We start from the raw sequence: 70,528 nt of genomic DNA on the forward strand, positions 1-70,528 counted from the left end.
CGCAGCATGCCGAGACTGCGTTTTGTTTATCCATGCATCCGTGGATGGACATTTGGGTTGTTTCCACCTTTTGCTATTGTGAATACAGCTGCCATGAATGTACAAGATTATGTGTGAACGCCTGTTTGCAATTCCACAGGCTAATTTTATATTTAACTTTTTGAGAAACTGCTAGACTATTTTTCCATCAATATTTTAAAAATTATTGGATCCTAACCACTGAATAAATGAAACCGCTGGACGTTTCCTTGGTCTAGGGATGCCATAAGATTACTGATGTACTAAAGGTGCCATGTGCAGAAAACCTCTGATTTTTAGCGGCATTTGCTTGTACTTCTCAGGAGGCACTGTAGGGGGCGCTCTGGAGGGACTCTTAGTGGGGCTCACCCTTGAGTAACCAAAATATTAACTCAAGTTAATAGTACCATGCATTTTAGGGTGAGTGTCAGTAGAGAGGTAACCCCTAAACTATTGAGTGGCTCCCAGAAGGGTGGCGGCCAGCAGGAGGGGACCAGTGCTGTCTTAGATGGGTCACCCAGGAGGGCAGCTGTGAGGAGGTGATATGAAACTGGAAGCAGTGAGGGCAGAGGGATGACACAGCCCCCCAGGAAGAGGCAGCAGCAGTGCAGAGGGCCTGGGGAGGAGGGCGCTGGGTTGAGGAAGAAAGCAAGGAGGGTCAGGGTGGCTGCAGCAGAGACAGTGAGGGTAGCAGAGGCTGGCCAGGAGAGGTGGGCAGGGGTGGGTCGTGGAGAGCCTCTGCATGGTGGGGGAAGGGGCAGAGACTGCTCCGCCCCACGAAGCCTAGAGTGGAGGAGGCAGGGCAACGTGTGTGCACGGACTGGTGAGCTTGTAACAGAGGAATGTGACCAAGCCTGGGACTGGGGGAGACACCCATGATGGGCTGAGTGGGGCAGACCAGGCAGGCATCAGGGAGTGGTGCAAGGAGAGAGATTTCCAGGCCCCAGGACAGCGTGTGCAACAGTCCTGCAGCACCAAGCTGGAGGAACTAGGAGGAGCCCAGTCAGGGCAGAGGCGGCTGGAGGGCCCGGAGCAGCAGAGGCTGCAGGCCGGAGCTGGAGGGGCCAGGCTCATTTCCACCCTGAAAGTGAGGCCAGGGGCGTGTTTTCCAGACATCCCACTGCAAGTGAAGAATGGGTCCAAGAGGGCCAGGCTTGAGATGGGAATAGCACTCGGTGGTCGTGGGAGGATGGAAAAACCCAAACCACAGCTAAAACGAGTACCAGGCAAAGGAACCTCAGGATAATAGAAAACCCAAATAAGGGAGAGAAAACAGCCAAAACCCCTGTCAGGGTGACACGTCCAGGACGCTTCCAAGCAAACACAAATCAGGGATAAAAAGGGTGGTAATCAGGAGGTCCCTGAAATCTCCTCTGTTTTCTAAAATACTTAATGATTATTCCACCCCCTAATTAAAGAGAAGCCCACGAAATCAGAAACGCAAACTTCACTGTGTGTGACTTGTTCTCCCACACAAGTCCAAGCTCTCTCCCAGTGCCCACTTTCTCTTTGCAATAAAAGCAAATGGTGCCTTTCACACCATTACCACTTGTCCCTGAATTCTCCCTCTAGACTGTGTCAAGACACCCTGGCTGGGGCTAGGGTCTCATGGGTGTCTGGAGACCCTCCTGAGCCCTCTGGAGACAGGGTGACTGCTGTCATGACCAGATGGGAGTGACCTTGACTGGGATCCAGGCACTGGCTCAGGGGACAGAATCACAGGCAGGGAGGCTCAGGATGGAAGAGCTGCCAGGCTTGGTGACCAGACCTGTGGTGATGCTTCTGGACTCAAGAGGAGGCTACAATAACCAGGCCTAGGGGCCACATGTCTGAATTGTTGAAAGTTCTCCACCAAGCGAACAATGAATTAAATGAAGTGTGTTCTGTCCTCTGACTCTCACGCCTAGAGCACAGCTGAGGATTCTCAGCTTCTGGCCCCCGAAGAGCCCCCGCTCTTGCTGCCTTCAGCTCTGTCCTAACCCACGAACGGCCTCACTGGCACATGCGCGAACATCCGGGGCTTCAGGCTGAGCTCCGCCCATGGCCCTTGCACACAGCTTTCTCTTGGCTGCACTTGGGGGCTCAGGTGCTCACACCTGTCGTGCAGTTGCCCTCAGGGGAATGAACACGTGCAGCGGCTGCAGGCAGCTGAGGAACATTTGAGCTGGGAATTTCAGCGTCCACAGAGCTTTCTTGATCTATGGGGGTGGGTGTCTCCTGGCCCCATGGACTCCAGGCACTGGGTACACAGGAAGGTCCAAGGAGCAGCAGACTGGAGCCCTTTAACATTCGGGGCCAGGGCAGGTTTGCCTCTTGTCCTGGTCAGGGTGGTGCTGGGACACAGGACTGGATTGAATGTGCAGTGGGGGCCATAAGCTACTCTGTCCTGGCCTTCAGAATGGAAAGAGCTTGTTCACAGAGACAGGAATGCTGCAAAGACCCAGTTTGGGGGTGAAAAGCAAAGGCTTATCTCAAATGGGTAGAGGTGCCTTAGGGACATCCTACTGTGCACACCATGTTAAGTTTTGGGGGTTTTCCTCAGAGGAAAGGTCTGGCCTGCAGAGAGAAGCTTAGGGATCTTCGTAGAATACATGGAAGCTTACGTGGGCTTGGATGAGCTGCCTGGGGAAAAAGGGGAGGATCAGGGAGGCTCCAGATTGGGGTTTTAAGAAGCCCCACATTTAAAGACTACGGAGTGGAGGATGAGGGTGCAAAGGAGATTACAACATAGCATTATTACAATTATAATTCATCCCCTGTCTGCTTGACGGCTTCTGCCATCAGACACAAGCCCCTAGGTGGCTGAACGGCACCCCTCATTCTGTTTTCCCAGGACACGGAGTGAATGATCCTGCAGGAAGACTTATGGAACCACTGGGTCAAAGGAGGAGCTGTCTCTGATAAGGAAGCGTTTGTGTAAACAGAAAATATTTGCTTGAGTAAAAGAGCGAGGAGTTGGGTGTCAGGTGGAGATGGGTCTCCCAGAGGTGGTCTGGGAGCCCTTGCGAATCAGGCCCTCAATGTCTCTCTTAAATCACTTTGTTAGAATTAGTGAAAGCAGAATCTCTGCAGTGAACAAGTTATATTATTTTAGAAAATAACAGAACACACAGGGAATTCTCAAAAACAACCATGCAAGTGGTGGCAGGAGCGGCTGTTGTAGGGGAGTGAGGAGCCTGCTAGACAGAGAGGAGGCTGGGTGCAGAGGCCTGGTGGGAGGGGACAGTGTTTCCAGTTGGCCAGCCCAGCTCAGCTTCGCTCCCCTGCCCCATGGTCATGCCAGCAGGTGGACCCCAGGGGCTCTGGCTTTATTCTGGGGCCTCTGAGAGCCAGGTCAGCCCATGTCGGCTCCACAATGTCACTGAGCCATATGCTTATGAGAGCTAAGTTACTCTAGGACCCTGAGAAGGACAAAGATGAAAATGACTCAGTTTAAAATCTCACTATTCATCCACAGCCTAGCATGTGCCACACACATATAATTATCATCTGCTTGGATCCCCACAGACATCTCGAAGCAGGTACCTCTATCCCACACATCAAGGACAGGCACATGCACCATGGTCGCATCCTGGGACCCCGTCTGAGGCAGGCTGGCTGCAAACCCAGAGACCTCTCTATCCTGTCTTCTCCCTGGCCGGCAACCTTCACTGTTCCCTGTGGTACGATGTTAATGGCAGCTTCCCGACACTTCCAGACCAGGGACCTTGGGCTGCCTGCTGGGTCAGTGCTAAATGGCCCCCTATGAAGAAGGGCACAGCTTGAGGACCTGGAGCTCAAGGGATCACCTATTTAGATTCGCAGTCAGGACATCCAGTATAGGCGGAAACCGGATTTGGAATTCTTCTGGGAAAGGGGCCAGGAGGCACACAGGGTAGTTGGGGAGTGGGGGCTTGCAAATATCAGCAGACAGCCCCCTTCCCCGACTCCTCCTTCCCACCTCCCATCCGCCATTGTCTCCCCTGGTCGTCCCTCCCCTCCTCACCCGCACTCCCAGGCGGGTCGACAGTCTCTCTGTGGAGCTTCATGCCCTCGGAGCTCACCACCTGAAAACCTTCAAGTCTGCACACCTACTGCGCCTCCGTGACTGCGCCCTGCTTTCCACCCAGGATCTGTGCTGATTGGTTTGTTTGTAACCACACCGGGCACATTGTCCATGTAGACATTTCATGAGGTTAATTAATATTGCCCCATTAATCCTCAGGACAGCCACCTCCCAAGTCTGAGATACACAACTTGCCCTATTATTCATTTCATCTTTTTCTTTAAATTGGTCCACTTTTCTTTGGCCCTAAAATGTATTTAAAGCGAAACTTTAAATTACTTTTATACTTGGAAATGCTAACCTTCCCAGCCTGGGACCAAGGACTGCTAACATAAACAGCAATTGCGCTCCGGGAATCCCAGCGGGTCTGGAACTCGAATTCACAATTCCTGTAAAGGTGTTTGTTTTTCTTTTATCAGTTGTCATGTGAATCGGTAAAGCACTTCAAAGTCTGCAGAGAAGCCGGATACCAAACCAGGTTCCTGCAGCCCAGCCCGTGATCTTTGGACTGGATCTGCTCACAGCTGGGAGCTGGCTATTTTGGTCTCCAGGGGCTCTGGTCTCCAGTCCCAGGCACCCGGTACTGAGCCAGCAGCAGACACTCCATAAATATTTGTCAAATGAAGGACACAGGTGATTAAATATATGAAATTGGAGCGTTTTATTACTTGATGGTGTGGGCTGTTAGTCAGCCCCAGCAGCGGAGCTGTGTGCCTTGGAGACTGTAGAGGCAGAAAGGTACTTTGCTAGAGCTGAGCCCCGGAAACAGTGCAGATGATTCACTTTCCAGTCCATACATTTTTTTTTCCCACCAAAATAATAACTATGTTTACTTCCAAGTTATCTTCACAGATTCAAAACTCCAATTATTTTTTAAAACATTAGTTCAAATGTAAGTTACATTTGTGACAAGCTTAAAACAACTATTTGCCACTCCAGCCTTAAGGAGACCAGTTTTAATTTCCAGAGTATGTGGGAAAGGAAGTGGCTCCCTGGTGCCCCCACGAGGCCCCTGAGCAAGCATCGTCATGTTGGGATGTGTGAGTTCGCTCCAAAGAGCGGCCGTATGGGAGCGGGGAGGCAGTGGGGAGACGCGGCTCCCCGCTACAGGCTGTGAAAGAAGGTCCGTGCCCGATTGGAAGGGGGAGCCTGGAGAGGCTAGGTCTGCAGCTTCCAATGCGCTGACTTGGGGCAGCCTCTCTCTTTCCGAGTGACTAACACAAAAACACAGTTAATGTCGTTAAAATACCCTCTCCTTTAGCTCCTCCCTCCTGTCTTCATTATTCATCTCCTGTGGCCAAAAATAAGCCTTCACTCACTGTTGCGTCTCAGGAATGTGTGAGTGTTTTCTGAGGTGTGGACGTGTGCGTGATCTGTGATGCACTTCGGCCTCTAACCCAAACATCCTTCCAAGGCTGGAAATTTTTTTTTTCCCATATGTGAAAAAAAAATCTTTCCTTTTCAAACCATCTGTAAAAAGAGGCTGTTATTTAGGAAAGGATGAGGGAACTCTTGCATTTGAAATGTACTTTAGATTTGCTGTTGGGTAATTTTTTTAAAAAAGTTACTTTCTAAGAGGAAACTCGTGTAAAAAAGCAAAACATGAACCTGCAGGGTATTAGGCTGACGAGTGAAGAAAGCCAATTTCAAAAAACTAGGCGCTGCATGATTCCTGTATCTAAACATAATATTTCTGAAATAAAACAATTTTAGAAATAGAGGAAAGATTAGTGATGCCAGGGCTCCGGCTGCGGCTGTAAAATCGCCACAGGAGGGGCCAGGTGGGGGTGGGTACGAGAAGCTACACAGATGATTACATTGTGTAAACCTAATACATGCAAAGGAAGACGAGTAAAACAGGGCAAAACTAATAAGATCGGTGACTGTATCAAAGTCAATATCCTGGCTGTGAGACTGTACTTTTTCTTGATAAAGTTTTGCAAAGTGATAGCACTGGGGGAAACTGGGCAAAGTGAATGATTTCTTCCAACGGCATGTGACTCCGCAATTAAGGGGAAAAAAAGCAAAGAAAAGCAGGGCAGCTGATGAGCACGTCGAGGCCCTTCTCACGCCCTGAACACCCAGGGGAGAGCGCAGTGACCCCGCGCGTCTATTCGTCGGTCCGCAGTCACCCGGCGCTGGCAGGGAAGTGGGCGGGGCAGAGGGGCGGGGCGATCGACGGAAGTGACGTAACGGGGCGGGGCGCGCACCTGGGCACCTGGGAGGCCGCGGCGGCGCTGGCTAGACGCGCGCGATGGAGGGCGACGGCGGGACCCCGTGGGCCTTGGGGCTGCTGCGCACCTTCGACGCGGGCGAGTTCACAGGCTGGGAGAAGGTGGGCTCGGGTGGCTTCGGGCAGGTGTACAAGGTGCGCCATGTCCACTGGAAGACCTGGCTCGCCATCAAGTGCTCGCCCAGCCTGCACGTCGACGACAGGTGAGCGGCCCGGGCGGGGCGCTTGGGCGGGCGAGGCCGGAGCCGGGGTCGGGGTGTCGGGTCCCGGGGTCCTGCCTCTCTCTCCCGAACTCACCCCCGGAGCAGCTTAGTGGGGTAAACCAATTGCCGGCGAGGCCGCGGGACTCCGGCAGTGACCACTCGGCCTGTCCCGGCCGGAGGGGCGCGGGGGCTTTGGCGAGCCCGGGCGCGATCGCGCACATCGGGGCCGGGTCAGGCGGCTCCTCTGGGGCTCCTCGAGGGCCGCGTCTGCCCGGACGTCCGAAGGCGCCCAGTCGTGCTTCCTGACACTCCCCAAATGGCCCCGGTTTTTTGGGGTCTCCAGCTAGCCTTGCGCCTCGGACTCGTGCCCTTGGGAGGCGCGTCCGGCCCGCCCGGGACCCACCAGGGAGTTGCGGTCTGCGCAGGGCTTAGAAAAATTGCTGTGTGGGCCTCTGGGCTTTGTGAGTGGAGTTAGCCTTCGTTCGACTTACTTAGTAATTTACGTTGGAACACAAATTGGTGTAAGACAGTAATTATTTCGGTCGGAAGCTTCAGCTTGGCTCGGGCGAGGTTTCCCGGCGGCCGACGCTTGCTCGTTGGAACTCCAGGGCTCGGACCTGGCAGTGGGGTCCGGCGTGGGGTCCGGCATGGGGTCTGGGGTGTTGATCCGTCCACCCAGCCCCTTCTCGCCGCACACTCTCGTTTTAGCTGACTTAATTTCGAGACCGAACCGCTGGGGAAGGGCCTTGCGTTAATGCTCTGTGGCCGTGCCATGGGGCCCTCCTGCAACCCATTTTCTCTGTCCAAAAGTCAGAATGAAACCTGTCTGTACCTAGTACCTAGCAGGAGTGTTCAAGGTAACAAAGACGAATGGGAAGGACGCAGAGCCGCCCCTCTTAAATTCGGTGGATCGATTGTCGTCTGTGCATAATTTGAGAGGTAGGGAGAATGTTCTTGAACAGCACCTCTTTGTTGTTGTAGATTTCACTGTTTACAGTTGATTTTGATGGTTTATATGTAAGGCTTAATTTAGCACATTTTAATTACTTATCCTTTAATGAAGCTTACATTCTACATGGAAGCTATGCTTGTATTTTACCTAGAGATTCCCTGGACACATACACTCAGAGGCGGCTACTTTTAAAAATACCATTTAGCCTTTGCTGCCTGGCAGACCTGGTTTTGAATGTTTGGCTGATTGAGTGATGGGGCCGCTAAGCCCCAGCTTTTCTGCAGAATCGTTGTGATGCTTGTGTCTGGGGTGGGAGCGCGCTGCAGCCCCATGTCGTGACTATGACGCCTCTGTGGATGAGAGACCCGGCCTCTCCCTTTGCATTTTCGTCCTTGGCTAGGAGACTACACAGCAGAGCTATTGGTGGCTTTTTGCCGTAACCTTCAAATGCAGTGTTTCTTGGAAACATCAATAGAGTATCATCCAGTCACCACTAGTTCAAAGGTGAGATGCTGGCCCAGGCTGTGCACTTTTTCTCCCCTGCCCCAGATCCTGGGAACTTCTCAGGCCAGGAGGGGTGCTGTGGTTATTTTGATGAAATCCAAAGCACTTTGAGTACCAGCCAGTGGTTAGGTTCTGAAAGGGAACCCTCTCCATAGGGGCATTCGTTTTCTCTCTTGGGGATGTGTGTCTGACAGTCTTGTAGTTGCAGTGAGCTTTAATCATCAGCGAAAATTTTAACAGCACTTTCTTGTATTGGAAGAGCAAAGTAAACAAGCACCTCCCCAGACTGACTCACCAGCTCACATCCTTAGGATCTTCTGTTATTTCTAGCGACCAGTCCCTATATCTTGGGTGGCCTAGTTGGAGGGAGGCTTTCTACACTTGAGGCGGATCACTTAGGATATTGCATAGCTTGGTTGAAAAGTGTTTTGTACTTTAACTGGAAGCCTTTCCTGCCCTGCCCAAAGCAGACAGGTGGTGGCATGTCAGGTGGCTAGGTCGAGGTCAGCATCGCCTAGCAGGAAGCATTTCACCTGCTGTGCTCTCCTGGGCCTGGTAGAGCAGGTTGGGGCTTTGCCGTGTGCAGCAGTGGCTGATCTTTCTGAGAAGATGGTCAAACCCCGGCTGTTTGCGAAGTTGATTCCTTTAGGTTAATTATTAACTGTATTCGGCTTGAGGTTCTTGTTAGGAATGTACATCAGTCCTGCTGTGCCTTAAGGTAGTTGCTGTGTCATGTGCCCTGCCAAATTTCTCAGTGTTTTTCTGACGAGCTGCCTCCCACCCCAGCCCCTTATATTTGCAAGATGTTCCCTGAATTGGGAGATAGGATTTTCCTGGGGTCTTTGTGTGCAGCCCCCAGCCTTTACCCCTTCTGCCTAAGTCTTGCTTCTCTTCTTGGAGGGACAGCCCCTCTCACCCCTGCCACATGGGTCTGAGCCTTTTCCAGGCTGCCTGGGGTCAATTGTGGTCCTCTCCACTTGTTGCATAGGAGCCACCACAGGTACAGGTGCAGGTGAGGCTGATTTTCACTGGTCAAGGCTGCTTGCCTCTCAAGGTGGTCTGGGGTCTCCTGGCTCCCTGCAGCTCCCCTGGGCCCAGCCTTTAGCCACCCCTTGGCCACAGCACCTGCCCAAGACTTCTTTGATTAGCAGGCTGTGCCAGGCCATGTGAGCATGCTTTTCTATGCAAGAAAGGTCGGGGGCTGCCTAGCCCCTAGACACTTGGCAGGGCTCCCAGGAGCTCCCAGGGCTCCTGGTAGTTCACAGGTGATACCCCATTGATCTGAGGTTCCCTTCGTCATGGGGCTTGGTGCCTCGGAGGGTCCTATGGGGTGGCTTTGGAGAGACAGTCCTGTGGGGGGTCACAGGGCCTAGGGTGGGGTGTAGGGATGGGTGCTGTGACCAGTTTGGAGAGAATAAAGTGATCCCAAAGGCCTCGTTCTTCCCCTGCCAGCCCCCAGCGAAGGGGATGCTCAGAAGAAGCCAGTGCCTGCGGGGCGCCGGCTGGGAGCCACTCCTGCTCCTGCCGCATTCAGCCCTGGCTGGTCGGGGCGAGCCTGAGCAAACCCCAGGTTTGTAACAACAGAGCTGACAATTGGACAAGCCCATTTCTTGTCAGTTTTAAAAATAGCCGTGTGGGAACCCCTCCGAGGCTCCCTGAGAACATAATTGGATTCGTGTGCAGAAGGCCTCACTGCGAGGCATCAGCTAACAGATGATGAAACACTTTTCTGGCTACATTTTCCCGAAGGTAGTTCCTAGGTTTCTCCTTAGGAGCTCTTTGTTACCTGAGCGGTCTCACCGCCTCCCCCACCTCCCTGCTTCTCACTTTTCCCTTCGTTTACTGCTTCTCCACTTGCACAAGACCACGTCCAGGGGTTGTTCTTTCCCCCTTTCCAGGTTGCGTGCTTCCAGGGGAAACCGCAGCTGGCCTGTTCCACAGGTCTTTGGGGTTTCTGAGCCTGGAGAAGAACCCTGGGACTTTAGGAAGTTCCTTTTAGAAATGGTTGGTGTGATGATATTTCTCGTATTTCTTGCTACTCCAGTGCCCTCCCTAGGAGGGGGAAATACACTTTGGCTAAAGTGTATTTAGCCCTAAATGAGGAGAAACCCGAATTCATGTAAGTGCTACTCATCATATCTTTAAAAAGTTGAACCACAAGTTAATCCTAATTAATGTCCAGAGATTTTTCATGTGGAACCCAAAACAGGGCCCAGGGGACTGTGGGGTGGGGGCTTTCCCTGTTCCTGCACGGAAGCAGAATTAGCAGCGCTTTCCTCAGCAGCGAAGGAGAGGGGAACAGGGCGCCACCCCCACTGAACTATGCCTAAACCTATCAGCGCTTGGAGCGAGGCACAGTTTTTAAGTTGTGTTTTAATTAACACCGGCGAGAGGGGGTTCTGGTCAACCCAGAAACGCTGACCTCACTGTCAACAGTAAGAAATGCGATTTGGAGACAGTGCGAACGTGACTATGTGATGTTCCGTGCTCCCTGGCCACCACCCCAGCACCTAGGCTGGATTCGGCATCTTTCCATGTCTTAAAATAATGATAATAATAAATCTACAGTTCCTTTTGTGTGGTCATCAAAACAAGCCAGAAACACTGCTTAGAAGAAAAAATGTATTTAAAAAAATAGTGCCATTGCTGAAAAGCAATTGGTGGGTTCTTTCTGTGCTCAGAGTACCTGAGCACTTCGTAACCTCCCTCCATCGGAGAAGCCTCTTCCTGCAGCTTGCCCGGAGGCCCTTTCAGGCTTATTGAATTGCAGATGCCGCCGGGCGACACCTGACCCCAGAAGGGCTGGAGCTTCCTAAAGCCACTGGAGTTTCCCAGATGTCGCCTAGCGAGCACCTGAAGAGAGGCTGGAAGGAGGGGTCGTGTGGGTTTTGGCCAGTGGTTACTGGATGGTAAACAGTATGGGAAGTTTCTGAGGATATGCCGGTGCTTCTGAACGAAATCCATGCTGGTAGGCAAGAGAGCCGCTCCACCTCCACTCCTGGGCCTCAGATCTTCCACGGGGCGGTCCCGGGACCCCCTTCCTCAGCTGGAATCCTGTCTACCCCAAGCCTGTTTGGATCGTGCTGTCACAGAGAAGACACTTTTGTCCACGGAAACAATGACTTTTTTTTTCCAGGACAGCTGATTTTCCTCAAGGAAAATGTGTGGCCCGTGGAAGGGGGAAGTCGTGCTCGGCTCCCTTCAGGCAGTTGTGCAAAGATGGGGTGGACTCCGTTAGGAGATTCTAGCAGGGATCCGCTTTTGGTAGCCAACCGGCAGCAGTGGCCCTTTTTTGTTTGTTGTTTCTTTTAAAGTAAGGTAAATGGGGTCTCTGTTCGGCAGATAGGGCCCGGGGCAGGGAGAGTAAAGTACTTGCTGAACTCGGTGCGCTGGGGAGGGGTGTGCTCTGCCGCCAGCCCGTAGCTGTTAGAGTTGCTAATGAGCTCGTTCTGCAATCAGAAGTCACCTGAGTTTTATGTATTAAGCCCTTGGGCAAAAAGAAGAAAACACTATTTGCAGAGTGGCTCAGAGCTTCCACTTAATAAGCTACTCAGCCTTCCTTTGATTGACTTTGTTCTCAGAATACGTGTTTGTTATCAGTCAGCTTTGGCTTAGAGAGTTCACACACAGAATGTCTACTAAATGTAGAAAAATGACCCTTGTGAATGGCCAGCCTCTAAACACCTGAATTGTCATTTCCTCAAAACCCTCCGGCGAGGAGGGTGTGCCTCACAGGGTTGCACAGTGGATGTGGGTCTGAGTCCTGTGTAAGGACTTTGGCCCGCTCCCCCAGGCAGAGTGTCTGGAGGAGGGAGGCCGCACTGGTAGGGGAGGGGCGGCAAGCTGGCCACATTTGAGCAATCGGAAACAGGCAAATCATAACTCTGATTCTTAACAAGACAGAAGACAGAAGCAGCAGCTGGTACCACGTCCCAGTCCGACAGTTTGGAAGTTAGCGGCTGTTGCTGGGGTGGAAGTTGTGCTTGTATTCCTTTAAATAACAAATGAGGGCCTCGGCCAACCGGTGTTCCCAGAGGAGGAGAAAGGCCGGGAGCTGAGAGGTGTCATTTTCCTTCTTTGGTGACCGGCTGCGTTTTAGCTGATGCTTGACATTGGCATCAGGCCCTCTTCCTTTTTTCCCAATGCTCATTGAGACTGGGAACTGGCTTGAGAGTCCCCCCATCCCTTGATGGGTCCCAGAGCCTGGCCCACGCCGGTGGCTGCGGGGAGAGAGATTTCCCCTGGAGGGAGGGAGCAGCCGACGGTATGCTGGTGATGGGGCAGCTTTCAGCTACGCCCAGGGACCCCCACAGGCCAGCACTGCACACTGGTGGGCATCTTGTTTTCCATTAATTGGTCATTTAACCAGAGTGCTAGGAAAAGCAGGCCATGCTACCCTCCGTTTTGTCTCATAATACTTGCACATTCATTCCTGATACCTGCCTCACTTGTTCCCAAGGCCAGTGGGATTCTTTGCTCCTTGAGTGTATTCAGACACACTCTTGACCTGCCCACCCCCCACACCCCCCCAGCTGCTTCTCCTGGGGTGCTCCCACGTCCACCATGGGGGGCTGCGTAGCGACCCCTTGTACAGCTCCAGAGAGGTCCTGTAAGCCTTTCTCCTCCACATGCAGTCAGTGGATCCGTCCGGCAGATTCTTCCTACGGAGTGTGTGTGCTCTGCTGGCTTCCCCTCTCCGCTCTGCCAAGCCCAAGGGGGTCCACAGTGACCGCTCTGCTTTGCTGGCCTCCCGGGTGCCCCTGGACTCTGTGCAGGTCTCAGCCTTCCCGACTCTCTCAGGGGCCCTTTCTGACGCTGACTTCTGACTTTGGGTCTCTCTTGATTCTCCATAGTTCCCTGGACCTTCCTTTCAAGAGGCTTAGATTTTTCAACCACACTTCTCTTTTGGGGGTAATTCTCCATCTTCTCCCTTAGAGGGTACACGTAAACCCCGTGAAGACAGGAAAGGGACCTCCTGTCCTTAGTTCTGACATATAGTGGATTCCAGCGAGCGCTTGCCAGTACACAGAACTGCTTAAAATAAAGGTCAGGTGAGTGCTGGGAGTACTGAAGTGGTGATTCTGGACGGTAGTAGTTTGTTGGCTGAAAATGCACTCACTTGGTTTACATCGGGGTTATTAAACTTGGCACCACTGGCATTTGGGGCTGAGTAATTCTTAGCCTTGGGGCTGTCTTATGCATTGTAGCATGTTTGGTAGATCCTTCAGTTGTGACAACCAGAATCTTTCCAGACATTGCCCAGTGTTTCTTGGGGGGTGAAGTTGCCTGTAATTGAGAACCAGTGGGGCTATGCCCTGAGACGCAGAGCCCTAGCTGCAGGGCTCGCATTGTGGGGGGCAGACAGACTGAGATCTCCAAGCCTTTGGTACCTGTCCCATGTATGGGAATTTCCACAGCAGGAGCTAAACAGTAGGATCCCTGGGTTCCTGCTGGCCTTTTCTGCGGGGAAAGTGTTTTCACTACCGTAAGGGAAGCCTGGGAGGGGCTGAATCTCACAGGGGAGGTCAGATCATCAAGAAATGGATGCGTTCTGTTGGCACTGTTTTGTTTTGGATTCTCCAGCAGGCCAGGAAATGGGAGCCACTGAGTGATTTCCCAGCACCTGCTCCAGGGTTTGTCACTGGGAGGAGCAGGCCTGTGTCTAGGCTGCAGAAGAGCCCCCTGCTGTGGCAGCAGAGACTGGGTTATAGGCAGGGACTTGGGCTGGACTCTGGATTCTGGGGGAATTACCTGAGGGCCACCCCAGCCAGCTGCCTTGCGTGGCCTGTGTGTGGACATGGAGCTGCTGGGTTTCCTGCTCTAGGAGGTCAGATCTCTCCAAGTGTGGTTCTGAACGTTTCCTTTAGGGAGCTTATTATTATATTATTAGAAAGCAGATTGGCTGGGGACAGTGACTCATGCCTGTAATCCCAACACTTTGGGAGCTGAGGCAGGCGAATCACTTGAGTCCAGGAGTTCAAGACCAGCCTGGCCAAGATAGCAAAATCCCATTTCTACTAAAAATACAGAAAATTAGCTGAATGTGGCACACCTGTAATCCTAGCTACTCTGGAGGCTGAGGCATGAGAATCACTTGAACCCGGGAGGTGGAGGTTGCAGTGAGCCAGGATGATGCCACTGCACTCCAGTCTGGGCAACAGAGCGAGACTCTGTTTCAAAAAAGAAAAAAAAAAAAAGCAGATTTTCCAGCCCCAACCTGGAACACATTCTCAAGGAGTGAGGCCTGGGAACCAGCATTCCAGCCAGCTTCCTAGGTGCTTTCTACCATGTCTGTATTTGGGACTGCTGACCTAGATCCTCCATGGCCAGCATGCATCCTCGGATTCAGCCTCTTACCCTGAACGCATTCTGAGACTTTTGACCCATGACACTAATACAGACCATTGCACTGGGATTCCAGTCTGTGAAAACATAGGCTGCACCAGGGAAGTGACCTTAGACCAGAGGTTGGCAGACTTTCTCCACAACGGGCTACAGAGGCAACATTTTAGGCTTCACAGGCCGCAGGGCCTCTGTTGCAAGGACTCCTCTCCCCTTTGAAGTGCAAAAGCAGCCACAGCCAGTATTTAAATGAATGGGTGAGACTTTCTTCCAGTAAAAGTTTATACAAACAAGGTGGCAGGCTGTGGGCAACCATTTGGCAGTTTCTCAAAATGTTACACATAGAATGTGACCAAGCGATTCTGCTCCTAGGTATATATCCAAAATAATTGAAAGCCAGGTCTCCAGGCATTTGTCCCCCAATGTGTGCAGCTGTACGGCATTATCCACAAGAGCCAAAAGGTGGAAATGGCCTGCACCCACGAACAGATGAACAAAACGCAGTACATTTCATGCAGCGGAATATTATTCAGCCATGAAAAGCAAGTTTTCATATATGTTACAGCGTGAATAAACCCTGAAAACATGCTTAATAAGGCAAGCCAGACACAGAAGGGCAAATTTTATATGCTTGCACATATATGAATTTGCCTAGAATGTAGAAAAGAGGTTACTGAGGATGGGGGTGAGGGAAGGAGTTACTGGTTAATGGGTGCAGACTTTTTGTTGAGGTTGATGGAAAAGTTTTGGGTATAGATAGTAGTGATGGTTGTACCATATTGTGAATGTGTGTAATGCCAGGGAATTGTACACCTGTGAATGGCTAAAATAATACTATGTTATGTCTATTTTACTACATTTTATCTCTCTCTGTCTCTCTATATGTGTGTGTGTGTATATATATATGTGTGTGTGTGTGTGTATATAAAATTAGAATTTCCCTCCTTCTCACTTCTGATAACTCTGTGTTGCACAGGTACATTTCAGCAGCCTCAGGACAGAGATTCTGGAAAGCCCTGCGTTAGTGATGTGACAGTAAAGTGTGCCCCGTGTGTGTGCACTTGAGGCATTTGCTCAGCCCTCTGGAGCCAGTCGTCTTCTGGCCAGGTTACTGTTCTGTGTTTGTGGCTGAGTGACCACTGCGTGTTCTTCATGCCTTTGAACTTTTTCAGGGAGCGCATGGAGCTTTTGGAAGAAGCCAAGAAGATGGAGATGGCCAAGTTTCGCTACATCCTGCCCGTGTACGGCATCTGCCGCGAACCTGTCGGCCTGGTCATGGAGTACATGGAGACGGGCTCCCTGGAAAAGCTGCTGGCCTCAGAGCCATTGCCGTGGGATCTCCGGTTCCGCATCATCCACGAGACAGCGGTGGGCATGAACTTCCTGCACTGCATGGCCCCGCCACTCCTGCACCTGGACCTCAAGCCCGCAAACATCCTGCTGGATGCCCACTACCACGTCAAGGTGGGGAGCCGCACGGTGCCCGAGGGAGCTGGGCAGGGGGGGCCTGTGTCTTGGGGAGCAGGGCATCAAGGGGTGAAGCCCTGAGGTCAGGACACAGTCGGAAGAGGAGGTGGTTCTTCTTGGAGGAAAGAACTTGAAACCAGGGACTTTTGCAGCATGAGGACTCCAAGAGTCTAAGCTTGTCCTGGTCGGTATGAAAACCACACGCTGTGTAGCTGGAGGGTGGGCTTGGTGAACACGGGGGCTGTTCCCCCAAATCCTGGCATATGACTCATTCCGGAAAAAGATTGCGGGTTTGTGGGTTTTGGTCTTACGAAATCAGGTTAGAAATCAGCCCGTGGGCCAGGTATGTCCTTGCGAGACCTCAGGCTCTGCAACGAAGGGACGCGTTTCCCTCAGTGTTTTCAGGAGCTCAGGGTGGTGGGAATGTGGGGGTTCTCTGCAGTGGGGTCCTCACAGTGCTGTGGAAACAGGCTGTGAGGAGGGTCTCGTTGCCTGTCTGCCCCTGCGTAGAGTGCGGAGGAGCAGCGTGCTGTATTAGTGCAAGGCCTGGGAGCTGGAGCTTGCTTTTGCTTTGCTGATTGGTTTTTGAAACACAGAAAAGTAAGAGGGATAATATAACTGAGAACCAGCATTGCTGCTGGGCCTTGGCAGGTGTTAGCATCATCACCTTTGCATCAGGGCTGTATTTCCTTGTATCTCCTGTGATGGCCTCATGGCTAGGGTTGTACTGTTGTTGACATGTGGTGGTTACACCTGGCACACTGTAGTTTTTCCCACGTGGTGACATTCACATGCTCTTGGGAGGCCCAGGGTGATATGCTGGTCTACACGACACTGGTGTCTGCCCTGGGAGTGAGAAGGAGCCGAGAGCCATGTAATTCATGCAGGGGACAAGCAGAGGAGTCCCCGCCTGGCTTGGCTGTGCTACTATTCCTGGTGGCACAGCACTTCCAGGCCTCTCTGATGGCCTGACCATTAATTAGGATAGACCTGAATTCAGGGCCTGGCCCTGCCCCTGAGCTCTTGGTGGGGATGGGAGTGGTGGCCCGTGTGGCATGTGCACAGCCGCTCCCTGTGCCCAGACTCTGCGGCCGAGTGCATCTGGCGTGCCTTGCTCAGCCAGGGCGGCGGTGAGGAGGTCAATTTTTCACTTTGGGCAGTAATTATAAGTTGTCTCTTAGGTGGATGTTGCCCAGTAATAAGATTTCAGCTAGAAGATGAAGCACTGTCCTGCTAAGTGAAGTAGGAAGTTGAGATAATGGAGACAAAAAATCAAGTGACTGGGCTTGAATGGGCTCTAGGGTGGCTTCCCGCATCTGCTCATGTTCTGGGACCCCTGGGATTCCTGTTTCCTGTGACGGGCAGGGCTGGGCTTCACGTGCGGACCCTCCATTCCCGCCAACATTTATGGGCTCGTTTCTAGGTAGCTCCGGCCCTGGGGCCCTAATGACTGGTAAGGTCTGCTGTGCAACATGCACTAAATACCAGAAAGGGCATGCCAGAGGCTTCACCTGCGGGAGCTGCCCTCATCCTCAGAGCAGAGGTGCAGAGTGGACGGTGGCCTCTGGTTCTCGCTGAGTCTTGGCTCAGAGTGAGTAAATTAGCAGCCGGGATCGTCCAGCTGTAAGTCATGGAGCAGAGACCTTGATTTCCACCTGGCCTGCCACTGTGCTTGACATGAAAGAAACCAAATGACCACTGCACGTAGCGGTCACTTGGGGGCAGAGTATGTGACTTGCAGGCAGGGCTCGGAGGCAGCCCTGTGGGAGGGGGTGGGAGTGCTACTGGGGCTGGGCCTTCACACAAGGTCCGGCTTTTCTGCACTCAGGAGTCGGGGGCAGGCAGCAGCAGAGCGTTTAGGTGAAGGAAACAGCCCAAGAGACCCAGGGAGAGCTCTGGGCTTTCTTGCAGGGGTAGCAGGCAGCAGGGCTTCCCTGTCTTTCAGGATGGCTGCCGCAGACAGATACTGCCTGGAACTGCTTTCTCAGGGAGGCTGCTGTCGAAGGCACACCGGGTGCTGGCCAGGAAGTGACGGACATCTCTGCCTGGCGCCCCGGGACATCTTAAGGCTCTGTGTACCCTGACAGGCCGCAGGAAAGATTGCTTTTGTGTGACATCCTTCTTAATCAGGCATGTTAGTCACCATCAAGAAGCCCAAAAACAAACAGAAAAATGTATTTACATGACATACTTATTTTTTCTTAGAAATAGCTACTGGTATGTAGAGGGCAGCAGGGAGAGTGTTGGGGTTCTAAGAGTCAGCACCGTTGATCCTGAAGACAAAGTGTGGAAGCTCTGCATGGACTGGCCACTGGGCTTCTGGGCAGTCCTCAGTAGACAGTTATTCAATGCAGGAAAACTTTAATCTAGAATTCTGAAATTAGATCTTAAGTCGCCATTCCAGTCCTGCCGTTTGCCTCTGAGATATGGGCTACCTCGGTGCCCAGGGCTTGATTCAAACTGAAAATATCACAGCAACTGTTTGCTTCACAAAGTACATAAATATAAATAGTATATAAAGTAATAGTATCAAATTACTACTTGATATTATTCGACATTAAATATACTAAATACCAATATTAAGATATTAGTTGGAATCAATTTCAAGTTAAAAATGAAATACTTGGTTTAAAATCTCAGGCTGCATTTATATGTCCAGTTAGCCCAGAACAGACGCTTTTCAAAGGGTCACACGTGGGTCACGTTCTGCCGTGTCTTTCTTTTAAAGGCAGCAAAGCCCCGGCAGGCCACTTTCTTAGTCTTGACAGCTGGACCTTGAAGTTGAAGGGCCGTGTGCTTGGGGGCAGCTGTGAGCCCTCAGCTCTTAGAGATGCAGAGTCGGGTGCTGATGATAGTGTTTTAAGTGTGGAGGCATTTGCTGGTCAGAGTGGATGCCACAGTGGCTCGCTGTTAAGGACACGGGGCAAGGGGCAGCTTGGGTGGGAACATGAGGAAGGGCGGAGGGCAAATGCAGCTGGCCTGGGGTCTGAGATGTGGAGGGAGGAGAACACAGAGAGCCAGAGCCCTTCCAGAATGCTCAATTCCGAGCTTGCATTTTGTTGCCAGAGGTTTTGCAGAGAATTGCTGCTTATTTTCTTTTCACCAAGTATAGTCTGAGTGGCTGGCTCTATCTGACACAGAGAGGAGGAGAAAAGGCTACAGGGCTGGGGAAGCACCAGGCTGGGATCTCTGTGCCCCAGTCCCTCTCATTTTTTCTTTTCTTTCTTTCTTTTTTTTTTTTCCTAATGATCCCAGATGTCGAGGAGCGGTACTGTTGTTGCCTCCTTTTATGAAAAAAGGAAACAGGCACAGAGAGGCTACTCGCCCAGGACCACAGAGCTACTAACTTGTACAGGCAAGATTAGAACAGTGAGTCTGATCCTTAACTAACCGCGAGAGGGTGATTCTTTTTTCCTACATTCAGCCATACAGGGGGATGAAGGAATTGCCTAGAAAGAGTGTGTTGCTTTCTTCATTATTGTATTTTATTTTACTTTTCTTTTATTTTACTTTTCGTTCCGGGATACATGTGCATGACGTGCCGGTTTGTTACATAGGTATATATGCGCCATGGTGGTTTGCTGCACCCATCAGCCATCTAGGTTATCATCTAGGTTTTAAGCCCCACATGTATTAGGTGTTTGTCCTAATGCTCTCCCTCCCCTCTTCCCCTACGCACCGACAGGGCCCGGCATGTGATGTTCCCCTCCCTCTGTCCATGTGTTCTCATTGTTCAACCCATTTCTGAATTTGAAGGCTTTCAAGCCACCGATCACCATTGAACTGAAACTTCCTGTACTCGAGCTTATTTGGAGAGTTAGGACACGTTGTGTCCCAGTGTCCAGCTGCCGCCGGGGTTTGCACAATCGGGTGATGGCGTTCCTCTGGGGAGCTGACGCTTTCCCTGGGGTGCAGAGTGTGGCTATCAAGGCGGTGCAGGCCTGAAGGCCCTGGGAGAAACGGAAGTGGGAGGACATGAGAGCTGCTGGGGTCAGGGCCTTATCCTGGTGCTCCTAGCTGCAGACGAGGAGGGCTGGTCCCTGCTCACAGGCCTTCCCCCCACCTCCCTGCAGATGTGCTCAGGATCCCTGGAAGCCCGAGTCATGGGTCATAAATTCTCCCTGCTGTTTGGTGCTGATGACAGCAGCCCTATTGGCTCACCACATGGGCACGGCCAGCCCAGAATTAAGGCCTGACTCAGCCTCATTTCCTGTCACTCCATGGGTGTGTTCGAGAGGAGCTCAAGAGTTAATGAAAAGGATTTTTTAAAAAATCCATATGCCTTGAAGGAGAGTTGAGGGCGGCACTCCCCCTGGATCAAGAGTCCTACTAATGCTAATGACTTGTGGCTTCATCCCACACACGGTTTTCAGCAGCTTCAGAGGGGACTGAGTTACAATGGAGAGGGGAGGACAGTGGCAGGAAAGGGGATGCCCCTGAGAGAGGTCAGGCCGGGGGTCTGTGAAGTCTTCCCAGTGAGCTCCAAGGTCACCTTTGCCCAAAGGAGACCAGAGACCTGCCTCCCCTGAATGCGGACGCTAAGGGCATTCCTGGAGGAGCTGGTGGCTGGTGCTCCTTGGGGCCTGGGCCCTGCCAGCAGAGGTGTTTATCAGACCTTTGCTTGAACACATGTGTTTGAAGCAGCCAGCCAGTGTCTGATCACAAAACACTCCAGATGGACGGGGCTGCGAGGCGTGTGTGTTGTTTGCTTTAAAGTTTAAGCTTCTGAAGGTATGTTCCCCTTTAAAGGACTTGCAGCCACTTGCCCGCCAGCTTCCCCAGCTGGCAGGTTGCATAACCAGCTCCCCGGCTTCCCGAGGAGCAGACCTGATCTTCACATGTGTCTCTCTTTACCTGAACCCTCTAAGGCTTGCTTTTTTCCCTTTATGCCGGCTCAGCTGGCTGTCAACCACAATGGCAAACATGACGCCTTACAGAAGGTGGATTCTAATTCTTCTTGAGTTCTGTCTCAGAGAACTCCTTCCTTACAGTACAGTTCTTTAACCTGCCCGTCAAATGTGCTGCTCCTATGCCTCCAGGCTTGCTTCTGCCCCAGAATCTGTCTCCCTCCCTGCCTGGGGCAGGGCTACCTGGAGAGGCACAGACATGGCTCTCAGGGGCTCTTGGAAAGCTCTCACCCACCCTCAGATTGCAGAGGGCAGCTTTTGATAAAGCATCATAAAATGTCACTGTTGAAGGCTAATGAGCCCTGCTCTGATGGCTGTGTTGCAGATTTCTGATTTTGGGCTGGCCAAGTGCAACGGGCTATCCCACTCGCATGACCTCAGCATGGATGGCCTGTTTGGCACGATTGCCTACCTCCCTCCGGAGCGCATCAGGGAGAAGAGCCGGCTCTTTGACACCAAGCACGATGTATACAGGTGTGTGACATGCCACCCCCATCCCCTATGGGTGCCAGGGGCTCTGAACCTCAATGCTTCATGCCCTGAGCTGCAGCTTTCAGAGGGGCCTCTTACTGCCAGTGAGAAATGGGGTTCAGGCCAGGTGCGGTGACTCACGCCTGTAATCCCAGCACTGCGGGAGGCCAAGGCGGGAGGATCGCTTGAGTCCAGGAGTTTGAGACCAGCCTGGCCAACATGGTGAAACCTCATCTCTACAAAAAATACAAAAATTAACCCAGCATGGTGGTGTGCACCTGTAGTCCCTGCTACTGGGGACTGAGGTGGGAGGATTGCTTGAGCCCGGGAGGTAGAGATTGCAGTGAGCATGATTGCACCACTGCATTCCAGCCTGGGCAACAGAGCGAGACCCTATCTAAAAAAAATAAATAAATAAAAACAGAAAGGGGGCTAAGTCCACATGAAACGGGTGGGTGCTTGTAGAGTTCAGGGATTTCTTTGCTGTGAGTGTTGCTGGCCAAGGAGGAAGAATGTTCCTGGGTCCATGTTCAAGCCAGGCTGACAGCTCTGCCCTGTCAGAGCCTTGGCGATTTTATGACCCATGGGCTTTATGGCTTGTCTGTTGGAAGAACCTGCTGCTTTCAGTGGTCTGGGTGTCTGTACGCATGTTTGTACTTCCCGAAGTTCACTCTTGATTTTGTGAGGTGAGCAGCTCATCTTCTTCATGGCACTTCACCTTTGTTGGTCAGAGATCACTCCCCAAGTCACCTGGTCCCTTCCTTTTTCAAATTGTAAAGGTCTTAATCACACAAACTTCTTGGAGAAGAAAAGTGGGCGGGAGCATGTGAGCCAGCACTAAGCGTCCCGTTGTGTCTCTTATCCTGCAGCACTGTGACTCTGATCCAGCATTTGAGCTCTGCCTTTTGGTCATTGCCACCAGCAGCAGCCCAGGCTGACTGGTTTGACAGTAGCCATTGTGCATGTGCTTAGCTGGGGCTTTAAGCTGAGAGTTGCCTGGAAGTGTCACTTTGGAGACTAGTCACAGCTTGTAGAGTTAGGGGAGAGTTAAGATCCTCTCCATTTATTTTAGAGTTTGGAGTTTCAGCTTTTGAACCTGCCGTTTGAACTAATTTTTGATAGTAAATTCGGTGTCTATAAACAGCCACTCTCACCAACTCAGTGCTCCCTGGAGGCTCAGTTTTCGGACTTCTGTTTTTCTTTTCTTCTTTTTTTTTTTAATCAATTTGGGCACTTTTTTTTGGTGTATCCAGAGTAATGTACATGAACATATCCTTCATATATCTATATATTTCTAAGCAGCCCCCAAAAAAGGCTTTGGGGCGTTTGGCTGTATTGCCTCCTGTGTTTTCTGTGTGGTTTCTTTAACAACCCTCTGACAATGAAATGTCAGCAAGCCTCAGTTAGGAACGCTGAAATCTCAGCAAGCCTAAGTTAGGAACCAGAATCCGTGTTTTCAGAGAATGAAATCATTGTTAGGGGAGGGGGACATGGGATTTGCCCATCATTCATTCACCCATTTCTTCAGTAAATGCCTGCACAGGTGCTCTGTGCCTGGTGCTTGCGAGGAGATGACAGTGAGGCACACAGGTGCTGTTCCCCAGGAGCTCATGCCCCATGTAGGGTGGCACCCTCTCTGGGAGTCCCTCAAACTGCCTGAAGATTTGTAGCCCAGTTGACGAAGTTACTTGAGTCTGTCTGACATCTGAGCTGTCAACATGCTGGGCTTCACTATAGAGAGTTTTCTCTTTTTAAAAACAGGAGAAATATCTCAGTGTCATGGCTCTGTCTTTGGAAGGCTTCAGAACAGGTTTCTTCATGCCTCTTGCTGTGCATGAGCGCTTTCAGCTTTGAGTCTCTGGCTGTCAGATGCTAACGTGCCTGGTTTCTCTTCCAGCTTTGCCATCGTCATCTGGGGCGTGCTCACACAGAAGAAGCCGTTTGCAGGTGAGTGGAAGTGTAATGTGCTTGTCTTTCCTGTAATAATGGGGGGACACCTTGTTGTCCTTTCTCTATCCTAAAACACAGCCCGTGATCCACGCCGCCGTAGGTGATGCTCTGTGGTGTAATTTGCACGCGGGAAAAGGCACAGATCTGAAGGGGCCTGTTCAATGGAATTTTTGTAGGTGCCAGCTAGTTTTCTTTGGTTTTTTTGGTAGTAAAATATATATAACATAAAATTGGTCATGTTAGCCGCTTAAAGTGTTTAACTGAGTGACATTAACTACATCGGCAGTGTTGAAGAAGCGTCACCACTGTCTAATTCCAGAACATTTTCATCATGCCAGAAGGCAAAGCCCATGGCCATTCCGCAGTCCCTCTCCCTTCCTCCTGCTCAAGCCCCAGCAACCACTCATCTGCTTTCTGTCTCCATGAGTTTGCCTGTGCTGGTATTTCCAACTAATTCTTTTTTGTTTACTTAAAAAAAAAGTAATAAAATACACATAACAAAACTTAGCATGTTGACTGCGTGAAGCGTACAGTTCAGGAGTGTTATGTCTGCCCACGTGCTTGCACAGCCAACGTCCACAGCCGTTCAGTGTCATGGATTCGCATGCGGAAGCAGCGCCCCTGCCTAGCCTGAGAGCTGTGCTGTTTCCTTCCCCAGCCAGGCAGCGACCGTTCCGAACATCATCCTCAAAGTTGTCACACCTTGACTTACTTATCATAAAAATCTAGGACTTTTTAGCTTTGTTGGACAGATTCCCTTTTCCTCTAAAGGCATTTCTGGGCTACTTATGATATTTTGTGGTGTGACCGAAAATGTCTCAAAATGAAGATGAGAGTCAAGGCCTACCCCCTTGTTAGTTGGGGCTCAGACTAGGAGCTGATGTATGGGAAAGGTGATGGGGCGAGAAGAGATCTTCCCAGCATCGCAAGGTCAAGTATCTTGGCAGCTTTGAAAGAATGCCAATAGAAAGCACGGAACACGTTCTGCCAGGCCTCTGCCGGCCGGTGTCTCTCTGTGTTGCCTGACCACGTGTTGCCTTTCTTGCCTTCTGTACGTTCTCCCACACAGTGCCTACGGCCCGAATGCTTGTGAAATGTGACGGTGTCTGATAGATGAGGGGGTCTGATAGATGTGACACTCGAAGCTAGGCACAGGGGACAGATCAAGGCTCAAGTCCCTGTGCTTTATTGCTGAATATGCCTAGTGTTCCATTATTGGAACGCTAAGCATGTGGGAATTATTCATATCCTACTGCTCAAGGTCATCACCAAGGTCTGATTTTTCAAATTCAAAAAGTTGCAGCCTCAGGCATAGACGGGTTAATAGATAGGAGGGGGTTCCAGGTGCAGGAGAACAAGGCCTCTCCCCAGCTTTTCCAGTCTGCGTTTGGCAGCAGGACATATTCCAGGTGTTTACGTCAGTTCACTTTCGTTTTATTTAGAAGAGCTGTTGGTTTTGGAAGTCTGAATAATCATGGAAATAGCCTGTTAAATACTTAAGGTATTTATTGCACAAGATTTAATGGGAAAGTGGAGCAAAACATCGTATGGAATCCTGGCAGCTGTGGGTGATTCTCAGCGGATTTTCCACACCTGCTGGGGCACACGGCCTCTCCAAAGAGCTGCCGTTCCATGGGCTGACGTGTTTGTATCTGGAGCGCAGAGAGGGCTGTTGGGAACAAGAAGCTTGGAGTCCACCTTGAGGGTTCCAGGCTATGCAGAAAAAAGAACTTGGCCCACTGGAGGTCACCCTGAACCCTTCCCAGTCAGGGTGGAAGTTGTGGCCATAATAATAATAATAGTATGCCAGAGCCCATGCATACAAGTGAAGGCAGTCAGAAAGGACAGGTGCGGCCCCACATGGTGAATTGAAGGGAAAGAGCCTTCCCACACACCCCAGCCCTGGTGCAGCTGCAGGGGAGGCCAGCTGGGGACCTGAGCTTGGGATTGGAGTTGGAACTGAGGAAGACTTCTTCGCCATTGTAGAGAGAGTTGGGTCTCTGTGGATGCAGGACGCTGTGGCTCCTCCATGGTGCGTGAACCTCATTCCCTTTGCTGGCTTGGGCTGTTGATGGAATGTGCCTCATAAGATATTGTTCTTCTTTGAACCTCATCTTCCTTTGGGTGGGATGCCGAGAAAGATCTCTGTGACCAAACACACTGACTCCATCTGGTAGATCAGAACCCAAGGAAAGAGGTCGATTTCAAAACTAGTAAACTAGAGAGCACGGTGCCCCGTGAGGATGAGGGTTACAGGAATCTCTGGCTATGGAATGGGAGGGGAAGCCGTCTCCCTGGGATGGTGTGGGGATGGTCCCACCGTGGTCCCCGGCAAATGTGTCATTTCCTCCCAAGAGTGAGACGCTGCCACCCAGCCCTGCAGAGCCCCTGACTCGCATCCTTCCCTTGGCAGATGAGAAGAACATCCTGCACATCATGGTGAAGGTGGTGAAGGGCCACCGCCCTGAGCTGCCGCCCGTGTGCAGAGCCCGGCCGCGCGCCTGCAGCCACCTGATACGCCTCATGCAGCGGTGCTGGCAGGGGGATCCGCGAGTTCGGCCCACCTTCCAAGGTGAGTTCCCCAGGGTCTCCCCAGCACGGTCTGTGGGTGTCACAGGAGATAGTGGTGACGGACAGGACAGGGTCAGGGACCAGGCCTGGGTGAGAAACGAGGCATGTAACAGGTGGGCCAAAATGAGCCCTGCACAGATAGGTTGGCCCCAGCACCTGCCTGTGGCCTCTGGTACTCAAGGCTCGGCCACAGCAGCTGGAACTGAGTCGCCTCCAACCATCCATCCCCTGCTCCCCGCCAGGGCTGGGCTTGCTGCCCAGAGGAGTCTGTATGGGAGTCTGAAGTTCAGGTGCAGCCATGCTCTTCCCGGGGACTCACCTGGCTGGTGGCTGGAGGTGTTGCCCTTGGGGAGTTGACTTCCTGGGACAGATGTGTCTCTGGCATAGGAAAGTGACCCTGATGAGATGGAAACTGCTGCATGTAAAGCTTACGGCAGGAAACGGGATGAATGGGGAGCTCCTCCGCCAGGTGCTGGCAGCTCTGCTCCCTGCAACTGGCAGGTGGGGCTTTCCCGGGGAAGGCTTCTGCTTTGAGTCTGGTGAGGCCTGCAAATGATTACCAACGGGGGGCCTGGGTTTGGCCAGCAAATCGCCCATGTAGGGCCCCTGGGCTTGCCTGGCGAGCTCAGCCTGGGCCGAGGCATGTGAGAAATCCCCCAGCTTGTGGAGGCCCCGCCCGTGTTTAAATGGAAGGCTTGTGTACGTAGAAGTTATCATCCGAGTGACATGTCCCCTTTCTTCCCCACAAGAAATTACTTCTGAAACCGAGGACCTGTGTGAAAAGCCTGATGATGAAGTGAAAGAAACCACTCACGACCTGGACGTGAAAAGCCCCCCAGAGCCCAGGAGCGAGGTAATGGGCCCTTCCCACAGGGGTCTTTTGTCTCCTCGGCTTCCAGGCAGGGTTTCCAAACCCCTCCTCCTCTCTGCAGACTCCTCCGCGCCCGGACCACTCTCCCTCTCTTCTGAGCCCATCCCGCACCCAACTCCGTTAGAAGTGTAGGTCCCACGGGGGCTCAGGTCCACCTGCCCGACTGCATCCCCGCCCCACCTCCTGTCTGTGATTCTGCATGAGTAATGTAAGGGCTTCCCTGACACTAAATAGCCACTCATTGGATGTGCGTGGAACCACGGGGATCAGAAGGCCCAGCCCCAGATGGGGAGGGAGAGCTGGTGTCTGGGTGTTTTTGCACCTCTGGTTCGGGGATCCAGTCCCTTTATAGCTGCTCATAAATGGTCTGTACTCTGATGAGTGCCACCTAGGTGATTTCAGATGTGATAAGAAGTTCCAAGTGCCAGGGCTGGCTAAATACCCTTTCAGGTGATGAGACTGGAACAGACCTGTGAGGCAGAGCTAAGTGAGCTTTATAACGTGTTATCTGGTGTTGGGCAATTGATCCCAGCCTGTCGGTGTGAGCTCAGGAGAGCCGGAAACATGTATGGCGTGCCCACTGTCTCAACATAAAGTGCATGCGTGCCAGTGAGTCTGGGAGCAAAGGTGCCTGGGGGTTGCTGGTGAAGAGGCAGACCTGGGCCCTGATAAGGGAAAGAAGGCAACCAACATGTGGGGGTGGCTTGGTGCACCCAGCAAGAGTGCGGGACATTGAGCCGTCCCACAGAGGGTGGGGATTTGGGGCAAATAGGTGTGCCTAAGGGAAGAAATGTGAAATCCTGTCAGATTCCACTTACCCACCAGAAACCTGCTGCCCCTGCAGTCCGTGAAGCGAGACCCTTTCAAAGGTGTCATTGGTGTGCGTCGGACTGGATTATCCCTCATCCTTGTAGCTGGGCCCTTCCCCCTTCCCTTGTCCCCACACAGCCCCCAGGCCAGCCCCACGTGGTTCCGCGGGGAGGTCGCAGTTGTAGCCACCTGTGGGGGTCCTGCCCAGTTCTTGTCTGTCCTCTTGTTTCCTGCCAATGCTGGCCTGTGCTGGGCAGCTGTGTCCTGCCACGCATGCTTCACCACACTCTGCAGCTTGACATTGCCTGCCTTTTGTCTGGGTGACGCTGTGCATGGTGCTACTGAGCAGATGGCATCCAGAGCTGCATGAGGCTGGATTTTGCACTTTTATGAAGTCGATCTTTCCTTAAAATGTTTCTGGGCTGGGTGGAGCCAGCGCAAGTCTTTGTAGCTCCAAGTCTTTGAGCTCCCTGGCGCTGTGCGGCTGCGTCGTCTGAGCTCCACGGCACTGTGCGGCTGTGGAGTCCGAGCTCCCTGGTGCTGTGCGGACCGACGTGGTGTCTGAGCACCCGGGTGCTGTGCAGACTCGGCGTCTGAGCTCTCTAATGCTGTGCGGAGGCGGGGTCTGAGCTGGGGGACTGATAGGTTATCTGTGTTGCTTCCAGGTTCCGTCCTTTCTTCCCCCACCTCCCTCCCATGGCCCACCTTGCTCTTCCGTGTTTGTGTCATGGGCGGGCCATGCGGGGTATGGCAGGGTCTTCACCCACCCCTTCTTCTGCATCTTCGCAGGTGGTGCCTGTGTCTGCCAGGCTCAAGCGGGCCTCCGCCCCCACCTTCGATAACGACTACAGCCTCTCCGAGCTGCTCTCACAGCTGGACTCTGGAGTTTCCCAGGCTGTCGAGGGCCCGGAGGAGCTCAGCCGCAGCTCCTCTGAGTCCAAGCTGCCATCGTCCGGCAGTGGGAAGAGGCTCTCGGGGGTGTCCTCGGTGGACTCCGCCTTCTCTTCCAGAGGATCACTGTCGCTGTCCTTTGAGCGGGAGCCTTCGACCAGCGGTAAGTGGGGACGCCTCTTTGTGTCCCGGGAGATGCTGGGCTCGGCGGGAAAGTTGACTGGACTCAGTGAGCAGCTAAACGGAATCAAGGGGAAGTTTCTCGACCCAACAATAATTCTTCTTTGTGTTCTCTCTGTCTGAAGTAATTAATTTTGGGTGTTGGGCATTTGGCTCCATCCTATGTCGCTTAGCATACGTGGGGAACAGGCCACATCACCAGTCCATGCAACAGTCTTGCCTGTGCCAGTGCCATGGGTAGAGGCTGACCTCTGGTCTACAGATTGGAAACCCCATCCAGTGCGGTGAGACCGGCGAGGAGCTGAGTCCCACTCCCTGGCGGGCCTCCTGTCTCCAGGATGGCAGTCCCACACCCTCTGCTCAGATGCTGCTGGGTACACACCCATGCCTTCGCATATGTGGGCTCCCCATTCACGGTAGTCCAGGCCTTGTAATGTGTTGGTTATCCTTGGAGGTTTTAACACCAGGCCACCTTTGCAAATCTCCTGTTAGGGAGGAGCACTTCTCACTTAGCGAATCTTATCTTTTTATGTTAATTTTGATGGCTTTTGTTTTTGGAAGGTGCTTTTTTTCCTATCCCTGCCCCAGGGTGCTGGGCCTAGTGGTCATTCTGGCTTCCTTTTTGCCAGCTGCAGTGGTAAGATGTGGTCCTGCCCTATTCCTGAAGGGGCTGCAGCTCTGATGGAAAATACAGGGATTTACACTCAGGGCTACAGCCACGGGGGCTGAGGGCCAAGGCTGTGATCTTGGGGGGAAGGATGTACCAATCCATCCTGTCTTTTCCTGGTGGATTGGTACATCCTCTTGGAGGCAAAGACTTTTCCTGGATCTTACAGACCTCCTGGGATTTTTAGATTAGAATACTGGGGGCAAAAGAGGGTGTCTTGGGTTAAGGAAATGCTACATAGACACAGTGGGGAAGACCTGGTGTGACGGCAGATAAGCAGTAGGTGATGGGGTTGAGGAAGAGAGTCAGGGCCAAGTCTAAGACTGGGCAGAAAGAAATACCACCATCTCCCATGGAGAAGTACGTTCTAGAAAATTCTCTTTGGGTCTAATACTCTGAAATGGCATATCGTCTTCATGCTCGAGAGAGGATTATTTTACTGGCTCTACTCAGAATACCAGTGTTCAAACACCAAGCCCGACTGGGAGGGTTCCGTTTTCTTAACACCTTAACACCGCCACCTTCCAAGTCCCCATGTGTTTCACATGAGGGTGGAGGAGAGTCTTATTTCAGGAACTCAGAATTCCAGGCACTACAGTAGGATTTTTGTGGTAAATGCAACTTTTCATCTTGAGTGCTGGACTAACGTCTTCCTGAAACAAGAGGCTCGGTCCCTTCAGGATTATCATAGCAAACTTCCCTCTTGACCTCCCCAGGTCAGGAGGTGCCACTTCGAGGTGGGGCAGGAGCTGCAGCAGCCCCTTCCAGCTCTGGGCACCAGCTCTGCAGGCTGCTAGGCCTGGGGTGTCCGTGGATGGCAAGTGCCAAGGCTTCCAGGCGAAGGGGTCTCCGGCCTGGTCTTTTAGTCTGTGCCCTTTTTCCTTCTTTGTTTAATGAAGGAATGTTTGCAGTCACTGCCATCTCTAGGCACCAAGGGGGTTCAGCACCCCGCAGGACAGCGAGAGTGGGTTTTATTCTGCAGACCAACTAACGAGCACCTGAAAGACATTCGCCGGTCTGCCCCGGGGCTCCCACTAGGACTGACCTTAATCAGGAGGCACAGATAATGCTCAAACATGGTCAGGTGTCCAGTGAACAGCCTGGAGGCCTTGGCACTCCTCCACCTGAGTGCCACAGCCAGGCTCCCAGAGACGCTGCGTCCCTGGATGTGCAGCCGCGCTCTGACGCTTGCCTCTCCTCTCCCTGCAGATCTGGGCACCACAGACGTCCAGAAGAAGAAGCTCATGGATGCCATCGTGTCTGGGGACACCAGCAAGCTGATGAAGATCCTGCAGCCACAGGACGTGGACCTGGCGCTGGACGGTGGCGCCAGCCTGCTGCACCTGGCGGTGGAGGCCGGGCAAGAGGAGTGTGTCAAGTGGCTGCTGCTCAACAATGCCAACCCCAACCTGACTAACCGGAGGGGCTCCACCCCGCTGCACATGGCCGTGGAGAGGAAGGTGCGGGGCGTCGTGGAGCTCCTGCTGGCACGGAAGATCAGTGTCAACGCCAAGGACGAGGACCAGTGGACGGCCCTCCACTTTGCAGCCCAGAACGGGGACGAGTCTAGCACGCGGCTGCTGCTGGAGAAGAATGCCTCGGTCAACGAGGTGGACTTTGAGGGCCGGACGCCCATGCACGTGGCCTGCCAGCATGGCCAGGAGAATATCGTGCGCATCCTGCTGCGCCGAGGCGTGGACGTGAGCCTGCAGGGCAAGGATGCCTGGCTGCCGCTGCACTATGCCGCCTGGCAGGGCCACCTCCCCATCGTCAAGCTGCTGGCCAAGCAGCCGGGGGTGAGTGTGAACGCCCAGACACTGGATGGGAGGACGCCCCTGCACCTGGCTGCACAGCGCGGGCACTACCGCGTGGCCCGCATCCTCATCGACCTGTGCTCCGACGTCAATGTCTGCAGCCTGCTGGCACAGACACCCCTGCACGTGGCCGCAGAGACAGGGCACACGAGCACTGCCAGGCTGCTTCTGCATCGGGGCGCCGGCAAGGAGGCCGTGACCTCCGACGGCTACACTGCTCTGCACCTGGCTGCCCGCAACGGACACCTGGCCACTGTCAAGCTGCTCATCGAGGAGAAGGCCGATGTGCTGGCCCGGGGACCCCTGAACCAGACGGCGCTGCACCTGGCTGCTGCCCACGGGCACTCGGAGGTGGTGGAGGAGTTGGTCAGCACCGACGTCATTGACCTGTTTGATGAGCAGGGGCTCAGCGCATTGCACCTGGCCGCCCAGGGCCGGCATGCGCAGACAGTGGAGACTCTGCTCAGGCATGGGGCCCACATCAACCTGCAGAGCCTCAAGTTCCAGGGCGGCCATGGCCCCACCGCCACCCTCCTGCAGCGAAGCAAGACCTAACTGGCTGCCTGTGGAGACCAGGGGTCCATGTGGGGCTCTTGGTCCTGTCCTGTCTTCCTCATGGGGATGGAACGATCCTGCGTGGGGCCCTGTTGTGGCTTGCCTAAACATTGACCAAGCGGAGGTGACATGGTGCCATCGGGAGGTGGCTGCTGCTGACCGGAGTGTCCCCTCCAGGCGAAGCTGGCTCAGGTGCATGTGCCTGCTCCATCACCGATCTAGGCACCTGCTGTCTGAAAGGACCGTGGGTCAGAGTCATTTCGTTGTGCTCCTAATGGGCTGCTGAGGCTGGTCTCTCAGTGATGAAGCCCCAGGCGAGGAAGCATCCACTCTCTCCTGAGGCGAGCCATCTTGGGCCGCTGGAGCTCACCAGTCTTGAGGGAAGAGGTGCAGGAGAAACTGTTTTTTATCTTCATACACAGCAGTGGGCAGAGAGGCCTGTCTTAAAGTTTCCATGGAATTGTTTTATAAAATATCTTAAGAGATGAATGCCTTATCAGCTGCTGCTTGAAACCTGTTAAAAATGTTCATAACATTGGATAGTCTAGTCTGTAAATGATGACTAAGTAGTGGGGTTGGCTTTGAAAACAAGTTTTATGCAACAAGGAGTGAATGGTAGCAGCCAGCATTGCGGGACGTGTGTGTGGCCAGCTCTTAACCATTCCAGTCTGTTACTTTGGTGAGTCCTTGTGGACAACCACACACACGTGCTCACATGGTACTAGCTGCTGTTCATTTCTCATTGTCTAAGGTGTTTTGGGAACTCTAGAGCCACAGGCATAAGAGTCATTAAAAAAATTCTCCGTTTGTAACCTCAGTCCTGGGGACTGAGGCGAGCCCCCTCAGGTCGCTGGAGTGCAGCAGTCTTGGGGGAAGAGGTGCAGGAGAAACTGTTTTTTATCTTCATAGACAGTATGAAGATAGAACTATGTAGTATTACCTAGACATGGACAGTATTACCTAGGTAGATGCACTGCTCATCTGCGTCCTTTCCAGCTCTCATTTTTGGTAGGTGATTTGGGATAAGGATAGTGTTTTGGGGTTATAGGGGGAGGGTTTCTGACCTGCTTTGCAGACGTGCATCCGCACCTCAGCAGTTTGGGGTGTGGCCCCAGGGCGGTTATTGGATGTAAAAGATGCGGCCCATCTAGTCTCGCAACTTAACTATCACCTGTGTCCCATAGGGTGCCTTCCTAATACTGTTATTAGCATAAGTTTGTTGCAGAACGTGACCCTGTGTGCAAACATGTACCGTGGCCTGGTATATGATAGAGATTGATATTAATGTACCATGTATGTTAATGTGAATCTGTGGGCAGGATACTTTTCCATGACAGGAAATATCCAAGCTGTTAAAACTGGCTATGTTTTAATATGCCTCATTTTGCCTTTACTGTGTTATGCTACTATTGTGTGGACTGCATGAGGGACGAAAAGTTCCATTTGGTGTCAATAAAGCAAAGTACTTGCCTGCTTTTTTGAAGCTGGTTGAGACTGCTTTTTCTTATCAACAAGCTCATGTAATCTGATTTCTGAAAACCAAAGGCTTGAGGCAGTGACAGAAGCTTGCAGATGGCCTTCTGGAAGGGCCCCTGTGTCCTGAATTAACCCAGGCCGTGGGGCCGTGAGAAAGCAGAGGGTGGAGCTGGGCGTCGTCCTCTGCCTGGGTCCCTCCACACACGGGTGATCCAGTCGGGGAGAGAAATGTGTCTGGATGAAAGCTCCCAACACTAAAGTTTTTATTGAAATGTTATAGTTCTTATGTTCTGTATTTTGAAATATTTTCATATTGCAGAAAAGTGACAGGAATAGTACATAGAACTCTGGTAACCCTTCAGCCAGATTCCCTGTTTGCTTATATTTGATTGCATTTGACTTTCTCATCCACCCACCTACCTGTTTGAGAGTAGGTTGCAGACAGTGTGCCCTGTTACTCCTAAATACTTATGTGTACATTTCCTAAAAGCAAGAGTTTCTCCTACATCACCCACAGTTTACTCATCACATTCAGGAAATTAACATTGGTACAATATTACCATCGAATCCACAAATTCTCTTCAAATTTTCCTAATTTTATCTCAAAACTGTCCTTTATAGAAGAAGAAAGTTGAAAAACACAGCAGCACCTCTTTTTTTTCACTCTGGCCTGGGACCCCATGGTGTTTCAATTGCCATGTGGCTTCCGTTTTCATCAATCCTCAGTTCTGTCTTCTCTTTTCTGACTTTGAATTAACTTGTGACATGAGGCTCATTCATGGGTTCATTTAGACCTTTTGGGAAGTAAGGCCAGTTATTTGGTGGGATGTCCTCAGTTTAGGTTTATGTAATTTTCCTCAAGATATGGTTTAGGTTACACATTTTTGGCAGAAATACCACAGACGTGATACTATGTACCAAGGAGGGCTTTTTCCTCTCCCACTTTTGTTTATTTACATCAGTATGCAGTCTCGGATCCCTGTTTAATTGATGGGTTATACTCAATTATTCTGATGGTCAGGTTAGCCCTGATTTGGCTGGTTTGGGCACCTCTACGCAGGCTCCTGTGCCCCCTCACCTCCCATCTTTCTCTGAGTGCTTTCTTGCTTTCTGACACAGTTCCAGGCCCACCTTGTACTTACTTCCCCAGCCTTGGAAGCAGGCATTTCTCCAAGGAAACCGTTTCTCTTGAGTGGAGAATGGTTCTTAGATGCCAAGATCTGGGTGCTAGAGGTGCTCATTGTTCCTGGGCTGTCATTGCTTCTAGGCCCTCAGCAGACAGACCTAGAAAGCTGTGTGTGACTTAATGCGAATATCACATATACATTTCTGTGTCTTATTAGAAACAGATTTCACATCCATGCCTTCGGTCACAGCCCAGCACCCCAGCAGTCACTCTTGCTGGTCTGTATTTGTATCTCTTTTCTCTGGCTATGAGAGCCATTCCCATCATCCTCAAAACACACACATGAGGTCAACCAAGGTGTGTGATGATCTCCCTGACACACTGGTGGCCTTCTTGGCTGCGCCGTGCCTAGTGACCCTGTCAGCCGGGCTCCCTGGCCCTGCAGAATGGTGACTCACCCTTAAAGATTTTTATGCCAGGTAGCGATGCCTAGGAACTGTTTCTTACTAAGACTGTCATTTGGCTTAATTTCCCTTTTGTTTTTTCATTTGGGAACCTACATTATTTCCTTGCCTGTCTTGAAATAGTGATAATTTAACAAGCCTCCCATTTTTCTTCTTCTTTTCCCAGAAAATTCAGGCATTTTTCTTCCCCTCTGATTCCTATTCTGTGTTTTTTCGTTCAGGAGCATCTTCTGGTTTGAGGATTGAATGCATTTTTATATCTTCCACTTTAGGAAAAGTCTGCCCCTTTGTTCCTGGGAGGAAACAAAAGTGGGTCTTATGCTTCACATGCTCTACAGTTGTTCTGGGGCCAAGGGTCTTTTAGTACACCCCTGGCTATTCCCTCCAGAACCCCAGCCCTGAGCAATGTCAGAGAGATGATGACAGCCTGCGTTCATCAGCTCTGACATGTGGAGATGGTAGGTTCTAGGAGAAAAGTGGTTCTCCCTGGCTGGGGCAAGCTAAGGTGCAAGACAGGTCTACATGCGCTGACATCCAGGCCCCCAGACCATTTAGCTCACTGCAGCCCTCCCAGTGGCCGGGGGATGAGGTCAGGACCAGGGGGATGTGGTGCCAAACTCCCCCTCATTATTGACTGGGATATCCAGTTCAGGTACCAGCCAAAGAGTAGTAGTGGAGGATTCCACCCAGGCTTCCCACTCTGCCCTGCTTCATTCACACCTCTATGACACCAGCTCAGAAAACTCCTGTCCTTGCGATGCTTTCTTCCTATGCTCCTCCATCCTCAGCTCCAGCCAAGTCAGAAACAGCCTGCTGGGCTCAGATGCACCAAGATTTCATCGTCAGCACCCCACCTAGACCCACACCTGAAGCCACGCTCTTGGAGAGCAGAGGGGAACACCTGACCCATGATTGGCGTGTCACTTCTGGTTCCATGGTTTCAGTACCCTGTCCTATAAATCTTAGGACTTTTTGGGCCCCACTTCAGAATCCTTCTGAAGTCCCTCTTGAGCAGAGGGCAGTGTCCAGTCAACCTCTTGGTGCTTCACCAAGACGGCTGACAGCACCGGGACCTGTATACCTGAGGGCTTCCTTGGCAAACAACTGGTTTACCCAGACTGTTCCACTCCCAGGCTGTTGAACCAAGAGTTGCCATCTTCTCCCAGGCCCTTGAACCTGACTGACCCCAGTACTTAGGGGACTTTGTTTACCAGGACCATCCACAGTGCCAAGGTTAGTTGCTCATTTCAAAAGAGTGGGTGTGGTGTGTGAAGGCCTCCTACTGGCACTGCAGAGGGAGGGGCAGGCACTGGCACAAGGTGGTATTTGGAAGACAGATTCCCTGACCCAAAGGTGACACTTTGGATGCCAGGTTCTTGACATCTTGGACTATCAACCCTGAACAAATTTTCCTTCCTCCCTCATTTTGTCCTTCTTTCTTCCCTCTCTTCCTCTCCCTCTCCCTGCTTCTCCCTTCTTTTATAACTAATTGTCGCATAAGGTCAGGAGTTCAGAACTCCACTGCATGAGGCAACGGGCCCCTGTTCTCAGGTGCCTGGGCTCTGACCTTCTCTGCACTGCACACCTGTCCACGGACATTGATGTTCAGGAGGGCAGCGGTACCAATGTTTACTGCACAGTGAGAAGGCACTAAGTGGCCAGTCTGTTCCAGGAATGGTGCTAGTCACTGCTTTAGGCCCTGCAGGCAAATAATAATGATGATAATAATAATAATAAGTACTGCTTCATGAAATCCAATGTCAGAAATGGCTGGATCCAGATGTTCAGTGTCTCCTTTCCCTGTGTCACTTTTAGTAATGGGTGAGCCCTTTGCAAAATATATCCCTGTCTTCTGGTCTCCAAGGTTAAATGGCCTGAGGATCTCAGCAGAAAGAGAACTTCTTTCTCCCAATAGTTCCCCTTTCCCAAACTCCAAATTAAACATCGTTCATAGTTTCTTAGATGTTATTTTTTCTGCATTCTAACAGCTATGAGGGAGTCAGTGGCCTCTTACAAGAGTCATTGGCAGCATTTTTTCCTATTTTGGAGGTGATGAGGACAACAGTACATTTAGAATTCATGGCACCTCAGAATGGATGCAGTGTGGTGACCCCGCAGCAGGTTGCGCCCATCCCCAAAAGCCAGCATTTCAGCCCGGGGATGGAGGGTTCCAATGGCCCGGGCTGGGCCAGGCTGGCAGATGCCACCCTGAACGTAGAGGGAGGTGGTGGTTTCCCAAGGGAGAATCAGGAATGCCGTTCCTGGAAAAGGTGGCCCAGAGGCCAGTTGTCACGGCCACAGAAGTCCCCACCCAGGATCCCTCACAGGGGCCCTATGGAGGGCTCAGGTACCACTGGAGAATGACCTGGAATTGGGTGTAGAACACATACATTTGCTCAGAAAAATGGAGGACTCCCTCATCCAGGGTGTCTTCCTTCTGAATCATGGGATGTTCTGGAAGGTTCTGGAAGGTCTGCCCAGCAGTGAAAACTGTGCACAGCAGCTTTGAAGTCATAGTGGGTGGGTCAGAGTGAGAATCTGGGACCACCCACTGGATCCGTCAGAGGTGAGGGAAGAGCTCCTGGCCACAATCCTTGGTGAAGTTCCCAAATTGCATCCAGAGTGAGGAAGAAAGTCATCTCCACATGCTGAACTCCAAGAGAGTCGGGGTAACCCAGGGTGGGACCTAAGAGAGTGCACGCTTACTAGAAAAGGTCATGGCCCTGAATGAGGGTGAGCCCTGGGATGAACAACCTCCTTGCTCAGCTGGGCACCTCAGCTGGCTTCAGGAGTCAAAAAACCTTCCGGAGCCTTCCAGGTAACTGCAGTGGCCACGATGAAGGTGCTCAATAAAGGGTCTGTTTCCTAAAGAAACACGCTAGGATCTACACGTAAAATGTTAGCACACAAAGGAAGGAAGTTTAAATTAAAAAAAAAATGCGTTGGATGCTGAATTAAGAAGAAAATGCTGGATTAAGAAGAGAAAGTGAGGAAACCGGGGGGTGAGGGGGTGGGCACGATGAATTATTGGCTTCTCATTTCTCCACACAGCATGATGTAAACCCAACAGTATGAATGTACAGCTGCATGGAGCTCTTCAGAAAGGCATTCCCCAAAGCATGAGCAGGGCTGGCCCCAGAAAGTGGGACTCAAGGGTCAGGGGAGGACCTCCCTTTACATTGTCATGTTTGGATGGACCTCACCCCTTGGAATAGAGCCTGGAGGTTTCAGCAACCTCAGCCCCTCTGAGGCAACCCAGAGGAACCTGGTCTCTCTGCGGTGTCTTCCTTCCTCCTTACATCACTGCCTGGTCCCAGTGGTGCTACTGGAAAAACTAGACTCAGGGAGTTGGCACCTGGCAGCTCTGCAGGTGGGGCTGGTGGGGAGGCTGCCCTTCTTCCAGGAGAAAGGATGGGGTGGCCTCCTCCTGGACTTTGGAACTCAGGCAGAGTCTTGCCTTATCCTTTGCATCTTTCCTGGTGGCTGTGGGGAAGAACTTGTTCTTCGAGGGCTGCCTTGGTTGGCATGGGGAAGGACACTGGGCGATGTGGGACCCCATCTTTGCCTTCAGGGAATGACCCTTTATACATGGGATGATGCTGGAGCCCAGGGGAGGGCATGGCCGCATGCTGGCACACAGCCAAACCCATCATCTTTGTGCGCTCAGTGAGGCCAGGCCAGACCCCCTGAGGAGGGGTCTACTGAGGAGCCAGCCCAGCTGGTCTCTCCAGGGTGCATGGGAAGGGGTGCATGGAGGAGGAGGAAGGGAGGGAGGGTGCAGAGGGATGTGTGCCCGAAGAAGAGCTGGAAAGTACCCTCTCACGATAATAGTGGAAATAGATTTGCTGGCGTTTCCCTTCATTTGTTGATCAGCCAAGGTGTGTGACTGACAAGCCCACCTGGTGCCCTAATGAGGCTGTGGCTGGATATTGTTGCCTATAGGCCAGCCACGGGCCCGGTGGAGACCACACTGGGAGGTGGTGCGAGTCTGTGGGCCATGTGGCTCTGAAAACCATTTGTTCCTAGACCACAATGAGCTGAACAAGCATTTAGAAAATGTATGCTCATTAGACAGAATAACGTTGTCTGTTGAATCTACCACCAATAATGTCAATCTTTAGGGGTGGAGGCACCAGACTCTGGAGGACAGAGAGAAGAGTGGGACAGGAGAGGACTACCTGAGCACCCTCACCAGGAGCAAGTAGACACCCAGATGGCTTCCCACTCTCCACTCCATCAGCAGACAGGACAAGTTTGAACCAGGCGTGCCTGAACCCCATGACTCCAGGCATATCCAGAGAGGGGCTGGGGGAAGCAACTCAACAGGAGGAAATTGAGTAGACTCTGTGTACTCAAGGTGTCACCTGCACCCCACCTCCACCCCTGCAGCCTCTCTCCCTTCTCTCAGCACCTCCAAGCAGGAAAAGATCTGCAGACCTGACATTTAGAGGTTCCCTCCATCATGCTGCAGTGACAGTCACCCAGTGATAAGCTCTCCTACACACATAGAACTTCCAGATGTCTGTGGCTAACTCATCTGAAAAATGAACAGAGAGCCCACTAGAACAAAGAAAGCCCTAACATGAAAGACAAAGACATGACCATCCTAACCAATCCAACAAGCAGATTAAAAAATCAGAGAAAACAAAGTATGGATCAGAAGAAGATTTTTTCAAAATCTATAATATCTCAGAGAGAACATACATTTTAATGAACACCAGCTCAGGAATGTGTGTGTGTGTGTGTGTGTGTATTTAGAGAACAGAAATGGAATTTTTTTAATGTGATGAGAAAAATAAAACTCTCGAAAGTAGAAAATAAGTCTAAGAAATCAAAGATAATAATTTATCACAGAAAAAAGAACAAACAGACAAAGAAGTGGAACATAGGAGAGGAAAGGAAAGAAAATCAGAGAATTATTCCAGGAGGCCCATCATCCCAATAATAGGAGTTTCAAAAAAAGAAAAAGAAGAAAATGTTTCCAAACTGAAGGACAGGAATTTCACATAAAGAGGACACAGCAAATCCATAGATTAGTGGCTAGAAGAATGGCCATCACAAGCCTAGCATGGAAGGATGCCAGGTTGGGGATGGGGTGGTGATGCCAGGACAGGGATGGGGAGGTGATGCTAGGATGGGGCTGGAGAGGTGATCCTAAATGCTTCCGGGTGGAGTGCAAGGAGATACTAAATCAGATATCAGATGCATCAGACTTCTAGACAACAAAAAGAGAAGCTTGAAGGCAAGAGAACAATGCTGTCAACATTTGAAGAAAAGTGATTTTCAATTTAGAACTCCTTTTAATTTTGTCCTTCAAATATCAACTTCCTGTTCTTATTTCCATTTTTCTATCTCTTTGTGCTACATTCTGCATAAGTTACCTTTAAATGGGAACTGTCCCTTCTAGTTGCTGAGTTGAGCTAACTTTGTTATAATGAGGCTGTATCTATTCTGCAGTTAAGATATCCACTGAGATTTTTATTTCACTCACTATACTTTCCATTTCTCAAAGTTCTACTCCATTCTTTCTGAATCTGCCTTGTTTTCTTGGTAGTGTCTTGTGCTCATTTCCTTGTTTTACAACTATAATCATTTTAAACATACCCGTTTACAGCATTCATCTGATAATCCTATTGCCTACAGTTCTTAGGGATCTAATTCCTCTGCTTGTTGGGTCTGCTGGTGGATTGTTTCCTTATGTGTTTCATAATTTTGGATTGTGAGTTCATTTTCAGTGGGGCTCTAGCTGTGAGAATCTTTTGTGCTTGGGCTGAAGCTGTCTTTACTGAGAGATTTTTGTGTTTGCAAGATTCTCAGTTGTCTTGCCAGCCTGTGATCATTTTTTGTGCTAATTCTGTGGCTCTGTGAGTCCTGAACTGTGCAGGGAATATAAATTCAAATCCCAAACCTGAACAAGACAGGCCCATCATTACACATTCTCAAGGGGCATTCCCTTCTCTTCCCTTCCCTTCTTCCTTTCCCTTCTTCCCTTCCCTTCTCTTCCCTTCTTCCCTTCCTTTCTTCCCTTCGCTTCTTCCCTTCCCTTCTCCTCTCCTCTCTTCTCTTCTTTTTTTTTTTTTTTTTTTTGCTCCTGGCATGGTCTGAGATAGATAGGCTTTCAGGTCATCTTCCTTTGCTGGTGGGTGGCCAGCATTTTCTCTCAGGGTGGCTCTTCAAGGATTTTGCTTATAATATCCTACCTCCTTTGGGGTCCCTGGCCTTATCTTCTGTCTCTGGGCTGTTCAACTCAAGATCCCTGGGTGCCAATATTAGTGCAATCCCCATGTCAGTCTCAGCCCAGCTGGTGTTCACTACTCAGGCTTTCTTTCCCTCTTCTTTTGGTCCCTGGATATTTTGTCTCTTTTCTTCTTGTATGTTTAGCTAGTTATTTAAAAGGAGTCTCACATTTTATCCAACACTTGTAGCTGTGCAGTAGGAATGTTTTCATGTTTAGTCCATGCAATTGGCAGCAAAGAATGCCTCCTCCAAGCTAGAACTCAACATCCAGCCAAATGAGCAGGCCTGGGTTGGGTGGAATCACATTGAATCACAATGATGTACAAACAGTGGATTTTGATTTCATTGTAAATGATGACATAACTCTATAGGGTGGCTGTGGGTGTGGGTGGGGCTGTCAGGAAAGCCCTAAATCTTCATCTTCCCTAGTTGGGAATAAATACATAAAATCTTAAACAAAAAAGCAAACAAACATCAGTGTAAGCATGTGATAGGGGGATACTAGAAGAAAGTGCTGCAAGATTGGAGCGTGACTGCCTATGGTGTGAGACCTGGATTTCGGGTATGAGCAGGTGGGAGAGCAGGGCTGCATGCATTGTGTTTTCTTGCCCTGAGTTTTTCAGTTTTTGCACTGTGTGCATTTACTGATTTGGTAAGACACAGACAATAAAAAGGGAAGCTTGAAGGCAAGAGAACAATGCTGTCAACATTCTAAGGAAAGTGATTTTCAATCTAGAACTCCAATTTGTCCTTCAAATCTCAACTTCCTGTTCATAACATCTTCTATCTCTTTGTGGTATATTCTGCATAAGTTACCTTTAAATGGGAACTGTCCCTTCCAGTTGCTGAGTTGAGCTAACTTTGTTATAATGAGGTTATGTCTATTCTGTAGTTAAGATATCCACTGAGATATTAACATGAGAGAGGTGAAAATGCTGCCTAGACTTGTTTTTGTCGGCAGGAGGGTCCAAGAGGGCTCAGAACAGGAGTGAGCCGGGGGCAGGCAGAGGCGTGGGGAAGTGGTGGGTGTGCCTTCTCTCCGAGGGATCCCAGAATGACAGGCATCAAGGGCATCTGCTTTTACTTTCTATGAGGGCTACCTTGGGTTTCAGCATTAGTTCCTACAACAAGCATTTTTTTCCACACCCCCTACATGCCAGCTACTGGACTAGGTGTTGAGAATTTCACAGCTTTCGTGGAGGAGAACAGGTGACGTCCCAGGTGCATGAGTGACCTCCTAGTTGATGACATAAGGGATACCATAAAACCTGCTCCATTGATTTAGAGCTGATTCATTGACGTACAATCATCCACACCAGATTTCTCTTTCCATGCAAACAAACCCTCAAAGGCTCACAGTAGCTCCTTGGGGAGGTAGCATTCCCAGGGAATTTTCCTTCCCTTTCCTTTAGCCTGGAGTGGGAATAATCGATGTTTACCAGGTGCTGAGTAACCGGGTGGGGCTTCTCTAATGAGCCTGTTCCTCCTGCTCGCCTCCATGCACCCAGATTCTGAATTTGCCGCTGAAGGAAGCAGAGGGCCCTTTGCCTCCTGCCTCTGACCCCTCGGGTGGCTCCAACCTTGACCCCTCTCTGAAGCCCTAACCAGGTTTCCTCTAGCTGCCCCCATGTGTGGGCAAGCCTGGCTGCCTCCTGTGACCTTAGTGGGTGGTGGGAGGCGATGGGGCCCCGACTTTAACAGCACTGCCCGCGGCCTGGCCTGGTGGGTGTTGCCCAACCTGCTAAGGTGAGTGGGTCACACCCTCCGTTTCCTTCCATGGGGACCTTCATCCTCATGGCAGTGGAGGGTATGATCAGGAGACCAGGTCCCAGGTCTGGCCCTGCCGTTCCTGACCCTCTGTGCCCTTGGTCAAGTCATGCCTGGAAACGGAGGGAGGTTGAGGTAGACATTCTACAGATCTAATGTTTTATAAACTATGAAAAACTGTTGGTGGCACAAAGAATTGGGACTCCAATGACTACATGTACACCTGTGTATTTGCATAGCAGCACTATTCACAGGACTGAAAGAGGAAATAGCCCTCATGCCCATCCACAGATCAATGGACTCACAAAATGTGGTCTACCCATACAATGGGATATTATTCAGCCATGAAAAAGAATGAAGTTCTGATACGGGCTACCATGTGGATACACCCTTCAAACACGATGCTGAGTGAAAGATGGCAGGTGGAAAGGCCACATGTGGTACCACCCATTTTATATCAGAACAGGTGAATCCACAGAGACAGACTGGTGGCTGCAGGGGCTGGGGAGACACTGTTTCACAGGGCCAGGGTTTTACTTGGGTGAGAAGGGATGTTTTGGAGCTAGAGGGTGAGGCTGGTTGTACAACATTGTGAATGCACTAAGTGCCAGGGATTGCTCACTTTAGAATGCTCGGTTTTATGCTATATGAATTCTCCCTGAATAAATTCAACACCAATGTGGCTGCGAAACAGAGGCAAGTCCTATATGGCCAGGACATGAGCTAAAGCCAGCAAATGGGCGTGTGTTCACGTGACTCTTCCGGTCCCATTGGAGGGTTGCTGTGAGGCCAGGCATGCTCATGACAGTTTTTTTTTTCCAACCTTCCTTTTTTTGTTTCGTAATTTGCCCGATTGCTTTTTAGCTGTGCTAACATCCTGAAACCTACCTATGTGGTATGAAGTCAGACTAAAGCATTCATTCATTCATTTCTGCGGTCGTTTGATAGATGTGTACTGCACGGGACCACACGCCAAGGGAGTTGGCTGCCAACAGGACAGTCAAGGCACCAGGGAGCCCAAAATCTCCCAGAGACACCCAGCTCAGCGCACTGGTGGTCACTTCCTGTCCTTGGGTTTACAAGGGTCAGGACCACCAAGTCCACTGCCTTCTTCCCTCTACCCACCTACTGTGTGATGGTGGCTCACCAAGGGAGCCACATGAGGAGGTGCCCAGGCTGGAGGGCCCGCCCTCACACACCTGACTGTCCTGCAGGAAGAAGCAGCAGGAAGGACCCTCTGCCAAGGAGAAGGAGGGCACGCTGGGGAGTGCCCAGGGGCAGGTGCTGCTCGTTGGAATTGGGGAGGACGTGGGGATGCTGGGAGCAGCCCCAGGGTCACCCTCAAAGTGATTTCTGGACCCTTTTTGGAGCCAGCTGGGCAGTGGCTTAGAGCTTTCTCCCTGGGGCCCCAGCACAGGAAGGAGGTGCTGATGAGGAGAGCGTCTGGCCGGGTCTGGCTGGGAGACAGGTGCCAGGTGGGAACACTCAGCCAAGTCTCCCTGGTCAGAATTCCCTGCGTGGCCCAATCCTTAGCTCCCATGAAACACGTTTGTGGGAAGGGGTGGCTCAGGGGGGCGCCCTGAAGACCACACCTTCCTGGGAGCGCTTCTAAAAGAGCAGATCAGAAAGACTCCCAAAGGGCCCGGGGAGGTGCCGGGCACAGAAGCACTCTGTGGGGCGAGGCCCTGTGGGTTTTCCTGGAGGGCACTGTGGAGGCGGCTGTAATGAGCAGCTCCAGACGCCCGGGTGGAGCAGCGGGGTCGGCCCAGGAAGGAGGAGCCACAGTGGGCGCTGTAGGGTCTTCCGGGTGATGTTTAGGCCACAATCTGACCCTCCTGAAGGTCCCCTCCACCCTCACTGTGCCTGGGGAGCTGTGAGCCCCCAAGGAGCCTGCCTGTGCCCTTCCTGTCTGCACTGGCCTCAGGGCTGTGCACGCCATCCCAGCTCCTATTGGCTTCCACTACTGGGGGACAGGCAACATCATTTCCATTCTGCATGGGGCGAACTCAGGGGAGGGGGACCCAGTGTGCCTGGCTTCCCAGGGGTGCAGGGTGACCTGGAAGTCCCACATGTGTGCTGGGCCACGCTTCAGGAGGGAAGGGGTTAACCAGACAGCCGGGCAGCCTCTGAGGCTGCCAAGACACCAGGAACCGCTTCTACCTATCCGGGCACATTTTTCCTTCATTTCTCAGAGCCAGCGCAGCCTGTTGCGACCTGCCACCGGAAATCATCACCGTGATCTACCTGAGCAGGCCTCCCTGGGGCGGTGGTGGCCTCCCCAGTGGGCGACCTACCTGCAGGCCTCCCCTCTCCTTACAGCTCAGGGCCAGGGGGCGTGCTGTCCCGCCACCCACTGGGAGGGTTAGGACGTGACAGCCAGGGGACAACTGATCTAGTCTGTGTTTGTTAAAACGGAGGCCATGGTCATCTTTTCCTAGGACATGGACTAGCTCAGGCCCCAAGACAGGCCGAGAGTCCAGCCTTGTGTGCATCCCTGCGAGGGGAGACATTAGCAGTGGGAGCCAGGCCTGAGCAGCCCGTGGGTACCAGGTGAGGGGCCTGGGGTTCCACTTCTCCCAGTGCAGGGACAGGAGGCTGGTGCCCAGAGGTGCAAGGCCTCGGTGTCAGTGAGACCTGGGCCTGAGTCCCGGTCTGCCACTAGGGGGTCGGGGTGAGTCATGCCTCTGCAGTGTTCAGCACACAGGACCCTCCATCAATCCACGCCAGCCCCCATTTCCCCAGACCTGCCGGTCCTTTCCTGCATTTCCTGGAGGTGCCAGGCCCCCGCCTGCCCCGCCCCCTTGGTGGGAACCCTGGAGTCTCCCATGGCTCCTCTCTTGGCCCACTTAGCCCAGCCTTGCCACCTCCTAACCTCTTCTACTCTTGCACTCTGTCCTTGCTGCCGGCCTCATCCTGCCACCGGCCTCTTCTCCAGAGAATTTCTTGGGACCCACAACACTGTCCTGAAGTGTCCCATCCTCCAGCTGACCTTCAGGTTCCATGACACCCTGGCAGGGGAGGGTGCAGGTTCCATGACACCCCCGCAGGGGAGGGGGCACCCTGGCTGCCATGGCTCTTTCCCACCTCTGCGCGTACAAGTCCCTCTTGCCGTTCGCCAGCCCTGCAGGCCACCTGCTCTCTCCTCTAAAAATTGCTCCAGCCCTGCCATCCAGGCAGAAGCAGTCCCCATTTCTTCAGGTCTGGCAGCATTTTGCTGGGACTTCTCTATGGCATGAATTTCATTCTGCTTTGTGTTGTGGTGTCGAGGAAGAAGAAAGAAGAAGAAGGAGGAGGGGGGAGGAGGAGGGGGAGGAAGAAGAAGAGGAAGAAGAGAGGAGGAGGAGGAAGGAGGAGAAGGAGGAAGAAGAGGAAGAAGAACAAGAGGAGGAAGAGGAGAAGGAGAGAGGGAGGAGGAAGGAAGGGAAAGGAAGGAGGAAAGCCAGAGGGAGGGAGGGAGGACATGTAGAGAACCCAGACTCCCTGTGGGCCCCGCACCGAGCATTTCACAGACCTGATTTTGTTTGGTCCCTGCAGCCTCTGCAGCGGCCTGCCTGGCTCTGAAAGCAGGGCTCTAAGGCACTCGCCCATCAGCTCCTGGGAAAGGGAGTCTGTTAGGGTTGCCTCTGCTGAGGAGAAGAGGGCCTTGACCTGGCTGGAGGCAGAGCTTTCTGTGGGGAGGCCAGGCTGGCCTTGCTGCTCTGCAGCCTGCCTGCTTTGTGCCGTGGTGGCAGGAGGTATGGGGGAGGCCAGGAGAAGCCCTGGACATGGCCAGTTTTATGTGGGTTCTTAGGGAACTGACAAAGGCAACTTTAAGCTTTGGGTCTCTTCTAAAGGACACCAGTGTTCATCATGAGGAAGGTGCTTGGTTAGAAAACAGATTCAGACTGGCTGTGAATCAATTCCAGGGTGCTGGACGTGTGCAGAAGGGAAGTGCTCCAAAGAGACGGACCCGCTGCTCTGGGCACAGCCCCGCATGCCTCCTGACCACAGGCTCCGGCCGTCCTGAGTCGGACTGGGTCAGGCCAGCACAGGCTGAGCTCAACCCTCACCCCAGAGCTTGGGGTCTTTCATCCCTTTTGGGGCTTCCACCCTGTCCCCTGAAGAGTGAGCAGTGGGCACTACTGCAGGGAGGGATCTCAGGGAGTCAGCTGTGGTTCCCGGGCTGCAGGAGTGCTAAGGCTGAACTGAGGGGGGTGGGGCTGACACCGGAGGTAAGAACAGGCTCCCAGCAGAGTTAAAAGGGGCAGGAGTAATGCTCAGGCAGGGGCTCTCACCGTTACACTCAGAGGGCGTCTGGCAGCTGGTTTGCCTCATGCACCCTGTGTGTACCTGCGAGCAGCAGGGGAAGACACAGACAACCTTGTGGCAGAGGGCTGCAGCAACTGTTAAGCTTCATCAGGCCGGGAAAGCTGCCTGCCAGATTCACCAAATAAAAGTACAGGACGAAAATGACTCCAGGACACCCAGTTACCTGTGAATTTCACGTAAACAACAAATCATTGTTACTGTATGTCCCACTTATTGCATGAGATGTACTTATACTAAAAAGTCGTTCATTATGTATTTAATTCAATGTTTAACAGTTCAAGTTTACTAAAATTTTATTTAAAATTTTTACTAAACATATTCATTATATTTTAGCATAGGTATATTTCAAATATTGCATGGGATGTACTGATACCATTAATAAAAGTTTATGAATAATCTATGAATACTTGTAACTTATACATTATTATTTATGAATGTTTATACTAAAAGTTATTTGTTTTAGCTGGAATTTTATATATATACATATATAGACATATATATACACACATATATAGACATATATATATATACACACATACACATACATATATATTATTATTTTTTTTTCTTCTAGAGACAAAGTCTCACTATGTTGCCCAGGATGGTCTCAACCTCCTGGACTCAAGTGATCCTCCCACCTTGGCCTCCCGAAGTGCTGGGATTATAGACATGAGCCATCATACTCAGCCTTTAAATTTTTTTTTTTATAATTAGCTGAAGTTCAGATTTAGCTGGGAGCCTTATATTTTATCTGGCATCTGTACTTATGTCACATCTTCCTAGTGATGCTTGGTTATTAGAAAATAATTAAATTTATTTTTAAATTCTCTGGAATTTGGATTTTCCCTCAATAAGTGTATTCCCCAGGTTGAACTATACCCCACTAGCAGAGAGGTTCCTTCCCTGCCTGACAGAGGCAGCATGCTCTGTCGCCTGCAAAGCTGCACACGGTGGCAGGGGTCCAGGGAGGGATGCTCCTCACAGTGGCAAGTCTCCTGTTGCACACCAATGGCCAGGACTTAGGGGAGCGCTATGAGGGTCACAGAACCGCAGGAGACCCAGACCTGCATGCAGGGGCTGTAGGCTCCACCCTGAGTGCTGGGCCAGGGGCCAGGGGCCAGCGACAGGGGCACGGAGCTGGACCTGGGCAAAACTACCCCACAGTAGCCGGCCTCAGGAACCTGGCAGTGCCAAGCCTCTTCCAGCCTCAGTCTTTTCCACAGGACGGAGTGAGGACAGTGCTGGATGCAGAAGAGTGCTGGGAGGATTGGGTGAACTTTCACGTGGACAGTGTGGCACACATCTGGCTGGCAGGACCAGCTCAAGTCCTGTTAACCGTTGGTCAAAGGTGTCGTCAGCATTTTCCTATTAATTTCCTATTAATGTGATTAGTCAGCCAGGACGGTCCCACAAGGTGAGGGAAGGATGGGGATTCTCACTGAAGGTGGAGGAAACACTGGGGGAGAAGGGCAGGCATCAACCAGCTCTTTCCTCCTAAGGCCCCTGATAGGGTCTGGCTGTGTCCCCACCCAAATCTCATCTTGAATTGTAGTTCCCATAATTCCCTTGTGTTGTGGGAGGGACCTGGTGGGAGATAATTGAATCATGGGGGCGGTTTCCCCCATACTGTTCTCGTGGTAGTGAATAAGGCTCATGAGGGCTGATGGTTTGATGAAGTCTCATGGTCTGATGGTTTTGCTTGGCTCTCATTCTCTCTTGTCACCATGTAAGAAGTGCCTTTCACCTTCTGCCATGATTGTGAGGCCTCCGCAGCCATGTAGAACCGTGAGTCCATTAAACCTCTTTTTCTTTTTCTTTTTTTTCTTTTTGGAGATGGAGTCTTGATCTGTTGCCGAGGCTGGAGTGCCATGGCACAATCTCAACTCACTGCAACCTCCACCTCCTGGGCTCAAGCAATTCTCCTGCTTCAGCCTCTAGAGTAGCTGGGATTACAAGGGTGTCCACCACCATGCCTAGCTAATTTATTATTATTATTAGTAGTAGTAGTAGAGACAGGGTTTCCCCATGTTGGCCAGGCTAGTCTCGAACTCCTGACCTCAAATGATCTTCCCGCCTTCGCCTCCCAAAGTGCTGGGATTACAGGCATGAGCCACCGCGTCCAGCAAAACCTCGTTTTCTTTATAAATTACCCAGGCTCGGGTATGTCTTTATCAGCAGTGTGAAAATGGACTAATACAGACCCCAGCCTGCCTGCAGCACTGAGAAGGCCACATGGAGGAGCGAGTATGCGCAGGGTCTGGAGCCGTGAGCCGTCTCCCACTCATCCTACCGAGCCTCTTTGAGCAAGGCTTTCAGCTGAGCCTGGTCCTCAGGCTTCGACCTGCGTCTTCACCCTTTCCTACAAAGCAAGGCCCGGATGTCGGAATTCTCACCCCTGCACTCCAATGAGGAGGCTAAGGGTCGGGGAGGCTGCACACCTTCCTCAGAGCAGAGGTTTCACAGCGGAGGCTAGGTTCCCACCTGGGTGGTCAGACCCAGAGCCCAGGCTCCGAACCTCCATGCTTGCAGTTAAGCTGAGGGCAGATCCTATCTTACAGACTTTGGGGTCTTAATGTGAATTCACCCTATTAGAGCAGCTGGGGGCGGGCGGAGTTGTTTTTCTCTTTCCTAAAATCTCAGCGAGCTGCTGATTGCGTGCCTGCTACTTCAGGCCCCCCACACCGTGCCGAAATCCAGAGCTGTGCGTCCATCCATCCTTCCTCCAGGCCAGGCCTGCCCCTCGGATGCCCAGAGTGGGAGTGTGTGGGGGGGGGGGTGTGGGTGCAGGGTGGGTGTCAAAGCAACAGGCAGCATGAGGAGGACGCATCATCTGTCCTTCAACCGTGCCATGGGCTCTGCTGTCCCTGCCCCTTTGGGAGTCCCTGGTGTCCCCCTGAGTCTGGGGTAGCCTTCCTTCTCTTCATGCTCCTCCCCATATCCAACCAAGCATTGGGTTCTGCCCTGAATCTCCCTTGAATCTGAGCCCTGACGCCTGCTTTCCTTCTCTCTGGGGAGGGCTCTAAGAGGCTCGAGGTCTCTAGGCCTCCCTCCGTCCGGCCTCTCTCAGCCCCTTTCCCTGAAGCAACCCTGTCTCCAGCCCCATCTCTGATCCCCCTCCAGACCCTCGTCCCAGGCCCCGCGTCTCCCGTGGTCCGACTTGCACACTCAACCCCTCCTCCTGGGGCATCCTGCCTGGCCTGAAGCCCTGCCCTCCTCTGCCCGGCCGCTGCCTTTCTCCAGGAAGCCTCCTGGCCCCACGTCCAGGTGTGATGTCCTTGCCTTAAACCCCATAGGAGAAGGCACTTTATCTCAAGGTGGTACTTCCCTGTGTATCTGTGTCAAGGCAACCAGGGAGGGTGTGTCCCCAGACACCTCTTCTCTAGCGCCCAAGAGATTTCCAACAGAGGGCACCTCCCAACAAGAGAAAGGTCTTTTTCTTCACAGCAGGTTCCGGGCAGATCGATGTAACGAATGGTGGTAGAGAACTGGGAATGTTGAGGACGAAAAGGAGGAGGGAAGAAGGGTGGGGGACAAGGGCCAGCACTGGGGCAGGGTGAGGGCCAGTAGCTCTGGCAAGGGACTTCTGTAAGACAGGAGAGGGGCTGGGTGTGGTGGCTCACACCTGTAATCCCAGCACTTTGGGAGGCTGAGGCGGGCAGATCATGAGGTCAGGAGTTTGAGACCAGCCTGGCCAACATGGAGAAACCCCATCTGTACTAAAAATACAAAAATTAGCTGGGCATGGTGGCATCCCCCTGTAGTCCCAGCTACTAGGGAGGCTGAGGCAGGAGAATCGCTTGAAACCGGGAGACAGAGTGAGACTCTGTCTCAAAAAAAAAAAAAAAAAAAAAAAGCCTTAATTGACTCCCAGTTCCACATGGCTGAGGAGGCCTCAGGAAACTTATAATCATGGAAGGGGAAGCAAAAGGCAGCAGGAGAGAGAGGAGTGTGTAAAGGAGAAACTGTCAAACATTTATACAACCCTCAGACCTTATGAGAGCTCACTGTCACAAGAATAGCATGGGGGAACCGCCCCCATGATCCAGTCACCTCCCACGAGCTCCCTCCCTCCCTCCACACATGGAGATTATGGGGATTACAATTCAAGATGAGATTTGGGTGGGGACACAGGCCCAAACTGTATCTTGGACTCTCTGTAGAGCCTCTCAACAGGAATGCACCTGGGCCGACATCCAAATTCTATCCTCAAAGAACCTGAGTGAAGAGTCCAGCCCTGCTGGGCTACAGAACTGTGAGTCAATCAATGGGCGTTGCAAGCGGCAGCGTTTGGGAGTAACTTGTTATGCAGCAACAGAAGGTATGTACAGGTGTCTGTGATTTGGGATCTTTCTGAAGCAACCTGAGCAGTTGCTGAAAACTGGGACATAAGCCTCGTCACTGCCAGCGCTGCTAAACCTCATTTGCTTCACAATAAACAGCAATAGCTATTTAGATTCCAACTTTTTGGCGCCAGGTACTAGACCCACATTATGAGTAAGTGGAAAAGTTCACCTCGCCACTCGGGGGGGTTTGGTGTTATTTTTCTGGCTTTCCTCACCAGGAAGCTCAGAAAGTCATTATTGGCTCAGATCACCCACCGGCGAAGTGCTGGAACAAACACGGAAAGCCAGGCCTCCTGCTCCAGGGTTTCAGCTGTTACTCCACACCCTGTTGCCTCCAGGTTTACCTGTTTTCAAAATCATTGCAGCTTTCTCCAAATAAGATATAAAAATGGCCAAACAAGCTCATTAAAAGATGCTCACAGTTGTTAGTTGTTAGGGAAATGCAAATCAAAACCACAATGAGATGCCATCTCACACCCACTGGGATGTCTATAATCAAAAAGTCAGACAATATTAAGAACTGGAGAAGATGTGGAGAAATTGGAGCCCTTGGATGCTATACATGAAAATGTAAAATGGTTGCAGTGCCTGTTCCTCAAATAAGTTAAGCACAGAATAGCCACACGACCCAGCTATGCCACTCCTGGCATATACCCAAGAGAAATGGAAACATATGTCCACACAAAAACTTGCATGTGAATGTTCATAGCAGTCCTATTCCTAATAGCCAAAAGGTGGAAATAACCTGTGTCCATCAACTGAGGGAGGGATACATAAATGCAGCCCATCCATACAGTGGAATATTACTCAGCCAGGAACAAAGCACTGACACACACTACAATGTAGATGAACCTTGAAAACACTGTGCTCATTGACAGAAGCCAGACACAAAGATCACCAATGATATGATTCCTTGTATAGAAAATGGCCAGGATAGGCAAATCTGCAGAGACTGAAAGAAGACTGATGGTTGCCAGAGGCTGGCAGGACATGGAGGAACTGTGGGGTGCTAGCCGAAGTCTACGGGCTTTCTTTTGAGGTGATAAAAATGTAGTAAAATTGACCGTGTTGATAGTTGCACTACTGAATATTGTAAAAGCCATTGAATTGGAGACTTTACCTGGTGACTATGGTGGATGAATTATATCTCAATAAAGCTGTTACCAAAAAATAAAAAAAAAATCATTGCTGCTGAACCGTAGCCCCCACACTGTCCTGTTTCCGGCTGTTTGGTTGTGGATGTAGCAGCTCCCTGGACAGATGCCACGCGTCGAGGTAGGGAGGCTTTGAGGAGCCCCCTCACCCGCATCCTGCAGCAAGACTCCCTCCAGCATCCCCTCCGAGTGTCCCTGGGAGCCTGTGCTCCTCCTCAGCGTCCAGGTCTGCAAGTGGGCAGCCTGCAGCCTCCAGGATCTGACGTTCTTGACCTTGTCTTCACAGGGAAGGTCGCCCTGAGGACTTACAGGCCTGGATGAAATGTGTTTTTTGTTTGTTTGTTTGTTTGAGGCGGAGTTTGGCTCTGTTGCCCAGACTGGAGTGCAGTGAGATGATCTCAGCTCATTGCAACCTCTGCCTCCTAGGTTCGAGCAATTCTCTTGCCTCAGCTTCCTGAGTAGCTGAGATTACAGACACACGCCACTGTGCCTGGCTAATTTTTTTTTTTTTTTTTTTTTTTGTATTTTTACTAGAGATGGGGTTTTGCCATATTGGCCAGGCTGGTCTCAAACTCCTGACCTCAAGTGATCCGCCCACCTCAGCCTCCCAAAGTGCCAGGATTACAGGTGTGAGCCACCGCACTGGCCTTCTGGATGAAATGTTAACTGCTATTTTCTGAGGGTTAATCTCATGCAGGGCAAATGACATTATCTCTGTGAACTGTGGTTGTGGCCATGCACAGGAGATGTTCTGTGCACATTACGCAGGCAGAGCCTTTGGAGACCCTGCGGCAAAGAGGTTGAATGACACCCAAGGGGGCAGAGCCAGGGTAGAGACCCTGGTCTCTGACGCTGAGGTTCTTGCCCCTCTGCCCCCTGGCTTCCTGATGGATTGGAAGCGACCAACAGAAGCTGAAGGGGGGCGCAGAAGAGACGTGACTTCGGAGCCTCCAGGAGGAACTCACCCTACCCACACCTTGATTCCTGACTTCTGGGTTTGTGATACTTTGTTATGGCACCCACAGGACACGAATCCTCCTGCAGAGTTAAAGGAAAGATGCTCCTGCACACTGTAAATGCTGAATAAAGCTACGTTTGCTTATAGCTCTTCTAGAGTTATAAAAGCAAAGCAAATAGTCAGCTTCAGATAGTGCTTTGGAACAGGCCGGGCGAGGGGTGAGAGCAGGTGCCTCATGGTCCAAGCTTGGGGGAGCTGCTGTGGCTGAGCACTGGCCTGCATGTGGTGGCAGCACCGTGAGGCTGGGGCCAGATGGCTCCCTTCTCAGGTCTTTTTCTCTTCTGTAAAATGAGGGGTTGGTCTTGATCATAATTTCTCGAATTTAGTGTATTAGAGTGAGTAGTGGCCCCTCAAAAGATGTGTCCCTACCCCCTGGTACCTGCGAAGGTGACCTATTTGGAAATAGGGTCTTTGCAGACGTAATTAAGAATCTCGGCCAGGGGTGGTGGCTCTTGCCTGTAATCCCGATGAGGGAAGGGGCTGCTGGGCCCGTGTCAGCAGGGCCAGATTCTTCTGGAGGCTCTAGGGAGAAGTTGCCTTCCTGCCTTTTCAGCTTCCAGAGGCCACCTGCATGCCTCACGGTCCCTACAGCAGACCACATCACTCCGACCTCTGCTTCGTCCTTGCATCTCCTCCTCTGCCTCCCCTCCTCCCTCTCATAAGGACGCTGGGAGGACACCGGACCCCCCCAGCTGACCCAGCAGAATCTCCCCTCTCAAGATCCTCACTTGCATCACATCTGCAAGATCTCTGCCAAAGCTCTGGGGATTCGATTTGGCATCTTTGCAGCGGCCGTTATTCTGCCCACCGCAGGGGCCCCCACCTGATGATAGAGAAAACGCACATAGAAGATGCTCAGAAACACGTATGGAGTGAAATTGTGAGTGGCTGTGTGGAGCCAAAACTAGGCTGGTCTGTGCAGGAGGTGTAACAAGAGCTGCGTCCTGTACTTCTGCCTGCCTTCTTTCCTCTGCCATTGACTGGAGGTCAGCAGGTCTGACAGTTCCAGAAATAGAACTTCTGCTCTGATCTGATCCACACGAAGGTGAAGGTCAGGTGCAGGATCCCCCACCCCCACCTTGTGAGTTCTGGGGGTGCTGAGCCAGGGCCCCACCTCTGCCCTGGGGGACACCCCCTGCCAAGTTTGCTTGGAGGCTCCTTTGAGCTCAGGCACACCCAGGAGTCAGAAGGAGAGGACTTGTAAAGACAGGGCCTGTGACCTGGGGCAGGCCTGTGTCCCGGCCCTTAGGGAAGGAATAATGAGCAGACTATTGTGTAAGAAAGATGAGAATCAGGCAGATAAAGGGCCCAGTGAAGCTGCCTGCCCCACTCCCTACCCCCAGGACTGAACCTTGGACCCCACCTAACATTCCAGCTCCACTGCGGTGCCCTGGTCTCCGTGACAACTGGGAATCATTTTACAAATAGAAGATTGTGGATACATGGGAATGCAGAGGTGAGGAAGTCTCAGGAGTAAAGGTTTCATTTAGCGCACCTTGGTACAAAGGTGTCAGGCCAAGCCTTGGAGCCAAATTCTGTGCAGAACGACCAGGTACAGAGAGCAGAAAACATGAGCTATGTTCCTGGCCCTTTGCCTGTTAGCTGTGTGGCTCTGGTTATGGAGTGAAGGGAGCAGCAGGGTGCTCTGGGCCTTAAGTGACAGAATTCCTAACTCTCTGAGGCCAGAGCAAGGCTTTGGAAAGGCTGGAGGGAAGCCATTAAGTCGGCGAGATTTTCCTGGCTTGCCCCATGGAGGCAAGATGGCTGCAGGGCTCCAAGCATCATGTCCATTGAGGACAACATCCAATGCAGAAAGGAGGGCAGGTGGCAAAGGGGCTTCTCCTCTCACAACTGTTTTATCACAAACTCCTTCCTCATCCAGAAGCCCTCAAAGACTTTGCTTTGTTTCCCATCAGCAGGAATGTGTGGCAGGAAGGGATCTCACAGGGATTCACAGTTTAAACCAATCCCTGGGGCCCGAGGGGCAAAGTGTCTGAGTGACCCAGCCCTCAGTCACGTGTCCATTCCTGAGACGGAGGTCAGTCTTGCACCTCTGGAACTGCATGTACCAAATGTGAGTGCGTTTATACCTAAGTGTGCCTGTTCACCTCGGCGAGTGGACATGTGTGAAAGCGGATGTTTGCGTGGGCGCAGGTGTGTGCTGTGTGCGTACAAAGTGGGGTCAGGGCTTGTGGGGAGGTGGAGTGATTGTGCAAAGCAGAGTGAGGTGGTGTTGCTGGAAGACATGGACGGAGGCATGACACAGACTGTCCACTGCAAAAACCATGGACACAGGCTGCCTGCCGCAGGGACCACAGATGGAGGCGTGACACAGACTGTCCACTGCAGGGACCACAGATGGAGGTGTGACACAGACTGTCCACTGCAGGGACCACAGATGGAGGCGTGACACAGACTGTCCACTGCAGGGACCACAGATGGAGGTGTGACACAGACTGTCCACTGCAGGGACCACAGATGGAGGCGTGACACAGTGTCCACACCACAGATGGAGGTGTGACACAGACTGTCCACTGCAGGGACCAGGGACCACAGATGGAGGCGTGACACAGTGAGGTGTGACACAGACTGTCCACTGCAGGGACCACAGATCCACAGACTGTCCACTGCAGGGACCACAGATGCAAAAACCATGGATAGAGGCGTGACACAGGCTTCCCACTGCACCGTGACACAGGCTTCCCACTGATGGAGGTGTGACACAGACTGTCCACTGCAGGGACCACAGATGGAGGTGTGACACAGACTGTCCACTGCAAAAACCATGGATAGAGGCGTGACACATGGGGATAGAGGCGTGACACAGGGTTGACTGCCTGCCGCAGGGGGAAGACTGCCCACTGCAGGGACCACAGACGGAGGCGTGACACAGACTGTCCACTGCAAAAACCATGCCACAGACTGCCTGCAGGGACCACAGATGGAGGCGTGACACAGACTGTCCACTGCAGGGACCACAGATGGAGGTGTGACACAGACTGTCCACTGCAGGGACCACAGATGGAGGTGTGACACAGACTGTCCACTGCAAAAACCATGGATAGAGGCGTGACACAGGCTGCCCACTGCAGGGACCACAGATGGAGGCGTGACACAGGCTGCCCACTGCAGGGACCACAGATGGAGGCGTGACACAGGCTGCCCACTGCAGGGACCACAGATGGAGGCGTGACACAGACTGTCCACTGCAGGGACCACAGATGGAGGTGTGACACAGATGGCAGGGACCACAGATGGAGGTGTGACACAGACTGTCCACTGCAGAGACCACGGACGGAGGCATGACACAGGCTGCCAGCTGTAGAGACCACAGATGCCCTGTCCACTGAACCTGACACAGGCTGCCCCCTTCCAGAACCTTCTTGGTGATGGTCCCGTTTTAAAGGGCCTGGTCCAGGAGTGGATGTGCCACTCACTCCTGCTCTCCCTGAGGTCTGGACTTGCTGCTAAACAGTGGTTAGGAAACTTGCAACAGGCCCTGATTAGATGTGAGATTTCTTCCAAGGCGTTCAACACAGGCCACCTGAATTCACTTTCAGACGTGTTCTCAGTCCTTTCTACACGGGTGATCTCCGCTCTTCCATTAAAAAAGTGTCATTTTAATGATATAAAAAAAGCAGTGTTTGCTCATTGTAGAAAAATTGGAAAATACATGGAAAAAACTCCTCTCTTTCTACAAATTAACATTTTGCAGATTCTTGTCTATGCAGCTGAATTCCTATTCTTTTCCTTTTAGATAAATGGGCGTCATAATCCATGTCCCACCTCGCAATCTCCGTGTTTGCTTCCGTAATAGGTACTTAAAGCTTTCTTATATCAGTGCAGGTTCTTCTGCAGCATGACTTTCGGTAGTATTCCATCGTATAGACACAACAGAGCTTATTTAGCAGCTGTTTTGGCTCCTGTGAATTTTGGGTTTCCCTGAGTTCCTTGTCATCTGCCTGAGTTTTGTGGGCACCGGACAGGCAGCCCCACCTGCCAACCACACAATCCACTCACGTAAGATGTCCCAACTGGCACCCAAAACTTTCCAATCACTGATCCCATCACAGCCACTCTTTGGAAGCTGTGGGGCCCGGTGAAAGGGCACTCCTGAATGGACTCGTGAGCTCCTGGCGCTGGAAGGCACCTCCCCCATGCCCTGCACCCCCTCTCTTCCTCTCCTGCCCCCTCCTCCTCTCAGCACAGGAGACACGTGGAACCTGCCTGCTCCAGGACACGGGAGGGGTGGAAAGAGGAGAGAAGGGTAGAGGGGAGGAGGAGCGAGGAGCCGCTCCGGGTGGGAGGGAAACAGGAGCTGGGAGATCCCACAAAGGCTTGTTTTTACAGTGCCACTCTGTGACCCTGGGAAGTCACCCAGCTTTTCTGTGCCTCAGTTTCCTTACCTATAAACAGAGATCCTGGGAGGAGAGGCCTCCAAGGTGGCCTTGGGGCTGACATCCTTAGAAGAAGGCAACAGTAAGGGCCTTCCTCTCCCAAGGTTTCTTTTAAGTGGGGGTGCAACTTGCCAAAGATGTGGAGGCCGCTCTGCAGGGCACCGCGCCTCACTCCTGAGGAAAGCTCACCCTGCGCCTGTGGGGTCTGGTGGGAGCCTCGGAGCCGGCCCAGCAGCTCTCCTGTGAGCGGTCCCCAGCGTTTGTACCACTGGTGCTGTAGAAGGGCGGGGAGACAGCACATGGGGACTTGCCATTCCCGTTCTGTTCCGCAGCACTGGAAGGGCGGACAGGACAGGACCGGCTGCTCATTCCGCGCTGAAGGTGAGGCCGGGCTCCAGGAGTCTTGGCTGGATGCAATCACCTGACCTGGGGGTTCAAAGTGCCTAACACAGGTGCTTACCCCTCTTCCCCTCACCCCTGGCTGCACCTGGGGCGTGGAGCTTTCCTCTAAGCCTGATCTCCCCGCTCCCCCAAGAAGGTCCTGGGGGGATGGCCTGGGATCAGCCAGGACTCAGTTCCCACCTCAGGAGGCCTCTGGTCATGGAAGTGCTAAGGTGCCTGGTGTCCATCTGTCTGGGTGACTCTGACTTGGGGGTTGGGCGGCCCTGCCTGTGTCCAGTGACATGGGGTGGTGTGTGCGGAAAACCAGATGCTCACATGGCAGTGGGCAGGGGAGTGGCTGGGGGTTGGGGGTGAGGGCTACTGGTTCCTCCCCCATCTGGGGACCATTTCTGGGGACCCTGGCACCCACAAGCCTGGATCCTCCCATGGTCTGCTGCTTTCCTTCAAGCCCTGGCCTCATCAGACCCCCAAGGCTCCCTACACAAGGTTAATTATTCATGTGGCCCGGGACCCAGGTACAAAGTCTTCTCCTTCCCACATCTGCAGAAGCTGCTCTTGTGGACCCGGCTCCAAGGAGGAGAGGGCAATTGTTTTATTTTAATCATTAAAACATTTTCTGGGATATATGTGTTGGTTGAAAAAAATTAAAAGATATAGAAAAGTATAAACAAAAAATTAAAGACAGGCCCTGTGACTCATGCCTATAATCCTAGCACTTTGGGTGCCCAAAGCAGGCAGCTATCCTGAGGTCAGGAGTTCAAGACCAGCCCGACCAACATGGCAAAACCCTGTCTCTACCAAAAACACAAAAATTAGCCGGGCATGATGGCGCACGTCTGTAATCCCAGTCCTTGGGAGGCTGAGGTGGGGGAATCACTTGAACCTGGGAGGTGGAGGTTGCAGTGAGCTGAGATCACGCCACTGCATTCCAGCCTGGGCAACAGAGTGAGACTCACTCTCAAATAAATAAATAAATAAATAAATAAATAAAAGAAAACCACCCATAAGCCCACCAACCAGACAGGCACTGCTAACAACTCACAGCGTTTCCTTCTGGGGTTCATTTGTTTGTTTTTCCCTGACACAGTAGGGTCCACGAGGAAGTCAGGATCCACTGGCAATGTTTGCAGTGTTGTGTTTAATGTGGCAACTGGTTGCGTGATGATAGAGAAGTAAACAGCATGTCTGGTGGCAGTCGGGTTACCACATAGAATTTAGGACGCCCAGTGAAATGTGAATGCTAGGTCAGTGACATAACTTTTTGATATAAGTATATCCCAGGCAACATTTATTTATTGGAAATTGAGACAAAGGGAGGTGGGGGTGCTGCCAGGGAGGGAGAGCCAAGGTCCACTTCCACGCCCCTCCCAGAACTGGAGCCAGAGGCCCGCTTGTTGGGGGCCTGGGGCTCAGAGGGGAGCGAGCGGCTGCTGTCATGCTGTCTGCAAATGCTGTCCAGCTTCCCCCACTTTCTCTCGCTTGGCAGGTCACCTGGTCCACACTCTCCTCCCCTGATCCCCTGGGTGCTCCCCTCCCCCTACAGGTCCCCCTCCCTTCTGGGTGAGCCTGGATGCCAGCACCCTGTTTCGCCTGCCCAGCATGCAGAACCAAAGCGCAATGCTCAGAAACACCGCCAGTGTGCACAGGGCAGCAGGCTGGCTTCTCCCTCCCTCCTGCCGAGGTCTCCGCCCCCTGCCCCCTGCCCTCCTTCCTTCCCCTCTCCTCTTCTATTAGAAACTGTGAGTGTTAGGGTTCAATTGTGTCCCCCCAAAACAGGTATATTGGGGTCCTCATCCCCAGTCCCCTAGAATGTGACTGTGCTTAGAGATTAGACCTTTACAGAGTTATCTGATTAAAATGAGGTCATCAGCAGGGACCCTAGTGCAGTATGACTGGTGCCCTTTCAAAAAGGAGAAACTTGGATACAGACACAGACACACACGGAGGGAAGGTGGAGTAAAGGGGCAGGGAGAAGATGGCTTGCGATGGGAGTGACGCCGTTACAGGCCGAAGGATGCCTGGCAGTGCCAGCAGACACCAGGAGCGGGGAGAGGCCAGGAACAATTCTCCCTGGAGACATCCGGGAGACACCTTGGTTTCAGGATTCCATGATAGCTTCCATAACTGCCAAAGAACACATTTCTGTGTTTTCAGCCACCCAGTCTGTGGTGTCTTAAGACTGCCACCCTAGGAAAGTAAAACAAGGAGTTAATTCATGAACGGTGGGGGAAATACGTATCCTTTGAAATACCACCTAGAGGAAGGGGTAATAGTATACCCGATCACGGCTCCAGTTTATGAAATAGTCACTCGGAACTTTGAAAAACAATATATTTTCAGGAATCAAAAGATTTGCTCGCTATGGACTTGTCTTGCAAAATAAAGAATCTCTTTGTAGACCACATTCATAGATGTATTTCATGTATGTTGACATTAATTTGGCTTGCTCAGAAATAGGAAACATGAGAACTTGAATATCATGGTGTTTACAAAGCCAGTGAGGTCAGTTCCTCTCCTGGGCCTCAGGGGCAACCATTGGCCACCTGGCCCACCTCTGGAAAGCGTTTGGAGAGGGTGTGAGTTCTTGCACCCACCCTCTGGTTTTGCAAGCTCCCTCTGCCATGGTGGGTGGAAGGCTGTGTTGGGGAGGTAGTGGAGCCACAGTGGCCTCCACTCTCTACTGCACAGATGCCTGGTGTGGAAGGTATGATGTGCTGGATTCTGAATGCAGGTTGGGGCTATTTTTAGCATCTGGACTGGGCAGCAGGAGGCTGGGGGTGAGGCAGAGGGAGGGCCAAGGCCAACACCATTTGCTGCTAGTGGAGCTGGAGGAGAAGGCACCCACACGCTGGCTGGCTGCCCTCCTTTCCTGCTGGAGTTCCTGGTGAGTGCTTCCCCAGGGGCTGAGTTGTAGCTGTCTCCCTAAACACCTGGAAGGATGTGGAAATGGGAAATGGGAAGTGACTTGAGGGTTTGGGCCCTGCCCTGCTCTGACTCTAAGGACAGACGGCCCAGACCTTGGGAAGGACGGTTCTGCCCCGTCTGGTACTGGGCTCCTGACCCCTGGGAGGCCTGTTGGTCGGTGGTGAGCGGCTTTGCCACATCTCATGACACATGGACATGATGCCACGTTGCCTCAAGGGGCACTTGTGAAAGTCAAAGTAGAAATGGATGAGCAGCGCTTAGCCCATGAGGAAGTGACGCACCAGTGACGGCCTTGATGGTGGGGCCATGGGCTGAGAGGGTCTGGTCTCTTGGCTGCCTCCAGCCTCCCAGGGTTGGGCAGCCACCATCCACAGGGCTGGGGCTCAGCCTGTCTCCCTTCGTGGGAGCCGCTGTTTTCCAAGGGTGTGGACATACACGTGGTCTGCTCCCTCCTTCCATGTTTCCTGGCTGGAGAAGACCTGAGTCAGCACGTGAATGAGGAGAAGAGGTGGCTCTCTGCAAAGAAACCTAAACACAAGGTCTGATTCCCACTTCCCATAGCCCCCTTCAGGGAGGCCACTGACCACTTGACAATCACAGACTATTTGTGCGGAGGGAGACATTCCAGATCATCTTGCTTGATGCTTGCCAACACATGTCACTTGGAAAGAGACTTAAAGGATAATACTCTTGGTTAAATGAACTACAGGACTTTTCAGGGCCTTGACTAAGCTCACATGATCAGAGTGTCAATAAATAAAGGTGTGGTGTGCAGCATTCCACAAGTGTGTTGATTGAAACCTTTTACAAATTTTATTTTCACTTTACTTTTTAGAGACAGGGTCTTGCTCTGTCATCCAGGCTAGAGTGTAGTTGTATGATCATGGCTCACTGTGGCCTCAAAACCCTGGGCTCAAGTGATCCTCCTGCCTTAGCCTCTCCAGTAGTTGGGTCTACAGGTGCATACTACCATGCCCGGCTAATATTTTTAAAACATTTTGTAAATATGGGGTCTCCCCATGTTTCCCAGGCTGGTCTTGTGAGTCACTGCATCCAGCCTGAAATCTTTTAAAAGTCAGGTTTATTGAGATATAGGCTGGCAAGGTGGCTCACGCCTGTAATTCCAGCACTTTAGGAGGCTGAGGTGAGAGGATCATTTGAGGCCAGGAGTTCGAGACCAGTCTGGACAACATAGCAAGACCACATCTCTACAAATAATTAAAACTAGCTGTGCATAGTGGCACACACATGTAGGTCCTAGCTACCAGGAAGTCGGGGGTGGGAGGATTGCTTGAGCTGAGTGACAAGCAGTAGAGTGAGACCCTATTTTTAAAAAAAGAGAGAGTGATATAATCAACATACAGTCAAACTCATTGTTTTAGTGTACAGTTCTACGAGTTTTGACAAATGCTCACAGTTGTGTAACCACCACCAGAGCCAAACATAGACCATATCTATATCACCCCCACGCCCCTTGGCAGCCAGTTCCCTGCTCCTTCTCTCAGCCCCTGCAATCACCGATTTGTTCCCCGTCTCTACAGTTTTGCCTTTTCCAGAATGTCGTCTCCATGGGATCTCGGCGTGTAGCTTTTGGTGTCTGGCATCTTTCACTCAGCATAACACGTCTGAGATTCATTTATGTTGCTGCAAGTGTCAGTAGATGGTTCCTTTTGTTGCTGAACAATAATATCTGCTGTTGGGATTCCCCACAGTTTGCTCATCCATGTCCCAGTTGATGGATATTTGGGTTGTCTCCAGTTTGGAACAATTATGAATAAGCTGCCAGAAACATTTGTGTCCAAGTTTTTTTGTGATCTCTAGGTTTTGCTTGTTTGTTTGTTTGTTTGTTTCTGTTTTCATTTTGCTTTGTTTTTGTTTTTGAGACAGAGTCTTGCTCTGTTGCCCAGGCTGGAGTGCAATGGCATGATCTTGGCTCACTGCAATCTCTGCCTCCTGAGTTGAAGCAATTGTCCTGTCTCAGCCTCCCGAGTAGCTGTGACTACAGGTATACACCACCACACCCAGCTAATTTTTGTATTTTCAGTAGAGACGGAGTTTTGCCATGTTGGCCAGGCTGGTCTCGAACTCCTGACCTCTAGTGATCCGCCCACCTCAGCTTCCCAAAGTGCTGGGATTACAGGCATGAGCCACCATGCCTGGCCTGATCACTAGTTTTTACTTTTTGGGTAAATACCTAGGATTAGGATTGCTGGGTCCTTCATTAAGTATCTGTATAACTTTATAAGAAACTGCCCACTTATTTTCCAAAGTGGCTATTGCATCTTGCATTCTTGTTGGTGACTTGTGTGAGCTTCACTGGCTCCATGTTCTCACCAGCTTGGATTGCTTGAGCCGAGGAGTTCAAGATCAGCCTGGGCAACATAGTGAAACCTGTCTTTATAAAAAAAAATAAACAAATTTAGCCAGGTATGGTGGTGTGTGCCTGCAGTCCCAGCTACTTAGGAGGCTGAGATGCGAGGATTGCTTGACCTCTGGGAGGATTGCTTGAGCCTGGGAGGTCGAGGCTGCAGTGAGCCAGGATTGCACCATTGCACTCCAGTCAGCCTGGGTGACAGAGTGAGACCCTGCCTCAAAAACAAAACAAAACAAAAAACAAACAAACAAACAAACAAACAAAACCCAAAAAAACAATCTGCTGGAGATCCTGGGAAATACTGTTGCTGACATTGCAGCAGTACTGGTTCCTCATCATTTCTTTCCTTCCATCTCCTTGGATTGTGAACAAGACGCTGGAGGTGGAGTGGCTGTCTTATGACCAGGAAGCCTCTATGAGGAAGAAAGTGACACAGGATGGCAGAGCAGTGAGATAGAAGGAGCTTGGGGTCCTGGTGGCATCCTGGGGAGGCTGTACAAGCCAGGACTGCTTGCTTGGGTAAGAAAATTAAAATGTTGTTTGGTTGAGCTCTGGAACGGGGTTCTGGTTCATGCAGCCAAAAGTGATCCCTGGTGATGGGCTGGCACAGCAGAACAGTGAAAGGTGAAGCAGCACTGATTGCCAAAATGACCGCCGACTACACAAGCCATGGGCACAGCAGCTCCAGAATGGCCGAGGAATCTGAGGCACCAGGGGTCTCTGAAGGTGGGGATGAGGGGCTGGCTTCACACTGTAGTAGTGGTTGAATGTATTGTCAGAGACACTTAGTCCCTGAGACTTCCTCTGTCATCCACCTGGCTAGATGACTCATCCACCTCACTGAAGAGAACTCAGGAAGTGCACACTATAGAGAAATTGAGCCAGACCAGCTCTGGAGTTGGCACTCAGAGCAGAGCAGAAAGAGGAGAAAGATGTCAAAAGACAAAACAAAACAATACAGACCTGCAGGACATGAATTTCCTTACTGAAAAGGCTAGCCACATTTTCAAATAATAAATGAAAAATCAAATGTAAGGGTAGAACAAAGATGTTTGAAGGTATGCAGGATTAAATCATTGAACCTCACATGCATTCTTTCTCAGGAAGTTCCTGTGATATGGGTGTCACTTGCACAAGGAAGTAAACCCCAAAAGAGAAAGATGTGAGGCACAGGACACATTAGATCTAGCACCAGAAAAGTATGAAGGAATTCTCATTGAAGTTGAAGGGAACTTTCATGGGGGAGCTGTGCCACAAGCCAAGAGGTCAGCCAGCCCAGATGCAAATAAGAGGACAGAGAGCTCTGGAGAGAATGTCTCCAAGGGGAAGGACAAGCAACAACAAACGAATGATTACTTAGTATGTTTGACTTTGTTGAGAGGACTTTTATAGCTCTATCAGCAAATTGGGGGGGGGGTGCAGATAATTGGTAAGTAGTAGACAAAACAATTAAGTTTATGAAAAAATGAGGCAATAGTTAACCTCAGGAAAAACAAAAAGTTGTACTAAAAAGGAAAGACCATCCTAGCTCCCTAAGTGGTTTAGTTGTGACAACATTTATGGGGGTCATAGTAATATCAGAACTAAATACTGACTTGGCCAAAGGTTGTGAATTGTGTAATTCTCTAAGTTGTGAAGATGCTGGGTAGGTAGAATAGGTAGAAGTGTGTGGGAGGTGGTGGTGTAAGTGAGATAAAACCGAAAGGAATAGTATTGTAATCATGTTAGAAGTGTGAAGGTCAAGGTCAACAGAAACAGCTGAGAGACTTGAAGGCAGATGACTCACAGGGAGGGAGCTGGAGGTGGGAAGAGGTGCAGTGATAACAACTGTTTATTATCACAAGCCCTGCAGCACTACTTAACTTTTAAAACAATGTTATAACAATCACGTTTAAAAAGGAAGAAATAATAACTTGGTGAAAGCGACATTCTCTCTCCTCCAGAGAAAAGCAGCACAAGTGTACCTGGGCATTTCTGTGTTGGTCTTAGAAACCCAAGCCCATTCGCCTGCCTGGGAGCCTTTTGCTACATCCAGCAGTTCCTCTGGGAGCTTCCAGCCTGCTGGAGTCTGAGCACTGGCCTCCGTGGCTGAAGCAGGGTCATCTCTTGCCCTTCATCGATTCATGGATTGGCACAGGTGGATTTATGGCTATGTTGCCAGCCAGCTATGAACAAGCAAGGGGTGCCAACAGGCCACGCTCTGGCAAACAGCCAATGGGGAAGACGGAGACTGTCCCTTGCACACTCTCCTTCTCCTCTCTGTCTTTTTCAGTTTTCTTGTTTTCCTTCCCAGTGGAATCCAATGCTGGTGTTGAGATGGTAGGCAGGCCTGGGAGCTCCCCAACACTATGCAGGTTCCTGCTCGGTGTTTCCTGTCCTGTTCACACACTCCCACGTGCCTCGTTTGGGCCTTGAAGGGGAGAGTCTCCTGCAGCCAGGCCCCTAGAGGAATTCCTCGGATCCCTGCTGTCCCAGGGAAGAGTGCAGAAGCGAAGGGGTGGGCTGCATCCCTGTGCTCAGAACAGACGCGACCACAAGGTCGTGGCTGATTTCGTGAATTAGAGCCATGCCGGTCACCCTCTGCATGAATGTCCCATGGCTGGTGCCACAAATTTTACAAACTAGGTGAATCCAACAACAGATTTTTTCTTTCTCATGCTTCTGGAGGTCAGACGTCTGAAATCAATGTGTGTGCGGGGCTGTGTTCAGTCTGAAGGCTCTGGGGAAGGACAGTTCCTTGCATCTCTCCCACGTCTGTCAGTGGCCTGTGGTCCTGGGATTCTGTGGCTGGTGGCTGCATCACTGCATCCCCGCCTTAGCCTTGGCCCACCTGCTCCTGTGTGCCTCCTCACTTCATCCTCCCTCCACTCAGGTCTGTGTCCAAACTTCCTTTCTACAGGAACACCAGTGTTATGGGACTTAGGGCCAACCCTAACTCATCATTACCGCATCTTAACTTGATTCGTTTCTAAGACCCTTCTTCCAAATAAGGTCCCATTTACAGGCATTGGGGTTAGGACTGGGACATATTTATGGACACAATTCATGCACAGCCTTTTCATCACTGGCCTCCTCCTCCACTCTCATGGCTGCTCAGAACTTTCCACCCTTAAAAACTCCTCTCATCAACATGCTGCCCTAGCACAGTCCCACTGTGTCCTCTTCTCTTGTCACCAAACTTGTTGAAGGTCGTTTATACCTCAGCTTCCCCTGATACATTCCTCCGCCATCACCATCTGCCTGACCCGTGCCTTCAGGAAGGTGCCTGGGGGGAGGGGGTTTTCCTTGTGTCTGGTCCTTTGCATGCTCTGTGGCTTTTGAGGTAGGTGTTGAAGGCTACAGAAGCCCACCCTCCCCCGACCACCCTCGGCTTGGCTTTGATCTCACACCCTGTGCGTGTACCCGGCATGCTGCACATGGTGTGTGTGTGTGTGTGTGTGTGTGTGTGTGTGTGTGTGAGGGGGACAGCCCTCCTAGGACTGCATTGTCCTGAGGGCAGCCCTGAGTCCTCTGCACCGCTCAGTCTAACAGCAGAGACAGATAGACCCCAGAGAACCCAACTGGAATGCCTGGAGACTCTCCACTGGAGCTTTGCCTCCAGGGTAAGCTTAGGACCCACATGGCCAGGCTTTGGCTTATTGCTGGAGAGCTTGCACCTGCTGCGGAACTCATAGCGTAGCCTCTGGCTGGATCACTCCCTTCCCTTGGCTCAGTCCGCACTTGTCGATCTCCAAAATCCAATCCACCCTTGAAAGGCAGAGGTCAAGCAACGGGCTAGGGACACAGAGGGGACCACGGAATGGACTTCTCAATTTACTGAGTGACACCAGGCAAGTGACTTGACCTTTTGGAACAGCTACCTGACCTGGAAGATGGGGGTGAAAGTGCTTTCCTCATGGGTGGCTGTGAGAATGAATGAATTATTACTAGCAAAATACTTAGGCACATTGGATGGCACCTAATAAGAGCTCAATAAATAGTAACGATCATTATGAATATAATGTAGTTTTCCAATAAGTGGGTGGCCCCCTGAGGTCCCCTGAACCCCGTGGTGTCTGTTTGAGGTCAGGTATGTGAGTTGCCTGGCACACCTACACTCTCTCTCTTTGCCCAGGTAGTTACTCACCTCCTGCAGGGGCTATTCTGGGGCCAAGAAACTCCTCCCCAGGCCTGGACAGGCAGTCCTGGGCCTGTGACAGCACTGGGATCACAAAGACAAACAGGTTGGCCCCGTCAGCTGAACTCACCTGGGTCTTTGGGAAAGTGCCCACTGTAGCCATGTCCTGCGAGAAGCTGGGAGGTTTGCAGGTTGCGGCCCTGCCTGCCACAACTTCCCAGAACATGGGGCTTCCTCAAGGCCAAGGCACTGAAGGGGCCATGGGCAGAGTGGCCTAGCTTAGTTAGGACTGCAGATGCAGAGCCAGGCTGGGCGGGGGCACGGTGGGGTGGGGGGAGTTTGACAGGCGGGTCTCTCGCTGGCCGGGTGTTTCCCCTCCCCACCTCCCACATCTGGGTGTGGAGGAGTCAGCGTGGTGTGTGATGCAAGGGGTCTGTCATCTGGGGCGGGAATGAGCCTCCGTCTCCTGGACCTTGGCTCCCCCGACTCCCTCCCTCATAGGCCTGGCTGCCACCTGGTCCTTGCCACCCTGGACAAGTTGATGATATATGGATGGACATTCACTCAGGTGTTTAGGGGTTGGGGAATTATTCCTCCCCTAAATGTTGCTTTTAAAAAATTATTGTGATAAAATATCTAACATGAAATTTACCATCTTAACCATTATTAAGTGTATAGTTCATCGTACTGAGGACATTCACATTATTGTGCAGCCATCACCATCATCCACCTCCAGAACTTCTTCATATTCCCAAACCGAAACTCTCACTTCACGAAGCACTCACGCCCCATTCCCCCTCCCCAAGCCCTGGCACCCACCCTTCTACTTCCTGTCTCTATGGATTTGACTACTCCAGGGCCTTTACATAAGTGGAATCAGACATTATTGTTCTTTTCTGTCTGGCTTTTTTCACTCAGTATAATGTCCTCAAGGTTCATCCATGTCGGAGCATGGGTCAAGATTTTCTTCCTTAAGGCTGACGAATATTCTGTTGTATGGACAGACCATGTTTTGTGTATCTGCTTATTTGTCAATGGACACCTGGCTGCTTCCACTTTTGGACTGCCGTGACTAGCGCTGCTATGAAATGGATGTGTGATTTTCAGTTTGAGTCTTTGCTTTCAATTCTTTCGAGTATAAATCCAGAAATGGAATTGCTACGTAGTACAGTAATTCTATGTTTAATTCTTTGAGGAATCATGAATGCTGCATTTTTCTTTTTTGAGACAGGATCTTGCTCTGTTGCCCATTCTGGAGTGCCATGGCACAATGAATCCTGACTCACTGCAGCCTCAACCTCCTGGGCTCAAGTGATCCTCCCACCTCAGCCTCCTGAGTAGCTGGGACTACAGACACAAGCCACCACACTCGGCTAATCGTTTAATTTTTTGTAGAGATTTGTGAGGTCTCGCTGTGTTGTCTGGGCTGGTCTCAAACTCCTGGGCTCAAGCCATCCTCCTGCCTTGGCCTCCAGCAGTGTTGGGATTACAGGCATGAACCACTGTGCCTGGCCATAAATGCTGCATTTAAAGCACGTGTCAAAAGTAGGACGAAGACATGTTGCACAGAATGAAAAGGGTGCCCGGATCATGCTGTCTGCCTCTCCACGACCACAGACCAGTGACCTCACCTTTCTGAGTTTCTATTTCCTTGTCTGTAAAACAGAAGTGCCATCTTCCTTGTGCTGTGTGGGCTTTTGAGAAGAATTAACTTAGTTTGGAAAGTGCTGAGCCTGGTGGTTCAGCACCAGGGTTGGAAACTGTGCCACCGCTCTTGTTTTTGCGCTGCTGGAGAGCCAGGAATGGTTTTCACACGTTTTAAGTGTTGTAAAAACTGAAAGACTAAGTGACAGAGACCACCTGTGACCTGCAAAGCCAGAAAGGTCCACTTTTTCCTCCCTGGCCCTTTGTAGGAAAAAGTTTGTGTTTTAGTTTAGAGATGGGCTCTGAAATCAGATGCCTGTGTTCCTGGGTGGCCTCTGCCTCATATAGGCCTCCTGACCTTGACCAAGTACTCTGTGATATGGTTTGGCTGTGTTCCCACTCAAATCTCGTCTCGAATTGTAATCCCCATAATCCCCACGTGTCATGGGAGGGACGCAGTGGGAGGTGATTTGACCATGGGGGCAGTCATGGGGTATAGTGAGTGCTCATGAGATCTGATGGTTTCGTAAGGGACTTTTCCCCTTTTGCTCGGCACTTCTTCTTGGTGCTGCCATGTGAAGAAGAATGCGTTTGTTTCCCCTTCCACCATGATAAGTTTCCTGAGGTCTCCTTAGCCATGCTGAACTGTGAGTCAATTAAACCTCTTTCCTTTATAAATTACCCAGTCTTGGGTATGTTGTTATTAGCAGCATGAGAACGGACTAATACAGTAAATTGTATTGGTCTGTGCCTCTGTTTCCTCATCTGCAAAATGGGAATAACAAACCCACGGGGTTCGTCATCGAACTTGCATCAAGTCACTGCTTAGCAAGGCAACCCCAACTACCTCATTTCAGTTGTGACACACTCAGCTCCTTCCAGCACATTCTGCAATGCATGTCTTGTGTTTGCTGAGTCATGCAGTTAGGATGTGAGGCTCTCAGTGGCAGGGGTCTTCACTGGCTTTGTTTGCTGATGTGTCTCTGGGGCTTACAACAGCACTCTGCAGAGAGCAGGCACTCAGTATTTGCAGAATGAATGCAGACCCCACAGGGTTATATGAGAACAAGATGGGTTAATACTTGGGAGACTTTGAGAGCAGTGCCCAAGACCCCCAGGCATGGTGGGGGAAGCCTTACCCAGGGGAGGTTCTTGGGGTGCCTGCTCTGGGTTCTGCCTCTGCCAACACAATTTGGCAGATCCAATGCTGGGTGGCACAGTGGAGAAGGCCAGTAGGCCTCCTGGGGCATGCACAGGGGCATGGTGCCAAAAGAGATGCTGCTGGCCAGATGACCCAAAGCCACTGGGCAACTTTCCTGGGACCT

The 70,528-nt window shown here is 51.5% G+C and overlaps 1 protein-coding gene and 1 long non-coding RNA gene across 2 annotated transcripts; both read left to right on the forward strand.

The window, feature by feature from the left end:
- Positions 1 to 6,236: 6,236 nt before the first annotated feature.
- RIPK4 (receptor interacting serine/threonine kinase 4) lies at positions 6,237 to 32,934 on the forward strand. Its single transcript, XM_050785694.1, has 8 exons — positions 6,237 to 6,499; positions 15,470 to 15,761; positions 20,997 to 21,145; positions 23,040 to 23,089; positions 25,506 to 25,664; positions 26,413 to 26,516; positions 28,134 to 28,398; positions 30,292 to 32,934. The coding sequence occupies exons 1-8, from the start codon at positions 6,318 to 6,320 to the stop codon at positions 31,449 to 31,451; spliced, it is 2,361 nt and encodes a 786-aa protein (XP_050641651.1). The 5' UTR covers positions 6,237 to 6,317; the 3' UTR covers positions 31,452 to 32,934.
- Positions 32,935 to 54,788: 21,854 nt separating this feature from the next.
- On the forward strand, positions 54,789 to 59,347 carry LOC126950992 (uncharacterized). The gene is made up of 3 exons (XR_007724311.1): positions 54,789 to 54,800; positions 55,261 to 55,418; positions 59,231 to 59,347. It is a non-coding gene; the product is annotated as an uncharacterized LOC126950992 (long non-coding RNA).
- Positions 59,348 to 70,528: the final 11,181 nt, after the last annotated feature.

This window comes from Macaca thibetana, chromosome 3 (assembly GCF_024542745.1).
Source record: "Macaca thibetana thibetana isolate TM-01 chromosome 3, ASM2454274v1, whole genome shotgun sequence".
Classification (NCBI taxonomy): domain Eukaryota; kingdom Metazoa; phylum Chordata; class Mammalia; order Primates; family Cercopithecidae; genus Macaca; species Macaca thibetana.

Excerpts from the sequence above, each read along its gene's own strand:
- RIPK4 (XM_050785694.1), top strand. The coding sequence starts at position 6,318 with ATGGAGGGCGACGGCGGGACCCCGTGGGCCTTGGGGCTGCTGCGCACC. Across the intron at positions 23,090-25,505 it reads ACAGAAGAAGCCGTTTGCAG|ATGAGAAGAACATCCTGCAC; the intron begins GTGAGTGGAAGT and ends TTCCCTTGGCAG. Across the intron at positions 25,665-26,412 it reads AGTTCGGCCCACCTTCCAAG|AAATTACTTCTGAAACCGAG; the intron begins GTGAGTTCCCCA and ends CTTCCCCACAAG.